The 72,089-nt window shown below is 33.0% G+C and overlaps 6 protein-coding genes and 2 long non-coding RNA genes across 10 annotated transcripts in view; 5 read left to right on the top strand and 3 right to left on the bottom strand.

The window, feature by feature from the left end:
- LOC148308151 (fumarate hydratase, mitochondrial-like) overlaps positions 1 to 2,486 on the top strand; it is a 21,129-nt gene extending 18,643 nt beyond the window's left edge. For both annotated transcript variants that reach the window (XM_088262203.1, XM_088262204.1), the window contains exon 10: positions 1,319 to 2,486. In XM_088262203.1, the coding sequence (XP_088118329.1) occupies positions 1,319 to 1,450 (132 nt within the window). In that variant the 3' untranslated portion in view covers positions 1,451 to 2,486. The remainder of the gene's footprint in view (positions 1 to 1,318) is intronic.
- A 3,491-nt stretch (positions 2,487 to 5,977) lies between these two features.
- Positions 5,978 to 9,088, bottom strand: LOC148308150 (plexin A3-like). The gene has a single exon (XM_088262202.1). The coding sequence runs from the start codon at positions 8,706 to 8,708 to the stop codon at positions 6,120 to 6,122; it is 2,589 nt and encodes an 862-aa protein (XP_088118328.1). The 5' UTR covers positions 8,709 to 9,088; the 3' UTR covers positions 5,978 to 6,119.
- A 4,545-nt stretch (positions 9,089 to 13,633) lies between these two features.
- Positions 13,634 to 16,327, bottom strand: LOC148308149 (RUN domain-containing protein 1). The gene has a single exon (XM_088262226.1). The coding sequence runs from the start codon at positions 16,094 to 16,096 to the stop codon at positions 14,372 to 14,374; it is 1,725 nt and encodes a 574-aa protein (XP_088118352.1). The 5' UTR covers positions 16,097 to 16,327; the 3' UTR covers positions 13,634 to 14,371.
- A 2,715-nt stretch (positions 16,328 to 19,042) lies between these two features.
- On the top strand, positions 19,043 to 26,541 carry SrpRalpha (signal recognition particle receptor alpha). The gene is made up of 10 exons (XM_088262228.1): positions 19,043 to 19,229; positions 19,347 to 19,599; positions 19,675 to 19,794; positions 21,650 to 21,788; positions 22,227 to 22,380; positions 22,974 to 23,121; positions 23,221 to 23,363; positions 23,682 to 23,837; positions 24,588 to 24,795; positions 25,671 to 26,541. Exons 1-10 carry the CDS (start codon positions 19,113 to 19,115, stop codon positions 26,099 to 26,101), a joined length of 1,869 nt encoding a protein of 622 aa, XP_088118354.1. The 5' UTR covers positions 19,043 to 19,112; the 3' UTR covers positions 26,102 to 26,541.
- A 1,718-nt stretch (positions 26,542 to 28,259) lies between these two features.
- On the top strand, positions 28,260 to 38,709 carry Usf (upstream transcription factor usf). Of its 2 annotated transcripts, XM_088262176.1 has the most exons (7): positions 28,260 to 28,395; positions 28,646 to 28,695; positions 29,685 to 29,765; positions 33,179 to 33,328; positions 33,945 to 34,045; positions 34,553 to 34,755; positions 35,619 to 38,709. In XM_088262176.1, exons 1-7 carry the CDS (start codon positions 28,349 to 28,351, stop codon positions 35,773 to 35,775), a joined length of 789 nt encoding a protein of 262 aa, XP_088118302.1. In that variant the 5' UTR covers positions 28,260 to 28,348; the 3' UTR covers positions 35,776 to 38,709. The 2 variants fall into 2 exon arrangements, with proteins under 2 accessions (XP_088118302.1, XP_088118303.1); XM_088262177.1 differs by lacking the exon at positions 29,685 to 29,765 and having other exon boundaries at positions 35,619 to 38,418.
- Positions 38,710 to 40,179: 1,470 nt separating this feature from the next.
- LOC148308146 (uncharacterized) lies at positions 40,180 to 48,944 on the bottom strand. The gene is made up of 12 exons (XM_088262175.1): positions 48,699 to 48,944; positions 48,369 to 48,607; positions 48,104 to 48,286; positions 47,245 to 47,378; positions 44,636 to 44,887; positions 43,596 to 43,848; positions 43,399 to 43,503; positions 42,847 to 42,967; positions 42,553 to 42,699; positions 42,140 to 42,288; positions 41,588 to 41,682; positions 40,180 to 41,291 (listed from the first exon to the last, which is right to left on the bottom strand). Exons 1-12 carry the CDS (start codon positions 48,834 to 48,836, stop codon positions 40,672 to 40,674), a joined length of 2,436 nt encoding a protein of 811 aa, XP_088118301.1. The 5' UTR covers positions 48,837 to 48,944; the 3' UTR covers positions 40,180 to 40,671.
- A 2,861-nt stretch (positions 48,945 to 51,805) lies between these two features.
- LOC148308145 (uncharacterized) lies at positions 51,806 to 56,087 on the top strand. The gene is made up of 4 exons (XR_015837709.1): positions 51,806 to 52,057; positions 53,757 to 53,933; positions 54,637 to 54,781; positions 55,507 to 56,087. It is a non-coding gene; the product is annotated as an uncharacterized LOC148308145 (long non-coding RNA).
- A 6,026-nt stretch (positions 56,088 to 62,113) lies between these two features.
- LOC148308144 (uncharacterized) lies at positions 62,114 to 66,440 on the top strand. The gene is made up of 3 exons (XR_015837710.1): positions 62,114 to 62,201; positions 64,624 to 64,803; positions 66,297 to 66,440. It is a non-coding gene; the product is annotated as an uncharacterized LOC148308144 (long non-coding RNA).
- The last annotated feature ends 5,649 nt before the right edge of the window (positions 66,441 to 72,089 follow it).

The following is a 72,089-nucleotide window of genomic DNA, read 5'->3' as shown; positions in this document are numbered from 1 at the left end:
GTCTCCAGGCTTTTCTGTCGGCTGCCAGCTCCCTTGCATCCTCCCAAGTCAGATCCACATCCCGAAGTTCTGACGAGAACTGCCGACGAATTGTCAGCAGCGGTCGTCCTGGGCGGCGCGAACCTGATGCCTTGTAAAAGAGGCAAGCTTGATTAAGGCTCTCAGGAGGCATGCGGAGTACATGGCCCCCCTACATACTTGATAAATACAATTACATCAAGTAAAATCTTGTTATGTCGAACAATTCTAATATCAATTTTTCCATTATTTAAAAAATGTGCTGAAATTTTGATATCTTCAACATATTTATTTTTTGTTGTTTTTGATAATCACACTACCTTAACTTCAGCCTACTTTTTGTGTCCAGTACTGATCAAAAGCCTCTCTCTTGGACTCCACAGTTGTCTGTCTGTTGGACGCGATTCTCTTCCAGTGCAGGCCCGCCACTTTTTTAATGTCATCGGACCATCTTGTCTGGGGTCCTGTTCTATACCTCCAGTCAAGCACCTTTTTCGTCCATCTATCCTCAGACATACGTGCCACATGACCTGCCCAATTCCACTTTTGTTCTGCGATTCTTTGAGCTGCATCTATTATACCTTGGTCTTTTCACTTATCCAAACATTCAGTTTTCGGTCCCTTAAGCATTTTTTATTTATTTATCGAATGGCTAATGCCTTTAACATAATACATATATACAGTATCTTATATAAAAATACACTAATGAATACACTAATAGAGAAACAATAAGTCTTGAACATAAAATAATAATAAAATAACAAATAGTAAGCACTGGTAAATCTCCTTCGCACACTATCAGCAAGCAGCGAGAGAGAGTGAAAAACGACATTTAAATTTATCCATTATAACATGGAAAAGAAGTGTTGAGAAAGTACAGACTTGGTGGATAACAATATATCAAATAAATCTATACTTTTAAAAGCATTGGCTAACATGTGAAGCCGCGGAATCGGAGAGAACATGGCATAGTTTGCATTATGTACAAATACTGCGAATATAGAATTTTGCCTAGTACCTCTTCGACGCACTCTAAGTTTTATTTGATTAAGGTGATCAGGGCTGTCTAAAAAATTATTAAGAATTTTATATAACAGGACTGAATCAGTAATTACTCTTCTATCATTAAGATTTATTAATTTTAGCCGCTTCATTATGCAATTATAATCTAACTCAACAATGGGTATACATATTTAGTATAATATTAATATATCTAAAGAACTTGTGTTGTACTCTCTCTACGCTGTCAGCGTGTATAGCATAATGATAATATAATCACATTAATATTCTATTGTTCTAGTCCGCCAAGATTGCGAAAACTGCTCACAAAGATGGGTCTACTCTGAAGGAAGCCGCCCTAAAGTTACAGTACCTCACATCTGAAGAGTTTGATAAGTGGGTGCGCCCGGAAGATATGTTAGGACCTAAGTAAAAAAGTATTATTTCAGTATACCATGACTCATCGATCTGTATCTATCATACATTCATATCGTAGTCGTACAGGAGAAAGTGACCAACTACTAAAACGTAAAATGTTCAGGAGGGCCATTTAAGTCACTTTTGCTTGGCAAGAAAATAAACACCAATGCAGTTAGTCATTTTTAACAAGTCAATATATTATACTTCCAAGTTTAAAATCCTTTGGGATTTTTCAGGGCAATATTAAGCTAGTAAGATATCAAATAGTCAATGATCACGTTTTTGTAAAACAATGCACTTGGTCACTTTCTCCTGTATGACATGTTTCTTCAATTCTGTATTTGGACGCCTAGTATGTTGATTTTACAGTATGGAAAAATGATAAAAGTCGCTGAACCGAGTAGAAAGCCTTAGATTCAAATGATGCTAAGGATTAAAAATTTTTTTTTCAAAGAACTCTTTTTGACATAGTTTTACCACATGTCGCTCACTCCTTTCAACAACATCATATATCAAAAAACTTGATTTTTCAAGAGATTGTTTTTAACATGTAACAAAATGTATTAAAAATAAATATCAAGCCACTTATTAAACTTTTTACTGTGCAACAGATCTTTTTAGATAAAACCTGAATGTATTTTCTCCATTTGAAAAATATTAAATATATTTAAAAAAATATTTAAACAATACCTTTTCTTCAAAATGCAAAAACAACACTTTCTGCCCTGTAGCGGATAAATATTAAGTTTAAAATATGCCGCTTTGGCTGGGATATAGTACATTTTCTGTGCATTCCATGACTGTACAACTGAAAATCGAAAATTTTTGATATATGATGTTGTTGAAAGGAGCGAGCGATGTATCAATTGGCTCATATAATATACATACATATATTGTCCATATTGTGAGTGTCCAAATCGATATGGAGTTGTACATAATAGCTATCATCTTTATCAATGAATTCTTCATTGTAAAATAATCCAATTGCACATTGTAATATGAACTAAGAATTCATTTAAAAAAAAAAAAACAAAACATAAAAGGGATAATCAATAAAATTATATTAATTTACCATGTAACTTGTAAGTACTTAAGAAAAGAGTGAAGATGTTTCTTTAATTTATTATTAATGTGTATTATTAACATATAAATTAATTAATAGTGTCAACCATGTATACATGAATGTAAGAAGTTTTTTTTTTAGACAGAAATGCATATTTCAAGAGTATTTGTACATATGTATTACATATTCAATATGCGCAAATTTAACAACTTTGATTTCCTTGTACATTTATCATTACATTAAATCATCTACAGAATTTTGTTTTTGTTGGTTCTTATCTATGTATTACTTTATACATATTTATTTTATATAAATGAATGGTAATAAAATCTGTTAGGCAGTATATGATAACCAATGGATTTTTTTTATTCACATTCTCCTACTGTAACTGCTCTGGCATAAGTGCCCTGAAGGTATAATTTGGTAGATTATTTAGTACTGACGTGATGAAAAACATCTTTGGAGGAAAGAAAAACACCATCATGTCTAGATGTTATTTGTAGTCAGAAAGAAGAAAGCTGTTTTATTCCATATTAGAAGTCCAAAGGAAAAGAGTCTAAACCAGGCATGTCAAACTCGCGGTCCGTGAGTTTTTTATTGCGGCCCGCGGATACCCGCTGTTATATTTTTCATTTATTTCAATTCTTCATTGAAATCAATTTTGTACAGGAACATATGATATTTTTAAAAATTTATTTAATATATTTACATTTTAATTATAACAATACATTTGAAACATTTATACATATGGAAAACTTTTATATTACGATTCGCTGTGCCTCTCCAAAAAAGAGACTGAGCTCTTGTGCTTGGAGAGGGACTTACACTCGTGGTTAAATTTTATATAATAAATAATATAATAGTCTTTTTTTTGTATATTATTCTCAATATTATTCATATTTAAAGCATTTACTTTGTGGTTAGTCATTTTTACTTATTTATTTTTTTACAAAAATGTTAATAATATTAGTATAAAACCACTCATGGTGGGTAGTTATATACTAATATTATTAACATTTTTGTAAAAAAATAAATAAGTACATATGATATTCTTTTAGAAAATCATTAAGTTGGATCTACTGTACCTCATATGACTTTCTTTGATCATAAATTATTCACTTAGAGTTAGATAAAAATGAAAATGAGTTTTTTGATGCGGCCCGCCGGCGTGCCCAAAATACCTTATGCGGCCCTTGGTGACTTTTGAGTTTGATACCTCTACTCCAGACTACATGTTCTGAACCACTTTTGATCATAAGGAAAATTCGCAGCACACCAAAACTAAAGATTAACTCTTACCACGCTGTAGGCCAGACATTCTGGCCCGTATGATTCGAGTAGGCAGCTCCGTGGGCCACAATGTCTGGCCCAGCGCAGGTATAGCTTTAATCACTGATTTCTCTATCACCCAAGTATGTTCTACCAAAAAATATTTCAGGTAAATACAGTTAATCTTAATTAACATGGTCATACGAATTGCCAGACAGAGTGTCCCAAAATTAGGGAAGCAAAATATTTATTTTAATGGTAGAAAAACGTCGCATTTTTTTTATCAGAGTAGCTGATCAGTTATGAGAAAAATGGTCAGAGTGGAAAGGGTCAAAAAAACATACAAAGATGACTAGTAACGCAACAACGTAAAGGCGGAGACTGACCGGAGCATTTTGTCGTAACAAAATATCATAACATCGCTCGCGGCGAGCATGTTATGACGTTACGGCATTGCTGACTGACCGCGATCAGTGCTCGCTAGTGGCCTTGTGCTCAGTGTTGCCATATGTCACACCAAAAAATCTGAAAATCTGAATCAATAACCCAAAATCTGTATGAATCTTTGCAACATTGCATTCTTACTTTAGTTAAAATGTCGGACGACGAAGACGTGATTCTTGGTTCTGTGATTTTAATAAATTACTGCTTACTCCAAATGAAGAAAAAAAAAATATAGTGCCAATCCCCACAAATCCCCTACAGTTTGGAGAATTTCCCACTGATAGGCAACCCTGTACTAACCTAAAATTGCATCCGACTTCGGATGGAGCATTCCGAACGAGCAGCGACCAGTTCGGTTCGGTGTACTGACTGCCTGAATGCTCGCATCGTAACATGTTACGTTATGACGAAATGCTCCGGTCAGTCTCCACCTTAAGGAGTGTTAGTAACCGAGCAAAGGTTCTCGATTTGGTACTTGACTGCTGTTGTGAGGTAAGCGCAATTATCTTCACTTTGCAACGGTGCTGCCATCTAGCCATTATATTTGCAACTCAAATCGCACAGTAAATGAGCCAACATTACATTTTGCTTTTCATAATTTTGTGGAGCACTTGCAACTAGCTCGCGGAGTTAAGAACCACTGGTCTAGACGTTGCTACATTATACAAGACCACTTTAAGTTATGATGATGTTCCTGAGACAATATGTCAAGTCAAGAGACTTATCTGCACCAACAGTACATAGGGAACTGCATCAAATTGATGCAATGTTAATTTGATCGTTTATTATATGAAGGCAAGGCGATCAGTACCTGGTACCAGTCCAGGGTAACATTAAATAATTATTAGAGTTATAATTTTGTTTATTTTGACCGCCTTGGAAATTGAACCCGGGACCTCCAGCACGGTAGTCAAATGTGCTAACCACTACACTATGGAGGCTTACAGAACCCAAACAACTTCAAGGTGAAATTAATACTTTTCACATCTACATACATACTAAGTACTGGAGACGTATTCATTATAATAATCTTCGTATTCAATATAATAATAATCAAATCAATAATCGTATTGAAATTTGAGTCTGTTACAAAAAGTCTATGAAAAAATGAATATGGCCGATCTTCACTCTCAACCAATTGAAAATAAAAAAAAATTCTAGTAAATACCATCGCTCTACCCTCCCTGTATACTTAAAAAATGCGTGAATTTATCTCATTTCACTTCATTCAATAACATTTTCAATGACAATAAATAGAAATTTTCAAGAAATATCAAATATAATTCAAGAAATATCAATCTGAGAGTTGGCTTTTATAAGTTTAAAAAATTGCATTAAACGGTGAGTGGTTTTATACTATATTATTAAAAATATTGGAAAAAAAAATAGGTAAAAATGACTAACCACAAAGTAAAATGCTTAAAATATTAATAACACTGAAAATATAAAAAAATTACTTATTTAACTTTTTTAAATTTCTGACAAATAATTAAATGGAAAAAATGTTTCTGAAAATATGGAACACACGGGATGACTATGCTAATAATTAAAAAAAGGTAGAGTAACAGAAGGAAGACAACTGATTATTTTTCATTTTACTAAAAAAAATCATTTTTATATAGTACCCACTTTTATAGAATAGAATCACCGATGGTTCAAGTGAGTACATAGAGGAAATATACTTATTTTTAAGTGACTACCGAATTAATTAATGAAATGCACTTAACCTGTTCAACATTGTCTAATGAAAAAATACAGAAAATGTACTTAACCTATTCAACATGATCTAATGAATACATAGAAGAAATTTACTGTAATGAGAGATAAATCTGAGGTTTCACTATATTGACATTTGAAGTACAACCAAGTCAAATTTGATTTCCAAAATTTACATATTTTAGTACAATCATGCTTCTACAGTTATGTTTACTCCTTGTGATTGCAAAAAAAATAATTCAGAATTTGGACAAGTGCGAGCTCGGATTAACCAAATACCTTTGCCTTTATCACACTGATCTTTCACTTCACATCTATCTGAGCTCTGACACCAGCCACATCCGTACTTTTCTGGCAAAGCCAGACACAATCCACAGTTATTAGCCATTTCATTACAACGGTAAATAAGGATGTGTATATTTTCGAGGTTATCTAACGGCTTGGATCCCCCCCAGATAACTGCAAAGGACGCTGTTATATTCGGCGTCTTAGAAGTATATGTAAATTCCATAGACTCGCAATAAATAATGTCTCCCATTAACTGGGCATTCACACTAGTGACACGACCTTCGATGTTGAATTGACACACAAATTTAGATTGAACAATGAACTGACCCTTGATATGTACTTTAACTCTGATAGGTTTTCTCTCACCGCACGGAACTAGTATTTCATTAGAACCCCCTGTAGTGTTGATTGTTGGGCAAAATCCTGGACCAGAACGGTAGCTCGGTCCTATTCGACTTACACCTGTTACGAGGATATCGTTTTTGCAATTCTCTACAGTATCGTGTGTACAGCGGTGACCATCAACACACCAATCACAAGGTATTAAGGAAGTCACACATTGTGTACACGAGCTATAGGTATTACAGTCAGTAAAAGTTGTAGTAACAAAATCGGAGCCAGAAGAGAGCCGTGCAGATAGCTCCACAGTAAAATGTTGCTGGCCAGTAGGGACATGAGGAAGTTGATCAGTTCCTAGCATTGTACAATTCACTTTGTAAGGCATTTTAACTGCGGAAAGCGAAGTATCATCTGTAGCAGTAAATGTACATAAGAGCTGACTTGATTGCATTTTTAAATTTTCAATTACCAATGCTAATGCCTGTGCCATTCTATGTTGTAATGGATTTGGATTAAACTGTGTAATTGTGTGACAGTAACCATTCCTATATGTTATCCAATATAATGGATCTTTTCCAGTATCTTGACAATTAGAAAGTAAACTGCATTTATTCTCCAAGGAACACCATCCACAATGAGGATCTTTGGCACCGAGGCATGTTAAACATGTGGTGTACACACTGCAGTCCTGGACTTTAACTTTTGATAACTTTTTCTCAGTCATAACATATAAATGCATGAGTTGAGAATCAAAATGCAGATCTTTATTAACAGGGGATCCTTCATCAATGGTAATGTCGCCATATTCGTATGCAGACGTTGAGCTTTCGACGATAACTTTTTTCATATGTCCCCGAGATGTTCCGACAAACACCACCGTGTAGTCTCTGATGGACGTTGCAGCCACAGCCGTAAGTTGAGTATTAAACAATAACACGGGAATGGCTTCTATTGCCTGCTCCCCTCCCAGAGGGGTATTTAAATCTAATCCACAGAAATCTTCTGTAATAGTAATTTTCTTTACATAAATGCAACTGTGACTAGGAGAAATAAAATCTAATCCTCGATTGCCAATTCCACTGAAACACGTTTTAATGTTTTGTGTGAATTTCCTTCGAATCGATTTTAAAGAATAAACACAAATACCAGAGAGCTCTGATGGAGTACTAGTATGTATCGCTTTACTTCGGCTAAATACGGCAAATAGCACATCATCCTGAGCAGTAATATCGAGTTCTCCTGCCAGAATAGAGCCCGCCTTGCCTACATAGGCTGCTTGAACAAGATTATAATCAAACCCATTTACCTTTTCATTTGTACACTTTATTGGAATTTCTGTATACGAATAATAATTTTCATCATCCTGACACACCCTTACTAATTTACTATAATAAGAATTAGATCCGATACTTTTTAACTGTGTCGTTAGAAAATAACTAAAACCTTCTGAACTAAAACCATAAATATAAATGATAGGATAACGCTCCCTAGAGAGAGAGCCCAGGAAGATCCGCGTTCCAGTGGTGACGTCCGTGTGGGCCATCAGTAACATCTTGTCTTCATCCAAAGATCGACTGCTGACAGCGGGAACCTCTGACTGATAAGGAGAGTTCCCCGTGAAGGTCACTCCCACGTACATGACTTGCGACACGGGCGGATTGGGGGGACCCGGAGCGATGAAGGCCACTGTGGAGGCCATAGCGTTGTTGGCCACCACCAGCTCCTGTATATACTTCATGTCCGAAATGTTGTGCAAATTGTGAACGTAGCAAAGTCCTTGAAACACTGAACCGCACGATATGAGTCTCATAGTGGTATAGTCTATGACGAGAGCTTTGTTGACATTGTCTGTCGGCTTCTCAACATTTTTCGGACAGCCTGTCATAAGATAGCACTCGGGGGAGTCACGCTTGGGGCCAGTAGCGACGGTGGTGATGTGGTCCAGGTCAGACGACAGCTGGTAGATCCTGTTGACTGCGCCGATGAAGATGCGATGGGTGTTCTTGTCCACCACGAGGTGGTTGAACAGTGGTGTAGCCTCAGAGTCAGTGAAGGAGTGCACAATGTCGGAGGGGTGGTGCGAGGCGACGGTGAGACTGCAGCCTAGCAGAGGCAGCAGCAGCAACTGCAGTGGCACCAGTAGTAGTGCCATGAGACCCCTCGTGCATCCCGTGCACTAACGAGTGCTGATTATACTAGCAATGAATCTGCACACTACACCAATATTGTGTAATCCAAAGTGTTTAGTAGCACTCTCAAAAATTATGTTCATGAAAAATATTACAATATGTTGTTTTGACTACATTATCATAGAGTTCATATTATGTGTACTCGGTTATTAATATAATTTGTCTGTCAATATAGTAGTCTTTTTTATAATCAGTCTTTGAATTTGAACTCTGACATTTCCAGCACATTTAAGTGATTTAATTTTTAATTAACTAAAGCTTTAGTCGGTGTGTCTATATCTTGTACACTTCATTTTCATTCTTTAAAAAAAAACACTCAAGCAGTTGTTCAAGCTGGTCAACCATAGTTGAGTAGACAACTAATCTTGAAAAGTTACTCTAGTCCAAGGGTGGCTATCCCGCGGGTCGGCGGGTGTCTATTTGCAGCCCACACATTCAAATCACACATTTTTTACTTTAGTGTACACAAAACCGCCAAAAGAACATTCTATTACGTAGTTCGTATCATATCCTATATATGAGAGTATTTCACTATCCTGACGATTTCAAGACCCATAATGGCGTTAAGTAGTAAAGACGTTGGACTAAAGAAGAGAAGAGTAACAGAAGAACTGAGCAGTTTATATATATATATATATATATATATATATATATATATATATATATATATATATATATATATATATATATATATATATATATATATATATATATATATATATATATATATATATAATATATATATATATATATAAATATATATATATATATATATATATATATATATATAAATATATATATATATATATATATATATATATATATATATATATATATATATATATATATATATATATATATATATATATATATATATGTATATATTTACATATCTTGTTCGCTTTGAATAATAAAATGAATTTTGTTTTACGGCCTGGTAGGATATCTCATGTCTAAAATCTGGCCCGGCTACTGAGAATGTTGGCTACCTATGCTCTAGTCTGAAACTATTCTGCTGGAAAGGAAGTCTTTAGGTTGAGGTGGAATTGGGTATAAAGCTCTCAGTGACGATTCCCAGTTGGTGTTTGAATTTATTTGAAACATCTCTTGCAGAAACCAATCATAATAACAATTTAAGATTTTGTAAGTCCCTTATCAAGTCCCCTCTCTACTTTAATTGTGAACAACATTGTATCTTGATTGTTCATTTTTCTCGTAAAATTCCAGGTAACTAAATTCGAGAGTGAAGGTTATTTATATTCATTTATACCACTCTGAGAATGGAGCCTCTAGCACAGGAGCCAAATGCACTTACCACTACACTATGAAGGCGGACAGTTAATTAGACAATTAAGTTGGACTAAACCAATCCACAATTTGAGAAACCAAGAAATTGGTTTGCTTATGGGTTTACAATGATGCTTATCAAGTTTTTATTCTTATTTTTTAGCTGTACCTGGCCACGCGTTTCTGGGGCCTATTCTTTTAAAAATGGTAAATAAAGAAAAGGGAAAGCATAGTTTTTTAATATCATGAAATTCACGCTCAAGGGTATACAATGTTTTAGCAGGTGTTAAGAAGCATGCTGTCTGCCATGAACAATGTTTAGTATTGCTGAACAGATGGCGCTGCTATTCCTCTAAAAATTGTTTTTCAAAGAAAGCATTTTTTTCTTGTCAAAGGTATACATATAACTACACCTGCATATTTAAATGCATTGTGGTGTGAATATTATAATAAGATGAATTACTTTAGTAGATTTAAGATTTTGAATAATTGAACACTTACATTTTTATCTATAAAGACAAATTCAAAAGTATACGGATCTATACTTCACGCGTCAATGAAATAAATTAATAAAAACATGTTAAGGAAAGAAAGATTCTTTTACTATCTCTAAATTATTGTAACAGGAAATTGTTATCACTATAAATACCGCAATGCTACAATTAACCCAGAACATTTATTTTATTTAAAGTGTTTTATAGCCTTGTTGGATCTGTATTGTGAAACAAAATTAAAACTACCAAATTTGAATAAATTCAAAAAATTTTACACAAATTCTGGATTTGAATTCCCCGGAGATTGTTATCTAGATTTTTATAGGTATCTCATTAAAGAAGCAATAGTTTTTTTTGAGAAAGAAATATTCAATTTCAATTAATTAATTTATAATTAACATACACATTACAAACTAAAATTTAAACTGATATGGAAGTCTAGCCATTTGTAGGGCTTAAGACTTACCATTTGCTGGTTTTGATACATTCACTTGTGATGTTATATTATTATTTTAATAATATAATTACTTACTGGAAATATATTTGTGTTTGTAATAACCATATTTGGAGACTCATTTCCATATGTATATATTATTCTACTTCTAACCCAATCTGTACCCAATGCTGCATAAGGCGCTACATCTTATGAGAGCAGTGTTACATACAAGAAGGCAAGGTGATTGATCAGTCTCGTGCTTCATTTAGCAATCCTTCGAGGTATATTTAATAAATATAAGAGTGAAAAGTGATTTATATTTATTTAAACCCCCCTGAGAATCAAACCCTGGGCTTCCAGCGCTGCTACCAAACATGTTGACCACTATACTATGAAGGCGGAGGGATGCATTAAAATAAACATATGCTATTATATAAATCATACCAGAAGAAATGCTTTCCTTTTCCGTGGGGAAGATGTCAATATACAAGGAAACAATTATTATAACTAAGAATACCTCCCTCCCAATCCAAATTACTATTGGCAGGATAGTTTCACCAATCAGATGGTAGAATAACCTAACCCTTTGAAACTGAAGATGGTCATCAGGGACACAGATGGATTCTCCCCAAGCCAGTTTGCTTCAGACAGATATAATTATTTATGTATTAAATGTTCAATCAAATACTGATTTTTTTGAGTCCACTAAGTTGTATTTTATTAAAAAGGTTCTCCTGAAAAATCAAGCTTTTTGATATATGACATAGTTGAAAGGAGTGAGCGATATGTTTAAAGCATTATCTCTTTGGATTTGACGGATCTCAACACATATTTAGTATTAAAGGGGCTATAGCATGGGTGAAAAGAAAAGACTGGAAGTGTGGTAATAGCTTATTATTCACATTCTAAAATTTCCAATAATACAACATTCATAATTCCAAATAATAACATTATTCCTTAAGCATTGGTAAATAGTATATTGTAGAATTTCAGAAGTTGTATAATGAATTTTAGCACTAAATTACGAGAAATTCGTGTGGTAAATAAGGCGTAGTATTGGCGTATGTTTATAAGGTAGGAGAAGAAAGTGAGCAGAAAATTAAAATAAAGCTTAATATATTATAAGAAAGAGAATACTAGATAATACGTGACTTTCTACTCAATTAAAGTAATAAAGTTAAATTTGTTTAAAATTTCATTGATAATGTTCAATCACATGATTTCTTAAAATAACTTAAATGTTGTCAACTTAATCCTGTATATATCTTTTTTGTAAAACTATTTAAACTTTCGAAGAAACTTTAAATTTAACACATTAAAAAATCATATTTTTTTATAGCAACATTAAATAACTTTAATTCTATAATTAAAATAAAACTTTGTTTTAAATCACTATAAATATTTTATTTGAACTTAATTATAATGTATACCAGTTTCGAAGCTAATTGCTTCTTTTTCAAGACTGATTAGTATTAATCAGTCTTAAAAAAGAAGCGGTTAGCTTCGAAATTGGTAGACATTATAATTAAATTAAAATAAAATATTTACAGTGATTTAAAACACAGTTATATTTTAATTATAAAATGGAAAATCACAAAGTTATTCTTCAAATATAAATTATAACTTTAATTCTTCTATAAAAATGTATTTGTGTGTTGCATATTCAAATAATATTACCACTGATTTTTTAAATTTAAATTAGCAAATAAATTTATTTAAAAATCACACAAAAATAAAATACTGATGCTGAATACTGATAAATATGATGTAAATATGTCATGTTTTATTAAAACTCATCTATAATTACTGAATACTTAATTGAACATCACTATAAAGTTTGTTAAAGAGAGATAAAAAAATGATATGATTCGACACGAAAATAAATTAAATATATTTGTGGGAATTGGAATGCCTTTAATTTCAGTCAATGTACATTTACTTAAACAGTGATTGCACTGTCAATGAAATTTTTAAAAGTATTTGTAAAGAGATTTGGAAATACAAACCAAAAGAAGAGATATGTTTGTTTATTGCATACATCTGACAATCATAAAAAGTTATGTTTGTGTATATTTCTTCTAAAAACATTCTTACACTAACCAAGTCTACTGTAGCTTTCAACAAATTCATAATTGATAATCATAACTAAAATAAATGCAGTAGAATCGCGATTTACCAGAATGGACAAAAAAAACACTTACTCCAAAAATAATTAATAATTAAAATAGTTAGAAATTGTAACACCAGGATTAGGATGACAACATCAAGGATGATGTATCTTTCAAATAGAGGCAGCGATTAGGTGTTGACACCACATAAAAATATTGGAACGTCTGTACGTCAAATCATAGAATTATACAAATTATATTGTAAATACTACTACAGTGAAACCTCTATCTATCGTTCCTCGAATAATCATTTTCCCGGATGTGTCCTTTATTTCTTCTACCCTGAATTAATTTCATACAAAAATATATTGCATTGATCATTTTTCTATCACTATTTTACCGCATTCATCGTTGAATTACATTTTTTCACATTCAACGACAATATTCCTACGTGTGAGATAGAAACTATCGAAAGCTTGTGTGACGCAAGGTTGACGGATACAGCAGAAGAGGTCAATATTGATGAAGAGGAGCCGTTGCCTGTATCTTCATTTTCTTTAATATTTTTTTCGTTCACTTGACTTTTTAATTCCACATTCATAGTTTACTTCAATAGGTCCCTTTAAAAACGACAGATAGAGGTTTCACTGTACTACTACCAAACGCTGTTTCTCCGCAGGGGTAGGCAGAGAGAATGGAATGCCACACTCTTCTGTCCTGACATACACTCCTAGCTTCCTTCACATACATACATCTAGTAATACATGCTCTCCGGTTACGTAGACTTTTGACACCACCAGATTTTAGGTTTTGATTGATCTGATAGTGTCAAGTCTTTTTTGGCTGTCCTCGTTCTGTTCTCCCACTCACATTCACCACATATATTTTCTTGGTCATTCTCTCGTTATCCATTCGCTCCACATTGTGAATAAACATCTGATAATAACTGGGTTTCTTAAAATATGGCCCATCCTTTTTTTAAAACATTGATTTAAGTATTTTGGACATAGTTTTTTTGGAGTTTACAAATATCTTAGGTAAACCGCTTCTTGGTAAATCTTGAGTCTTCTGTACATGTATAAGTACAATGTACCCCCATAAACATTTTATGACACTTTATAATTATTATGGTGCTTTGACTAGAAACTTTGGTTCTTCTAAAATCTTTGGTAAGTAATTGCATATTAAATATATACATCTTTATGTGTAAGACATTACATAAAATATCACAAAATAATATAAAATATTGGAACATAATTAAAAGTAAATGGATTGCCTATTCGTAACAGTATAATACTTGCTTACATAAAAACATCTTTTATGTTCTGGAACTGCCGGACAGCCAAATCAACGGGTAAATTGAATTTGTAGAGAGTCAGTCGATCCAAGCTCTGAAGACTATCTTGGAAACCGGTGTTAGTAACATAACTTGTGGAAGAGTAGCATATTTGCATCAGATTCTTATTTTTAAACAAAAGATTGAGCCAAGACACTAGTTTCTTGGAGTTTAAGCCGGCGCATACGAAAGCCTTAAAGTGTGAATCGTAGCTTCTTTTATATGGCATGTGTGAAGCTACTATGGATCCGATGGCACTTAACATACTCTGTTTGTTGGATATGGCCGTTCCCCCGACAATGTCCAGGTTAAAGCTCTGAGAGAGCTTGCGAGCCGGGGTGGAGTTGTAACTATCCCCGTTGTTTATCTGGTAGTACTTGAGAATGAGTTCCCAAGCGTGCATGCTTTTAGATTGGGAATTCCGACGCATCGGAAAGCAACCGATGAAAGGAACGACGCTGTTCATATCACCGAACGGAAGGAGTCCGTGCTGCATCAAGTCGCGGATGTTGACAGCCAAGTGTTTCCTCACGGCTGTGGTCAGAGGTACGTTATGTAATATCACAGAACTATCTTCGGAATCACTGTCGTAACTCCCTAGCACCGAATCCGGTCTCGAGTGACTGTGCTTCAGCATGTTGAGGACAGCGTCGATGGACATCTCTAGCCTGGCTCGCAGATCGCCCCAGTGGTTGACGATATTGGTCCTCTTGAGATCATTTTTATGAAAGACATTCGTGGAACATCCGAACTGAGCTACTGCGAACATTTGCAAAAGAGCCACAATTTTCTTCATCAAATTAACTGTTTCAGCTCGAAGTTCGTCATTTTTATTTGCTGCGGAGCTGATTTTAGACTTTTTATTTTCCACTTTACATTTCTGATTGCTTTTCTCTATTTGTTTAATGTCAGACTCTGGTTTTACTTTGATGGACCCGTTTTTGAGAAAATTAATAAACCTTTGCATGTCCTCCACTTGTCCCTGCAGCTGAGAGATGAGGTTCTGGTTGTCTGCCGAGCCGGCGCGCGCGACACACGCCGCCTGGTGACGCAACTCTTCCGCAGTCAGCGGCTGCTGCCAGCCTTCATTCAGAGATTTGTTAATATTCTGCTTTAAATCGTTGATAATCACATTGCGGTGATCCAGGTAATCCCTTTTACTCGTACAACCGGATATACTTTCATTAGAGAATGCGTCCAATTCCTTTAATTGCGATTTTAGTTGTTCTATGAAATGCAGCTGTTTGATTCTTTGTTCTTTCAGTTTCTCGTCTAATTTCTGGCATTCGGGGCAGCTGGCGGAATGTTCTAGTATATCTCGAGATGTGTTGCCCGTTCCGACAATAGATCCCAAATCTGGCACACCTTGGAAAGTGAATTCTTCCAACGACTTCAGCATTTTTTCTTTGTCATCCGATGGAGCTTCTACTATTTGTCGCAATCTGAACTGTACTTGAGCGAGATGAGAAGTCAAAGAAAAGAGAGAAGAAGAAAGCATTTCCTGTTCTTCTTCCAATGCTTGTAGACGTTGAATCTCGCATATATCATTCCTTTCAAAATCATCCAACTCCAGCTCGTCGCTGAGGGTATCTTTTGCAGCCCCCAGAGGTTCGCATCTTTCGCCTTCCCATATAGGTTTTCCATTGAAGTCATCGACACCATCGTCCAAGTCGCTGGAACACGAATCCATTTATAAAATATGGAAAGGAAAATATGAATTTATCGCACCTCGTAGAGAACACAGTGTATTCTAATTTTCAGTTGATCAAACAATACTTTCAATGAACTTTACACGAAAGTATAGACATATTGAAAGGATATACTACAAATGCGCAAGGTTTATCAGCACATTACGTACGCATATCAATATAACAACATTTCAAACAAACGTCACCCGTCACCCACACAAGCCCCATTCATTTGACACATTGACGTCATCTGACGTCACATTAATGTTGCAAGTTTAGGAAATGGACAGAAGGACAATATAAATGTGGTTATTTATGAATTTCAACAAAAGTGTAGGTACCTACTTACAATTTTCGTTCGTAAAACATTGGTGAGCATGAGCGCCCGAAGGGGGGGGGGGTGGCCAAAAGAATTGCCAAGTGAATTGCCCCCCCTCTGGAATTTTTGAAAATAGTCAAATAATGTTAATTTTATTTTAAATCACTTTGCGTTTTCAAAAAGAAAGTGTGGAGAAATAAAACTACAGTGTCCTGTCAAAAAGGATAAAATGAATAATGAATTAAAGTACAAAGGCTTCCAAAATATTGTAATTAAAATCAATGATTTTTATGAAAAAAAATATTGCTATACTAAAAACTTTTGAGAGGGAGTGAAAGCTTATGTTACTTTGCTTTTGATTTTGAATTTTATGTATTGAAGGAGTGAAATTTTTAATAAAAAACACCAACAATCGATACTGAGCTTTCTCGTAAAGTTTGGTTTTGTAAAATCTGAAAAGTTTTCATTCGGTGAAATAAACAAGCGTATAAAGATAAAGATTTCGATAAATTTCGTCATTGCTTCCAATTTGGAACCCCGAATTTAGAAATCAAAAGATTGATATTTTGCATAATCTGAGTGTTTAAAATATTACATTAAAAATCGTTTTTCTTTCTTTTAAAAATTTTCACTTCTAGGCGCGCAGATCATTTGTTCGTTATCAGACAAAAATAAAATAAAATAAAACGACGGCGGGTTTCTTCAAAGCCTAACCTTTCTTTAGAAAAATATATTTTATTATTTCTTACTGTAAAAGAATTTTTCTTCGGAACAATGGTAACAGACCATCAATGTTTACGATGGGTAAGACCGGCAATTAGGGAATTTCGGCCGTTAGCAATAATGCATTTCGTCGTCCGCGTCTAGGGTCGTTAAAAACGGGCTGACCCACGGACCCAAAGCTACGATCATAAATATTAAGCCGCCCTTTGTAACTACCCTCTCGCCGCCTCTCGGAAGTGGAAGGCAGAGAGAGGATAGAACGTCACAATACCTTGTCTAACTTCCGCCATCTTTCCTTGTACGCGTCCATAAGGCACTCCCGTATATACTGGCAATACATATGGATGAATAAATAATAATAATAAAAATATATATATACATCACGCTCTAAGTTCCATTTAGGAAACTTGAAATAGCAATGAAAATTGAAAATTAAACTTTACATTAAAATCAACCTTGTCAGGAATCGAACCTGAACTTCGAGTGGTTGACAAACGCGTCAACCACTACTCTGAAAGGAGTCTCTATTAATAGATTATTTTATGTAATAATTATAAGTTAATCTAGTTATTATAGTCAGTTTAATTAAGAATCAGTTAGTTAATAATAAGTCATAATATAATTAGTTTTGTTAACTTTTAATTATTTGTAAGTCTATAACTCGGTTACTATTAACGAGTAGTTGTGGACACCATATGCTCCACCTAGGGAGCAGATATGGGTTTAAGCTTATAGTAAGTAAGCTACGATAAGATTCTTCTTAAGTTAACTAGGGTAAGGAGTAAGCGAGAGGGGTAGTACGACCCTCTTGCTCTATCAACAGTAGGGGTAGCACGCGAGCTGAAGACGCCGCAACACGAGTCGACGAAAAATCCCCGACCGCGCAGGTCGAACGCGCACGCCGTTGCGCTCGACCCGAGCCCAAACTCGGCACTTCATCAGCTAAGTGCTCAGCTGCGAGGAGAAATCGTGTGAAGTGAATAGTGTTCATTTCTCCAAGACACGATGTAGCCAGCGCTACAAGGCCATCTTCCAGCCGCGAAGATGCCTCATCCCTCATCCTTCACATCGAGGAACGCCAGATTCTTTCCAACAGCGAAGGAACTGCTCATCTAGGACGTCCGCCGTCCACCCAGGAACACTAGATTCCTGCCCCTCCAGGAACACCAGATTCCTGCCCCTCGAAGACCGCCCAGCCTACAACCTGTGGCCGTCACGCCCAACGGGATTCCACAACCCCGGAGCCGTTCATGGCTCATAACTATGGATCAATCTCAATCTTCGTTACGGTGTTTCGTTAAGTGAATCTGTGAACAAGACATGAGCTAGGAAAGTGAACTTTGGACTGTGTTGAGGACCTTTCGTTTAGTATAAGCTATTTTCTATGTGTTGTAATCTAGGGTAAGTCATTTTAATAATATGTCTACTTAATCGATTAAACCAGGTACATGAAACATTCAAGTTTTAATTATCCTTCCCCCTTTTACCTTTATCTTGATTGTAATTGTATTCAATTCGATGCATACTTCCTCCGGGCTCAAATAAACAAAGATTAAATTCATTCAGATTAGATCTTAACAAGCGCGATATTAATATACATAGCGGGGTAACACGGTACACGAGGCTTCCTTTTCCGCGGATAATCGAGTTCCCGGAATTCGTATTCGCCGCCCCGCGAGAACGATCAATGGCGATTTCCCCCCATTATCTCTCCAGAACGTAGCCGTCAGGATGATTTCCCTCCGAAATTATCGATCAAACCCCTTCTCTATGTCCAAATAGTAATCCCAAATAATCAGCGTGTTGTTAAGATAACCGATGTGTGCGCAAAGCTTACTTATTTTGCAGTACCTACCACATTAGAAGTTTAATCTATGGTTCATATAAAATTCAAAATCTATGGTTTATTGCACAAAAGTGACGTGTGGGAATACGTATGTCGGGTTTCAAAATATTTCTTTTACTAATTTCTTAAAATGTTAGATTTATTTACTATTTTTAGTAAAGGTGGGATTGTGCTTTGGTGCTTTCAAAGCACTAGCGAAATATTCGCACCATCTGTCAATGCACTAATTAGAAGTGTCATATTGCAGGTAATTCGTAATTAAATTATCTCCATATGCAAAACACAATACATGCTTATGATTATTTTCTTCTTATTATAGTCTTGCCATTTGATTGTTTATCAAATTATTTGATTATTGTTTTAGGAAAGGACTGGTAATAATGCATTTGACCACAAGTCTCTCACGCTACAGTACAAACTCGACAATGAGTTTGAATTAATATTTGTCGTAGCATACCAGAAGATTCTACAACTTTCTTACGTAGATAAGTTTTTGAACGACATTCATCTACAGTTTCGCGACAAATATAAAAATGAACTGCAAAATGCCAACTTCTTCCAAAAATTTTCGTTCAGCTCTGTTTTCCATAAAGTTTTACAAGATTCTGAGCAGTGGGGTAAATATAATATGGTTTTAATAAAATGAATTTTTGTTTTTGAACATGAAATGGACAATTTGAGTACATTTTCAGGTAAAAGCCAAGCTAAATTACCTAAACAGATGAGGACCTTTGAAGATTCCCTGAAGTCAAAGAAAACCGTAGCTTCAATGATTGAACGAAGGGGTGATGAAAAAGAAACTAAAAAAAGCGGTTAGTATCAACAAAAATTTTGCTTATCATATCCTATCAATGTATTTAAATGCATCATACGTATATTTATTTTTAGCAGATTTACCAAAACAAAATGATTTTTATGTAACTTAAGTTTTACATAGTAAATACCACTATTTCAATATAATGGTATTTAATATGTAAAACTTAAATTAAAATAGACAGATATTTACCACAAAGTGACTGCCAAATCAATTAATGAAATGATTTTTACTTTACTGGTGTTTCCATTATTTTTGTTTGGAAAGGGCAATGTGTTGCCATATGAGAAATGTTTTCATTAACATTTCTGATGTGTTCTGAGTTCTTCCAAAACTCAGTTTGTGCATTTTTTCCTGTTATAGCTTTTACGACTTAGGTTTAATAATTTGTCTAAAATGTTATAATGGCACCTTGATTCTTGGCTGGTTAACAATGTCATGATTGGTGGAAGGTAAGTCAAGACTTATTTTATTTTTTTATTTTTTTTTAAATTTATTTCTTAAGTTAGCTTATATTAAAACTAATATAAACTATTATATACATTTACATCATCTTTATATATTTACATTTCCTTACAGTAACTTAGACATTTATTTTTAAATTCTTTCAGACATTTTTCATTCTTCATACATTCAGGCATCTCATCATACATTTTTAAACCCTTATACATCAAGCAATTTTGCGACTCAGCTCTTTTCAATAATGGTAGTCTTATTTTATCCTTTTGTCTAGTAGCATATTCATGACAATTTTTGTTTAAGACAACTTTATCCTTAAAATATTTTGGTAATTTATCGTGAAAAAATTTATGTATAAATATCAACATATTAAATTTAAGTCTTCTTCTTACAGATAACCATTTTAGTTCATCTCTCATTTTTTTTACATTGCTATATTTATTTTTCTTAAGAAATATTCTCATCGATTTATTTTGTATAATTTCTAGTTTATTTAAATTTCCTTCGTTTGCTAAAAATAATATTGTTGAACAGTAATCTATATGTGGAAGAATGATTGTTTTGTAAATTAGTTCTGCAGTATCTTTATTTAATTTATTCCTTAATCTACCAAGGAAAAATATTTTTTTTATAAATTTTTACTTATGTGGTTATGGTGCAAACTATTTATTGCAATAAAACTCCGGTGTTATTAATTTTATTAATAAATCATATTGGGCTGATAGCTAAACTTAGATAGCTATTACCATATTTGAAAATGCTCATGAATATTGATCATGTCTACTTATGTATTAATTTTAAATCAAACATAGATTTTTTGAGTCTACTAAGTTGTATTTTATTAACAAAAACACAAAAAAAAATTATATTCTACAAATTAACTGCCAAATCAATAAATAATTGATAATGTCATTATTAATTTTGCATGTTTTTAGGTTAATATGTGTATTTCCTTCTGAAATTGTAAAAAAAACTCTATACCATATCGCCATGAAGATGGCCCATGTAATGGTGACTGAAACATCAGAGAGAGAGACGATAATGACACTATCTTTATAAAATTAATAGACTTTGTTTTCACCACTTTTTTTAATCATATAATTCTACCTACCGGTTTCAACAATACATTGTCATCATCAGGGTTTATTTTAAATAATAATAAAAAACATTAAAAATATTAGAATACTTTCACAAAAAAAAAACTTCCAGACTTGAAACCGGTAGGTTGAATTATATGAATGAAAAAGTGGTGAAAACAAAGTCTATTAATTTTATAAAGATACTATAAAATGTACCACAAAGTATCTGCGGAAAACATTCAAGAAATAATGACACTAATTAAATTAAATTAAAATATGCATTCTATAAATAATCATGTGCTACTTAAATTTCAGTAAAAATAGTTGAATCTAAACCAAAATGTGAAATAAACGGAAAAGCTGAAGTAGATGATTCTCTGGATGAGGAAATAATGGCGGCAAACAGAGCGAAACTTGCCCAAAAGATGGCCCCTAAAAAGAAGACTGACAAAGTGTGAGTTTAAGAATCATTGATGGAATTATTGTTGTTAAATCTTTTAAATCATCTTGTGTCGGGTTGTGGTCCCATGGTCTCATGGTTAGTGTCGCGGACTCTCAAGTCAGAGTTTCTCGGTGCGAATCCACTCTAGCACAATTTGATATCTATTTCTAATAATGAGCCGCTTAGGCTCACAGAAATAGTATGAAATTTAAATATTTGTGTAAAAAATAAAAACACAAATATTTATCTTTAAAAAAAAAAATATAATAATATTACATACCCATGTTACGTGCTTGAAATTATTTATTGTACATGAAAGGATCATTTGAAGGATTAATAATTTTTTCAGAAGCTTTGTGAAATTATCAAATATGGCATTGAAAAATAAAGATGATAAAGGATGAGCATTAATAATATTATTTAAAATATGCAATTATGTTTTCTTTATAGCTCCAAGTCCCCGAAGAGTCCACAGGTGGATAAGGCCGGGAAGAAGCCGAGAGTTTGGGAACTCGGAGGGGGGTCCAGAGATTTACCAGAACTGGATCGTTCCAAGGATAAACCTGATGACGTCGTCCGATCTGATTTTACACCAGAGAATGATGTAATGCGCTTTATACATAATACACAAATTAATTCATTCTGTTATCCATACCTCTTATCCATACCATCTTATCCGCCTCCGTAGTGTAATGGTCAGCACTCTCGACTACCGTTCTGGAGGTCCCGGGTTCGATTCCCAGAGAGGGGGGGGGTCAAATAAACATAAGTGATTTTTCACTCTAATGTTTATTCAATCTCACCCTGGACTGGTACCTGAAGCAGAGGGCTGATCACCTTTCCTTCTGTGTTAACGATCAAGATCTCTCTCTCTGTTTCTGGTCTCAATCCTGCGGATTGGTCTGTAGCAACAGATGACATCTCTTTCGCCATTCTCGCCTATTTTCGGAAGTCCTCTTCAGCTCCTCATAGGTCGAGCAGCCCATGTCTTCGCACAAGTCGCTTAGGTATTCGCGGCGTGGGTGATCAAGATAAAACTGTGTTTATATGAGGCAGTGCCCTATGCACCATTGGGATGCAGAAAAGGGTTTATTATTAATCCATACCTGATGACTTGAACTAGTACAGAGTTATTTAATTATTTTACTGTACTGCATAAACTATGGGTATCTCACTATCCTTTGACATATTTTCCAGATTGTTGGACAAATGCAAGGAGTGATTCAAGATTTGGAAGTAGAATCTGAAGAGGAATACAGCAGCGATGATGAAAATGAATCCCCCAACGCTAACAACACGAAGAAAGAGACAAAGTCTTCTGGTGGAGTGTTCAGCATATTCAAAGGTTTACTTGCGCGCGTATTTAATGCATAATCTCAAATTTTTTATTGGATTCATATGATTTCTCAGTAATTTATCTTCACAATGTTTGATTGATTTTCAGGTTTGGTAGGGCCTAAGGCTTTGACTTCCGAGACTATGAAACCAGCTCTGGAGAAGTTACAAGATCACCTAATTTCCAAAAATGTAGCCACTGACATTGCTCAAAAGCTGTGTGAATCTGTTTCTGCGAAATTGGAAGGAAAAGTAATAAATTCATATATTTTGTATGTCAACAAAACAGCAATATTTCAGAAAAACAATAAATGATTCTGTAATTATAATTAAAATGTAACCTTGTTTTAAAATCACTATAAATTTATTTAAAGTGATTTTAAAACAAAGTTACATTTTAATTATAAAATGGAATATGTATCACAAAGTTAGTGCTTCAAATATAAATTAGATTCTGTAATTATTTAAGGCCATGCTTTCAAACAAATCATTAATTTATTTTACAATCAAATATTTATAGAGTTAGGTCTTTTAATAATAATTTTATTTGAAAACTATAATTTTTTTTAGGTTTTGGGAACCTTTGAAACCATTGCCAAAACTGTCAAGAATACCTTGACTGAATCCTTGGTCCAGATTTTATCTCCTAAAAGAAGAGTCGATATCCTGAGAGATTGTCTGGAAGCCAAAAAGAAAGGAAGGCCATACGTGATGTCATTCTGTGGAGTGAGTAATGCATATGATTTCAATATGCTCAATGTTTCAGGGGGAGACTGCGTCAATTCAGAAGGATATTCCTCTTCGTTATCTTACAAAAATATTAATTTTAAAAACAAAATATTTTTATTTTTCATTATGTGGTATAGAAAGATGGATAAGGAGTGGGGAACTTGCGGCCTCTTTGATAGTCTGATATATACAGCCTTTTGAGTTGGGCCAATTAAAAAAAAAAACTTCATAGATAAGAATTCAGCTTTCGCTTGTTTGTGCCCGCAAAACTCGAAAAGTGGTCCATGGATTTGCTTGATTTTTTTTTCATTTTTTAAAAATGATTTTTTGTCTTATGTTGAATCAGATAAATGAATATTGCCTTTAGAGATGAAAAAGTTCTCACCCCTGGTCTATATTAGAATTTTTTCACAAAAATACAATTTCCTAAAGAAATCATTAAGATTTTTTCTAAGTTTACTGTGAGGAGTATCTCTGTATAAATAATACAATATACATGATTAAAATTAAGAATATAAACTATTTTATTTTTTTAGCCTTTTGTTATATAAGTGATTTTTTCACTCGTAATATTTATTCAATATTACCCTAGATTGGTACCTGAAGCGGAGGGCTGATCACTTTGCCTTCATATGTTAACGATCAAGATAACGCTGTGTTTATATAATGCAGTGCCCTATGCACTATTGGGGTGCGGATAAGGGTTTGAAGAACCCTTTGTTTAAAAAAATGCGTTAACTATTCCAGGTTAATGGGGTTGGCAAGTCTACCAACTTGGCAAAGATATGCTTTTGGCTAATTGAGAATGAACTATCTGTGCTGATTGCGGCATGTGACACATTCAGAGCTGGGGCTGTTGAGCAGCTGAGGACGCACATGCGTCATCTGAATGCTCTACATCCAGAGAGTAAGCACGGCGGAAGAAATATGGTGCAGCTTTATGAAAAGGGCTATGGTAATTATACTTAAATATGTATTACAGTCAGTGGTCAGTTAAAATATGTACATAGTTTAGTAAAAAGTATAGAAAACCTTCCATGTTGCAGATTTTTTAAAGAACTGATTTATGTTCCTTGTTACACCAATGCTAAGTCACTAAATGCTTCAGTAAGTCAACTATATGTGGCAAAAATTTCGAGTCATTTTTTTTAAATAAATAAAATGTGGTCAATGTGCAAAAAGTTGATAGAATTACTCTTTATCCCTACTAAATAACACCGGCAATTCACACAAATTTAACCTTTAACTACATTTTAAAACAGGTACACATTGTGTTGCCAGTTTAAAAAAATAGAAACGTGAACGCCATCTGATCACAAGTAAATCTTTTGTTTCCTATCCATTTTTAATTTAAATTTTACTAAGTAAATACCACTATTTCTTAAAATCTACTGTAACACGTGTTTCGATGCATTCCACATCATTTTCAAACACCGTATGTGAAGCTAATTCTAAATTTTAGAGTTGGGTCTGTGGGACGTTGAAGGTTGAAAAAGGGGTAGGAGATGTTTCTTATTTTTAATTATTCATTTAATTTCATTAAATTATTTATTTTTATTTTTATTTCTTATCAGTGGGAACAGAGACAATAGGGGGATGCTTTAGTCATTGTCATATTGTTAATTATGGGTTTATTGTTATTTTTATATTTATGAATTTCTATTGTTTCAAAATGTTGTAGTTTATGGCTTTTCGTATTAATTTAAGAAATAGTGGTATTTACTAAATAAGTTTTAAATTCAAAATGGATAGGTTTTACCACAAAGTGACTGCCAAATCAATTAATGAAACTTTTGTTTCCTGTCTAAAGTGTCGCTAATTTGTCTTCAGGTAAGGATGCTGCCGGTATCGCGATGGAAGCCATAAGATTTGCAAATGAATCGAAGATTGACGTGGTTCTGATAGACACAGCTGGAAGGATGCAAGATAACGAGCCACTCATGAGGGCTTTGGCTAAACTGATCAAAGTAAACGAGCCGGATCTCGTTTTGTTTGTAGGAGAAGCTCTTGTAGGAAACGAAGCGGTCGATCAACTGGTGAAATTCAATCAGGCCTTAGCAGACTATAGCTCCAGTGCCAATCCGCACATAATCGACGGCATTGTGCTGACAAAGTTTGACACCATCGACGATAAGGTCGGTGCCGCTATATCCATGACATACATCACGGGCCAGCCCATAGTGTTTGTGGGAACAGGCCAAACATACACAGACCTGAAGGCTCTCAATGCCAAAGCTGTGGTACACGCCCTTATGAAATAAATTTTTATACCCACCTCAGCTGCCTTACTAATAACATAATCATTATGTAATTTATTTTCCTAATTTGACAATATTATTGATGCCATAAATATGTACTTATTGTATGAATGTTTTTATAAGGATAAATATACCCATCTTATATTCTTGCAAGAGAAGTCGCATTGAACATAAATTAATCATGTTTGTCTAAAAATGCAGATTTAAAAAAAGTCAGTATAAAAATGTTATGACCATTCTTTTTCTATGGATGTTTTATATTGTTTATGGATTATCAAGAAAATATAACATATGTGTAGTATACTATGTACTTTTGATGTTCGAGTATTTTGTGCATATTGGAAATAAATATTAATTAAATTGTTCATATAATTAAGTTATTTGGGTAATGGTTTATTATTGGTTAAAAACAATAAATTTATATTATGAAGGCATTACATGATGTTTTTTTTTATCTTTACACCTTTATTTCCCTTCCTGTGTATGATTTGCTCTTATTGTGCAATTATAATTAGTTTTTTCATAATTGAAATATAAGATTATTGCATATTGGTACATATATGGAAATTATAAATGAGTGAGTGAGGAAAAAACGGTAAAACAAATTTATGAGGCGAATGTTAGCGGGAAAAGAAGCAGAGGAAGACCGAGAAAAACATGGCACGATCAGGTATGCCAAATACTTGAAAGTGGTCAGGTTAGGAGTCGTAACAATCGGCGGGTATGTATGAGGAGATGCATGAACGTGGAAGAGGCGAGGAATGTTTGCAAGGACAGAGTGGTGTGGCGCTCTATTCTCTCTGCCTACCCCTGCGGAGAAGCGGCGTGATGGTTAGTTAGTTATGGAAATTATAAAGTCTAATAACTTGACTTTTTTATTTGTAAAATATGCATATCGTATCCCTAAAAATAAAATAGGTATGGCTAATGAAACAAATTAAAAAATTTTTAATAAAAAACCTGCACATTTTTTTTTCAATATACATATGTCAAATTATATTCCTAATTTAAGATTATCAAATCGTGATGAAAAAATTGCAGAGCTCATCTAGGTACCTACATATAATTTATTTATGATCATCACATTCATACGTTTCTTGATAATCAGGGATTATGATTAATCCATATTAAATAAGTCCATAAGCAGTGCATTCTAGATAAATTACATCTTTTTGGACACAGGTAGGCAAACTTTAAGCCTTTCATATCTTTTTGAAAGTGAGTCAGTATTTCAAGTGGAGGTTGTAGAAATATTTTATTTATAATGAATTCACTCGGCCGTATGTAAAAATGGTGGAAAAACCAGATGTTCCTAAACATAGACCACAGCTTACATATACCAGTGATAGACAACCTGGTCCCTATCGTCTACTATTGGCCATTGAAGCTTTAATGGTGGGCAGTAAGGATTTCGTCTGCTCATTTATGACTTCATTAATTAAATATAATTTCAATAGACTTAATAATTTTATTTTTAGTAAACCTCCATTCAAGAATAAGAAGTATTTTTGGCTAGTGGCAAATTGAGTTACCAGAGGTGTGGTGCTGTTAGAAATTTAAGAAAATATGTGTGTTTAAAAGCTTGAATATGGAACACCCTATCGATATGATATTTTCTCAAATAAATCAGATGCGAATTTCTAGGTCTATTCACATATTTTTAACTCACAGTTTTACACTTATTCTAGAATCTTAAAAATCCCTTAATTAAAAAATCGCAAACTCTAAATTAATTTCTATAATATTAAATTATAAAAATAAAATCCAAGGCCGGAAAGCCAAATTAATATAAGTTTAAAGGGATGCCTGTTTTGTTCGACTTGAATTTGTTGGCATGAAATGTTTATATTTTTTAGGCTGGAGGCGTTCCTCTTTTTTAATCTAATATCCAGCGAAGAAATTCCAACAACTAATATTTCTGGTTTCTGGAATTCAAAATCAGCTTTCTGTTAGACTATTCATGAACCGGGTAAATATATCAGAATGAAGACACTAAAAAAACCTGAAGCTATTATTCCTTTGAATTTGCCGCGCTAACCTCCTGTTCACATATTGCTATTTCATGGATTAAGTACAGTGCGTAGATACGCTTTATGTGTTTATATTGAACGTCAAATGCTTGAAGAAAACTATGCCCATTAGTTTAGTCATACCGATTTGGCGAGTGGCCATTTGTATTCCGCCGCTCACATGACCTGTTTATTTGTCCCCGTGATCAAATCGTGAAAATTCAAAAATATTTTTGACGGAATGGCCAAAATCGAGATTGATTCATTGGACACTTCTTTAGACAATAGGTAAATTATCAGAATACTTAATAATACTATCTAAATACGCGAATTGATTACATAATCTGTATTTTATTAGTAGTGAAGGTCATATCTCTGTGATAGTTAAGTGCAACTTGGCAATTACGGTCATCGTTTGTTGTCATCAAATTTAAAGTTTTAATGGACCTTTGTATTGGAGAGGAAATAACGCCGCTGTGGATCTTGTCCTCCATTCGATATCTACCCTGAGAGTTAAATAATTTATCATTTTTTTCAGTGGTGATGGTGATCACGAGATTTTGGGAATGGTAGATGACGGATCATTTGGTAAGTTATACTGAATACCATTAATTAGTTTGTTCTGCAATTTGTGAAATGAATATGCCATTAGTCAATAATATCAATATTTTTGTTGTGCCCTCATTATTATTATTGCTATTATTCGTTTATCATTCAATGTGCTTTACATTATTTAATTTATTTTTATTGATTTAGTCTAATGTGGCGCTTGTATTTAAGGTTCCTTGCTAATCATTTACAAAATTTGCATTCTAACCTTTTTGACAGTGTTAAAAGTTAACTTATAGATTATGTTCGTAAAAGCTAACTGGGGATCTGATAATGGAGTATTGCTCTAAATATTCATAAGATGTGACATTAAAGGTTTAAATGGAATATTTTGTCCGCCGGACTATTTTGTAATATCTTGATTTAGAGCATTCCAGTTCCTTCTTTGGATCAATTATGGAAATAATTTTAGATGAGGTTATCTGTTCCCGATTCTGGGTAATAGTTAAAACAATTTTTTAAATAATATGCCTCACAGTAATTCTTTTATGGTTAACATCTAATTGCCGCAATGATGTACGTCCGATGCTCCCAATTATTAACGAATTATCCAAATTTACCAAGGAATTAGTATGTCAACTCACATGACCCTTACCCTTCAAATACAGAAATCTATTAAATAAATAAATATGTTTTGCTGCTAAGCACAGGCTGTACCTTTATTTCACTTTTTGTGAAGTCTAGCTTTATAATAAAATAATAAAACCCTTATCCGCACCCCAATGATGCATAGGGCAAGATAACACTGCGTCATATAAACGCAGTGTTATCTTGATCGTTTACACATGAAGGAAAGGTGATCAGCCCTCCGCTTCAGGTACCAGTCCAGGGTAATAATATTGAATAAATAATACAGTGAAAAAATCACTATATATCACTTAGTCTAGCTTTGGTAGTTATGTCGTAAAGAGTTTTTAATCGCATTGCACAATGGGGTTAAGTTGATGACTGTCAATATTATTTTTCAGGAAGTGGGGGAGATGACAAGAGTCACTTGGCAAAGTTTATGGAATCGGGCGAAGATGAAGTTGCTTATTATAAAAATTCTTGTGAGTTCATTTTCAATGAATAGACTTTTATTTATCTATAACTATTGGGGCCTGGTTCCAACAGGGAACCAAAATATCTTATAAAAGGCGCACATGTAAAACTTAGAAACTGATTTCAAAAATACTATTCTAGTCTTATTATAGTATTCTAGTCTTGAAACAGGCGCCAGAACTTAAATCTTTTATAAAAAAAATGTGTATCCAATTCTCAACACATTGTTTGCAGGAAACATTCAAAAGGGTCTTTTACATACTGTAGAACGGGGCTACTTGAACTTTGATGTGTTACTTGAGCCCAGTACAAAAAAAAATTAAATCTGTATTTGGGCTACAATAATGAACGTATCGACATGATTCATTGTTTCCCTGACAGGTGACACTTATTGTCACGATACTTCGATCGATACCACAATCTGAATATTTTTTTTTTGTACTGGGCTCAAGTAACACATCAAAGTTCAAGTAGCCCCGTTCTACGGTACTGTTGGTAGAGAGCGGAAGACGCTTATAAGTGTTCTATTTGCTTACTTTTGGTAGAGCGTGAGAGATGCCAAAAAACATAGTAAAGATAAGAATTGAGTTTGCGGTTACTTGTGATTAATATACAACCCTTATTACTAAACTAATTAGGGTTGGGGTTGATTTGAAACCTGCTCGACAACAATGTGTTTAAATATATTACTTGTGGTTTATAACTTTAAAGTTTTGTATTATTCTTGTTTGAATCTTTTCTATTGCTGTTAGTATCCGGTTTCCTTGCTGTTAGTATCTGTGGCTGATAGTCATCCTCCAAGTAACAATTAAATTATATCTCCAAGCAAATAGTTCTACATACATCCAAGGATAGAAATATCTCTTAAGGTGGAGACTGACTGGAGCATTTCGTCGATGTGAGCATTCAGGCTGTCAGTACACCGAGCCGAGCGCTCCATCCATAGTTTCGGATGCTCGGTGATGCTCGTCGCGAGCGATGTTACGACATTATGTTACGGCAAAATGCTCCGGTCAGTCTCCACCTTTAAAGGTGGGGGCTGACCGGAGTCATTTTGTCATAATGTAACACGTCATGATGCGAGTATTCATATGGTTAGTACAGCGCTCTGAGTGCTCCACCCGATGTCTGATGCTTTCCGCGAATGTTACATTACGACGAAATGCTCCGGTCAGTCCCCACCATAAGATGTGGTTTAAAAGTTTGATAAACCAAAATGCTAAAATTATCTAAGTTTTTAAATAAGTTCTTGTCAGTGTGGCAATTATATTCTTTTGTGATTCATATTCACTTGAAGGATGAGAATGATAGTCGGAGTCCGTATCAAATATAACAGTTCCACTGGATATGATTAAATTTTCAAATGCTACTTTTAAAACGTGATAAATCAACAAAAAAGTTCCTGAATACTATGTGCCATTCCAGTGCATAATCTGTAAAAAAAACATTATTTTATGTACATATATATATATATTTTTTAAACCCATATCCGCACCCCAAGGGTGCATAGTGTACTGCATTAAATAAACGCAGTATTATCTCGATCGTTAACACATGAAGGCAACGTGATCAGCCCTCCGCTTCAGGTACCAGTCCAGGGTAATATCGACCAAATATTAGAGTTACAAATCACTTATATTTATTTGACCCCACGCTAGGAATCAAAACCCGGCACCTCCAGTATGGTAGCCAAGCGTGCTGACCATTACACTACAGAGGCGGACAATCGCATTTTATATTTAGACTATGAATAAACATAGACTCCTTGAAGGACCACTACTAGACTCCGAGAAAGTGAAGCTTTTACCACCAAGAAAGGATGTGAGCTACATGACTCGTGTAGGTCTTGAGAGTGAGCTATGATACAGAGGGAGGTCACAATAGACCTAATATGGTCGCAGTGACATAAGGGATGCAAGATCCCTTGACCTCATATTTATAAAAAAAATAATAAACATTGAGTACACCCATATTGTATAATCATAACAAGCCTTAAATATCTGTTCATTCCTTTATTTTACCACGGTTGGCCCATAATAATTGCCATCTTCTATTGTTAACCCCTTTATGCCCTTGAGCGAGATGGTTTTCCGAACTGAATGTCTTCCAATTTCTGCTTATCCGAGTTATGCTCCCCTGTCTGCAATTGTAGTGTTCTATGTTTAGTTAATTCGAGTGACATTTGCCAGCTCGAACTTAAAAAAATAAATAAAAAGCATTGTGATGAATACAACATTTTGAGTGTGTCCAAATACTTGTTCACAAAATCTGGATGATATACAATTACAGGAGTTATTTTCATATTATTTTTTGACAATAGATGTCTCTAGTGAAGTTCTAGTGATTCAAGAACAAGGTTTCTAAATTGGTTCATATATATATATAGAACTTCCAAGTATTTGAGTGGTGTGGTTGTCAATGATGGGTAGAATTGGTGAATGTTGCACGTGTGTAAAGTGATCACTTAAACCAGCCTATGACGGTCGTCAGCCCCGTAAAGGCCCAGCATTGTGATGTGTTTGCCAATTATTTTATTCAATGTTAATTTGCCTGCAGTTGTAATTGGGAATATTTTGTTTTGCTTGTTTGTTACTTACAATATTGTTTTCATACATCATATTAAATAAATTATTTATTTAGTTAATTTGAGTATAGAGTATATTTAGTATGGCATAGTAATTTTGCATATTTAAAATGTTTAATTTAATTAACAATGTTCTATAAATGTCAACTTTATGGGTACAAAAGTTAAAAGAAATTGCAACTCCACTTTTACAGTGTGACAAAAAATCAAAAGAAAATATCAAATCCTCAAAAAATAAATAAAACACAATTAAAAAAAAAAATAACATCAAATGTAAATAAGCTTTTATTAAAATGTTTCCATAAAATAATACAACCATGAACGAAGCTAGGGCAAAACACCGGTGTTTAATAAGATTGACCTGCGTGTGGTACATATTATGAAATCACCTGAAGAACTATGTACCAGTACCTATGTACCTTCCTATTTATGTCTGTTACGCCCAGGCTTCCACGAATGTGTGAACTCTTTATTTTGTCTCTAAGGGGCACTCCCGCTGACCATCAGAGCATTCGCATTTAAGCATCAATAGACCAAACAGGTAGAAATACCTTTCCCATCCTTAGGGCGCTTGTGAACACAGAATTTTACTGTCCAGCAGTCTAGTTTTTTCAAATAAAACCGACGTCAACACTTTAGCGTGATCGAGTTAACGCGCACCGTGATCACACACTGATCCGGAGAAAGACGGACAAGTGCACAAGCCAATCATCCGATTTTTCATGCTGACCAGACTGCCAGATAGTAAAATTCCGTGTAGTGCACGAGGGCTGTTAGTGTGTTGATATGATTGGATGATGCATTGTGATTTACGCGGAGTTGTTTGACACTGTGTAGCTGGCGGCACAGTGACATACCATCTTGTGCATGTGGCGGGGGAGGATGGCGGTGGAGTCTCGGCGCCGACACAGCACTACTCGACGTCCGGAGTCCAGGATGGGCCCACTCCGCAGTCCCTCCACACGGTGCTCGCTAACTCTGTCAATGGTAACCCACACCTATACCACATCACTTTCTCGTCTACTCAAGCATTCTTTTATATATTTTTAATTTAAGTTTTACTTAGTAAATACCAATATTGTTGGGTAATGTATCCAAAATTAAACAAGGTATATTTGGTTGAATTCTACATTTATTTATGTATATGTTAATACGTGACGCGTTTTGTCTTCTTAGGACATTATCAAACACATTATTGTGTTTGAAAATGTGTTTGAAGACGAAACGCGTCACGTATTAACATATACATAAATAAATGTAGAATTCAACCAAATAAACCTTGTTTAATTTTGGATATATTACCCAACAATTCAATATGGAATTCTACCAACTGTCTGCAGTTACATTAAATAATACCACTATTTTTTAAAATCTGTTGTAACACGTTGGTTCCGCCACAAAAAAGTGAAACCTCAGAAGTGTTAGTGTTTTCTTGCGAACTGATAATGGAATAAATCATTTTACGAATTTGTGAAAAAAAGACACGGTGAAAGTTAATGCTTATGCTGACCTTTTTCCCTATGTTACACCTTGCAATTGAACCTATGTTCAAGCGTGCTATTGCAAATGTACCAATAATTTAAATATGTAATTTGGATTACAGGACAATTATACGTTATTGGAAACCCAGAAGTATTTGGAGGTTCCGGTAGTAAACCTGCTATCCCTAGAGAAACCCATGCCAAAGGACCGAGTATGAAAAAGGTTACTGATTCTTATTCACTACAAATTGTTTCTTTATTATTATTTTTTAAATCAACAAATTTGATCGGGGTTTAAGAACGTTTGTGAGAAAAAACTATTATGTTACTCGCACAATTTATGCACTGTGATTTCTTAGTACATATGGTGATCTTTTTTCTCATGGAATTTTGTGTGTAGGTGCTGCTTTATACTATAAGTATCGTGAATGTTTTTTGCAGAACCTTTGTCACAACTTTGTTTTTAACCACTTTTTATTGGTACTATTCTCCAACTGGCTTTAGCAAAAACCTTGGGTTAAACATGTACTCTTTAACATAGACATGTACTATGTTAAAGAGTTCACGTTTAACCCTGATGATAACAAGGTTCTTGTCGAAACCGGTTGGAGAAAAGTACCAATATAAACGGTTAAAAACAAAGTAGTTTTATTTTATTTTATAAAGTTTAATGAAAAAAAATCTTGAATAGTTAGGAAACAACTAATCATGACATAATTATAAAATACAGCGAGACGATCGGCGGAGGATGACACACAACGAAGTGGAGCGACGCCGGAGGGACAAAATTAACAACTGGATCGTGAAGCTGGACAAACTGATGCCGCCCAGCGTCGATACGGGGGACAAGTGCAATGGGGACGGCCAGAGCAAGGGAGGCATACTGGCCAAGGCCTGCGACTACATCACCGAGCTCAAGGAAAGTGAGGCCAGGTCAGTAAACATTCATCAATAGGGTATTATCACTCGGGAGGAATATTTAATTTAACCCTTTGAGGACAGAATAAATTTTTTTATTAATTGATTCGGCAGTCACTTTGTGGTAAAATCTATCCATTTTTAATTAATGTTTTACTTAGCAAATACCACTATTTCTTAAAATCTACTGTGACATCCTTGGATATCTTCAGTCTACCGGAAGTATAGAAACATCTCATGAAATACAAATATTTTTTAACTGTTAAAATGTTGCTAAACATGGTTTACAAATATACCTTTACTAGTAAATACATATTATTTTATTTATTTATCCACCTCTGTAGTGTAGCGGTCAGTGCGTTTGGCTACCCGGGTTCGATACCCAGGGGGGTCGAGATAAATATAAGTGATTTTCACTCTGATTTATTTAATATTACCCTGGACTGGTACAAGAAGCGCAGGGCTTATCACCTTGCCTTCATGCAATAAACAAACAAGATAACACTGCGTCGCTACGATGCAGTGCCCAGTGCACCATTGGGTGCGGATAAGGGTTAAAAGAAAGATGTAGTAAATACACACTTTAGTTCAAAAGTGAATTTCAAAATACGGTGGAACCTCTCATAATGGGCAAAAAAAAAAGTGAAAAAGTTGCTTCCTTAACAAGCGACATTTCGCATGAGTTGCAGAGAAAAGGTAAGTCCCTTTTTCACGATATTCACTTGTGACCCAGGACTTCTGCGCCTGTCAATTTTTTTTTTTTCTATTAACAAATAAGATTCTGGAACGAATTATGCTTGTTGTGAGAGGTTCCACTGTAGTAAGGTCTTATTATTATTTGTTTCAAATACTTTGATTTATATTTTTGAAACTTACAGGTGGATGGAGGCAATAAAGGATGAAGAACGCCTAAAAGGAGAATTGTTGAATCTGACAATGCAAGTATCCAACTTGAAAAGAATAAACATGTTACTGCGCAACCAACTTTCCCAGAATGGTATTGTTCCTAATACCGAGCTACCGGACGTATCATAGCTCTTGTTGCAAATTTTGTTTTTATGTTTTGCAATAGTAAATTACTTTTACTACAGTTTACAAAGATATAATGATTTAATTGAATTATTACTATGTACAAAAGTCATCAATCATTTGGCGAGTGTCCTCAGTGCTCTGAACAAAAATTATCCAAAATTCATTTAATAATTCTTAAGGTCGAATTTCTGAGTTTGCTACCGTAGGGGCATTTGTCCACTACACGGAATGTTACCATCTGGCACGTCAGTTAGCGTTTTAAAACGACAATTAGCTTGGAATGGCATGTGTGCTTTTGTCTATATTTTTTCGGATCGGTGCTCTTGATGGGTGCGTGAACACGTTGCGCGTAAATTTGATCACGCTAAACTGTCGTAGTCGCTTTCATTTTTCAAAACCGGACTGCCGGATGGCAAATTCCGGGTAGTGGACAATCGCCCTAAGAGAGGCGATGCTCCCATTTATTATATCCAAAGAGGACACCCTCTAGCTCGCAAACACTCAACTGTTCCTGTAACTTCCCACTTCTTGAGACCCTCTCAATAGTCGGTACTTTCATGTAAATATTCTTTAAAGTACTATGCAAGAGATTATACCTCAACGTTCGGCACGTTAAGTGAGTAACAACAAATTACATTAATTTCTTTAAAAAAATACAAGTTCATTTGTAACAAGGAGCGTCCGGTGCTCTTACAGCCATGCCCTAAAGGTGGGGACTGACCGGAGCATTTCGTTGTAACGTAACATCGCTCGCGGCGAGCAGCCCGACTATGTATGCAGCGCTCGGCTCGCTGTACTGACTATACGAATGCTCGCATCGTAACGTGTTATGGTATGACGAAATGGCTTTGGTCAGTCCCTACCATAAGGATTTAGACCTTTGGATTGTTATTTAGTTTTTTCAGCATTTGACACAAAAATAATGTACATATTTGCCTAATGAATGTATGTTGAGAGTGAGTTGATTCGCTAGCTAGGAGTTTTGATTTAATATAAAGGTTTATTCAATATAGTCAAGGTATATTTTAAATATCAAATGATGAATAACAATCAATATTTTTCTTACTGTTATTCTTAGAGCCACATGTATTATATTTCTATTTATTTGCAATGATTTTTAGTTTTATCAATGTGATTATATAAATATCCGATTATGACCAAATTTGTACTATTATTTCTAGTTGCTAAATTAAATGTATTAAACACTTCATTGCTAGTGAAAATGTTAAAGTATTATATTTTTTTCTCAATTTAATCCGTTGTTGCAAGTTAACGGTATGATAAATATAATATGCAACATTTGACAAGAAGAAGTTACGACGAGTGACTATAAGTTTTCATTTTTCTAAACAATGTTATCGATGTGGAAAAGTGATCTTTAATGGTTTTGCGGAGCAATGTTATTTTGAATAATAAAAATGTCTACAAAGCCAGATAGCAAAATATTCTACGATTAACAGTCAACAACAAGCATTGCTAAAATGAACTAGCTGAATATGTTTTCTACAACATTTTTTTATTTGATTATGTTTTTAAAGGGTAATATTATAGTGCAACCATATATTTGGGTTGTTTAATGAACGGTGTTCGATAAATGTTACCTAAACACCATGTTATCTATCAGTTAGTGTGGGAATACACTAGCAGCTTAAATCAGCCGCACATTCCAGTTTCAATATGTGCACACTCGGTCGCAAGCTGCAATGGTCGATTGGTTACTAGTATACTACTGGACTTAATATCTTTTACTAATTGTCAAAGTGTCTAATGCGTGGCCTGCTTATTTATAATTTATTATTATTCGAATAAATTTTCAAATGATTTTGCGACTTACATTTATGGCCATAAAATAACTTTTTTTATTTCTTGATATAAAAAAATCGATTCCATCAATAATTTCTAAAATGTCGAACAGCTTAGTGGAGTTACTGGAATGAGAAAAATATGTTCTAAATGTCAGCTGCTTATATTTAGGGGAATCGTTAAGTAATATTTTTGTGTTTCTTTTACCGTGAACTCTTTACATACAAATTATGTGTTTATAAAAGTAGATCCTGAAAAATATACAAAAACAACAAATTGCATTTCAAAAGCGTATTATTTATTTAAAAAAAAAAGTTATTAATTTTTGCAGTAAGGAAAACTTGAAAATTGTAAACATGTAACTGTAGTATGTTAATGAAATTTAATTCATAGCTAATTAAATTTGTTGTGCATTATTTGGATATAATTTTATAAATATATCATCAATAAAGAGTTTATGGATAAATAAGTATTTACGAGAATAGCACTTTCGATATTCCTCTAGAGCATCTTTTTAGTGATAATATTAATCATATCATTTAACGTGTTACAATTTGTACCTTTATTTTTCAATTAGGTAATGGAGAGTAATATATATTTTGTTTATATCGATGGTTTGATGAATATGTATAGTGCTAATTATGTATAAAAAAATTGAGCAAAAGTATGTCTGATGTGCCTTTTAAAGTGGCTCAAACTTTCTCATAATTATAATTAAATTGCAATATAAGTTTTCTCATAGTTAATATGAGCATTGTGATTTAAAGTTATTCAATGTCAATTTTTAATCGAATGTAATATTTTCTAGATAAATAAATACTTACGCCGATAGCTATAAATAAACTTTCATATTTTCTAAACTAAAATTGCGTAGTTAAAAATTTTAAACAAATCCAGGTTTGTCATTCCGAACAAACAGTAAAAAAATTACCAACATGGTAGGATTACTATACACCCTCTTTATCCCTAGACATATATTAATTTTCTAAGATTTTTTAAAATTATAAGTAGGCAAATTCAGCTTTTAAATTTTGCATTTTAATTTCGCTAGTAAATTTTTGCGTAGCACTTCCAATCCCCATCCGGACTATAAATTGTCACACACCTTTTTAGTGTGAAAACCAAAAGAAAAAATCATTTTCTTTTTCGTTGTTTTAATGTGGTAACCCTACTATAAGAGAAAAATGTATGGCTTTACTATTTAATATTAATTATGCGACATTGTTAGTATCTGTAGTTTCATGGGAGGCATTGATATAATATTTTGGCAGTGTCAAATGTTGTCTTGTCTCCGAGGTACAGATACATTGTTGTGAGTATATCGTGAAAACTAAAAAAATTCTAAGTCACGCTTTTAAATTCAGCAAAAAAATAGTTAAAACCTAATCTATAATGCCAGGGCAATGCTAAATTTGAATTTGAGAAAGTAATTTAAAAATCCTGTTGAGTCTTTAAACATTTAAATGTTTTTTTTTCTAAAATTACATTTCAATTGGCCAGTTTTCATAATATGTCACAAGTGTTTAAAATATTTTTGCCATCATGTACTGTTTTTTTTTTGCGTGTTAAAATTGCATTTTAAGTTTTTATTTCTGCAATGCCATATCGGCTGTCCAAACTCAAAACACAGTAAGGGACATTTTTTTTGTAGTATGTTTTTTTTGCATGTTTTGACTAAGTAGATTCTACTTAGTCTAAAAATGCAAAAAAAACGTATTACAAAAAAATATCCCTTACTGTGTTTTAAGTTTGGACAGCCGATATGTGTATCTTATTGTCTTCCTAAAATTAGAAATCTGCAATTTAACACAGAAAACATAGATAGTTTAGGTAAATTGAAATAATGGATATAGGTAATATTATTTAGGACAAATAAAACAAGGTTTCTTAAAATTTTATCCCAAAGAGAAGTCCCGTGAATATGTTTTGTAAATACCTTTTTTATACATTAAATAATTTTTTTTTTTAATGAACAGGTGATCGATGGTTTATTTTTTATTTAACATGTAAATTGATAAACTTGATTTCTTATTACCAAGTCTTTAGGTTACTTCGAAAAGGTTCTAACAGATAAAGAATCGTACGAAGTAAGAACCATTTCAAAGTAACCTAACACATTTTTTTTATACCGAAATGACAATACTAAATTTATGTATTTGACATAAAACTTATTTCGAGCCTACTTTAATAGCAGTACATATTCTGTGATTTTTCTTCATCAAAACTATTGATGATGTAATAAAACTTAGTATTACTGGATTCAAGTGTCCTTTTTAGTTTTGATTCAATACATACATATTTGAGTTTAGAAAATTATTTACAGAATTTCATAATATCACTGGCATCTTTTAAGGCGTTAATGCCACTCAAAAGAGTTTTATCTGCCTTTTTAAATTGAGAGTTTTTTTTTGGAATAATAAATATCTTTTTTGTATCTACATTATTATTTTTATATATATGAAACTATTATGTAGTTTTAAATATTTTAAGATCACCTTGTGTGTGATATCTTTTTTGTTGTATTTGAAATAATTGTTGCTGTAAATATCAATGTACATTAGAAATTTAAAAATGTTGGTTTATATTTAAAAAAAATAAAGACAATTTAAACAAATATACTTTTATTTCTGTTATTATATAAACAGACAAGGTGAATTCATAAAGAACAGAATAATAAGATACAGTTTCACTGTAACATGTTGATGTTAATCCAAAGGGCTCAAATTAGGGATTTCCAGAATACTGATACATATACCACAAATATAAAACTTTACAGAAAAGTCTGTTTAGCAAAACTTTCGACTGGTCCATCACTAATGCGGTAATTCAATTCAATCCAACCAGAAAGGACCAGTTTGATAATAAAATGTAAGTTTCAGAGTAATAGTATTAAGTATGTTATTTTCTTCAAGCTCTCAAATGGATAATTTATTATCTTAACGGTTTGTTTGTAGCTTACTTAAATATCTGCTATTCTTAGAAAATTGGCGTGTAAAATAATAAATAATGTCATAATTGCACCCCATAGTGGAAATGTCAGGCGATTCGAAACGCGGTGATCGGGTTTAAGCGTAGACAGTTTCATTGTCAACTGAATCATCTTGTACTGAAATGCGAAGATTGTATTTGCAACAGCGCAGCAGTTGTAAAATCTGTCAAATCAGTTCTCGGTGTCAGAATACTGTTACTCGCTGAAGCCAAATCTATAGCTCTTTGCGTAGCAACCAAATCGGGAATGCTAAAACCTTGCTTGATGAAATCGCTGACACTTTTGTTTTCGGAGTTACTTTCTAAATCATTGCTTTTACTACTGGACAACACAAACAATGTATTGGTGTTGGCGAGATCCACAAGCCTCGGTTTGGGAGAAACGGTCCCGGGATCGGATGTCTGACTCGAATTAGTAGCTAAATTAATAGCCTCTGTGTACTCTACATTTTTTTTCCGTTTGGGTTTGTAGTGGTTTAAGTTTTGTTGCTGGAAGGCTTCCGTTTTTATTAATGCCGACGCCTCTACGGGAGTCACTTCAATTTGTGAATTCTGCGATAAAAGGAGTAAGTGGTCCTCCGTCTTGATGCAATTAACATTATGACCAGCCAAAGGAGGATCTGCAGAATTGGAAATTTGGCTGCAGGTTTTTCTCTTTTTGTGGGATGCGAGGTCATTGGATTGAGCAAATGCACGTCCGCAAACCGAACAAAGGTAAGGTTTTTCTCCTGTAAAAGATTGAGAAGCCATTAAAATATTCACATATTGATAGAAATAATACAGATACATATTTACATAAATATTAAAAAAATATATTATAAACAATAGTTATTAAGACGTGACAAAAAATATTTATTTTAATAAAGAAAAAATAAACTCATTAATTTTTTATAGAATCTAATTTTGAGCATTATAAGATCCATTCCAAAAATGAACTTGCAAATTTAAATTGACAATACAGTAATTAAATAAATAAATTTATTTGGGTTCAGAAAATTACATAATATTTACAAACATTGATTACCTGTATGTGTTCTCATATGGATAGCAAGTTTATCTGAACGAGCAAATGCTTTATTACAAAGATTACAAATAAAAGGACGTTCTCCAGTATGTTGCCTGAAAACAAAAGGTGAGACTGATATAGTTAAGAGAGTATTCATTGGTTTTATGCTTCATTTGTAAGATTTTTTGCGCTTGATTGTACATAATAATTATTCTAAATCAATCAATACCACCTCTATTATTTGACCCTTCTCTGCAGTCAAATGGTGTACATTACATGAGTAATGGTCTCATTAATCTGTTGTATTATATGCTGTGTATAAATAAATAAATACCTTATCTTTTGCATATATCAACATGATTTTAAAAATCACAGAAGGAAACATTTAAGGATTTCTAGAAATGATTAAATTGAAGTAAAATGTAAATGTAAAAATGGTGTAAACATTGGGAATTTTACTGACTATCTCTGGAGACATTTAGATAAACCATAAATTGTTGATTATTATTACGAAACTACTACATATCCGTTTCATATTGCAAAGATTTTGGCTATAAAAGTAAACTTTACCTCATATGTAGGGTGAGATCAGTAGTACGTGGATAACCTTTGCCACAAATTTTACAAATACAAGTCTTTGTTCCTGAATGCCTTCGCATGTGTACTGCCAAGTTAGAGCGTGAACTGCACGACTTCCCGCAAGTAGAGCACAAGTGTGACTAAAACAAATAGTTAAAAATTTACTGGGATTTTTAATTTATCATCGTTTTAAAGGAAAAGGTAACAATTTCAAATTTACAATGCAGTACTTTCACGTTTCAATATTTTACAGCCATAATTAATTTTTTTGTAAATGTTGATACTAATAATGTGTCTAAACTTTTTAAAAAGAAAAAAAACTGTCTCTTAATGCTACCTTATGGTATAAATTGGCAAGAAGATGATGAAAACCATATTATGTACAGTATAAAAATTACACTTACAATTTTACTGGGATTGACAATAGGTAGTATGAGTGGTTCACCATTCTTATCTTTGTGTGTCCTCATATGAGCCTGTAGATGGTTGGAATGTTTGACAATTCTATTACACAGTGGACATTCGTAAATGGGTTTAGCAATTTGCTCTCTCTGTAAAAAAGATAAATAGAAACTAATTATAAAGTACATGCTATGAATATATTATTAAGTGAGTGATTTATCTCACACAATCTACTGTCAAATGAACAATATTATGTATGTTACATAGCACAGATTTTTGAGAATATATAGCATTACCAAATGGACAGTCATATGCTTGTCGAGATGATTTTGTTTGAAGTATCCTTTTCCGCACTGTGAACACAAAAAAGACCTCTCACCAGTGTGTCTTTTCTGGTGATCTTCTAAATATTCCAATCTATGAGAAAAATAATGAAAGTTGTACATTTAAAAATGTATGATAAAATAATGAAAGTCGTGTATTCAAAGGAAATTATACAATATTTTTTATATATTGTTAAACTATAAGAATAATAATTGTTAACAGTTTTTTTTGACAAATTGCTTTTTACAATAAATAAAAGCGGAAATAAGTTTCTTAAGCAAATTATATGAAGATATATTACAGATGTCTTGGAGACAAAGCAATTCATAGAAGGGAATATGGAAGTCTTAGGCATTTCAGGTCTTATTACTTGTCAATGGCTGGCTATATTTGGGTGCAAACAAAGGTTTAAACATATTTAAAATATTTTAAAATAAAATAATTATATTATAACTATGAGAAAATACACGCATAAAATAAATATGTATTAAAAAATATTATTTATCAAAGAAATTTAAATTTACCTGTGGAACTTTTTTGGACACTCATTACAACAGAAAACCTTTCCTCGATCACGTTTTATTTTAATTTTATTTTCTCGTTTGTGTGATTTTGAGTGCTTTGATATTCTGAAAGTATAAAAACGATAAATATAAAACATGTAAGCTTTTGAGAATACATGTGCATTGATTAAAATTCAAAATGGTGGAAACATTATTACCTTGTCTTTTTATCAATTAAGTAACTGTCACAAAGTTCATCGGGATCAAATTTAATGCTGATGTTATTGCAGTGCTTCATGTTAGCCCCATTTTTCTTTGTTTTGTAAAATCTGCTGTCAGCCTCGCCAATTATTTCAGACAATATTTTTTTTGCATCATCATAATCTGAATCTGCCAAGTCGTTGCAGCCATTGCCAAGGGCGTCTCCGTAACCAGCATTCAGGTTGGCTTCTTCGATACTTGCAATCAAGTCTAAGCAAAGAGATCTTTCATTCAGATTGCAAGATTATAAAATGTAGATAATAATAACACAACATTTTGAGTGTGTCCAAATGGTTGTTCACAAATCTGGATTATCCCCCCCAATTAGGAGTTATTTTTTACACTGATTTTTGACATCTCAACATAGATTAAGAAGAATTTGGTTATTAAGAAAGTTATTAAAAAATAATAAAATAAAACACATTTTTGATGGGTTTTTTTACGCCTGCAGACGGGATTTGATATTTATGTACATATAGTTAAGACCTTAACAAAGACATTGGTACATGTGTCGAGTTGTGGTCCCGTGGTTAGTGTCGCGGACTCTTCTCGTCAGAGTTTCTCGGTTCGAACCCACTCTACCACAACTTGATACCTATTTCTAATAATGAGCCGCTTAGGCTCACAGAAATTGTGTGAAATTGAAATATTTGTGTAAATAATAAAAACACAAATATTTCTCTTTTTTTTTTAAACAAAAAAATCTTCATATAAAAACATTAAATATGTAACTCCCTCTTTTGTGACTTTGAAATGAGGCTGGCGCAGAAGGTAAAAATACTCTTCCCGTCTTAAAGTTGACTGAACGGGTAGAAATACCTTTCCCGTCCTTAGTGTGTTAAGCAAGTTTTATAACTTCGTATGCTAAAGGTAAAATTATTTCTTGAAAAAATTGTGCTGAATCTAAATGAATATAAAAGAGATATAATAGAGCGGAAATAATACATACACATTTTACAAAATACTGTACAGTAAAATAATTGGAAAGAAAAGTTACCATCTGCTCCTAGATCCAATTCATTATCCAGTTCACACGCATTGGAATCCAGTGTTAGATTATTTTCATCATTATCATTTTCACACTTTATTAGTATATTATCTGGATCAAAAGTACCGTTTTCTTTGGGATTACTTTCTGGGCTGGAGCTGTCATAGTGTGTCCTTTGATTATGCCTTTTGAGATGAAGTTTTGAGGTAAAGAAACACTGGCACAAATTACATTTATGATTTGATTCTTCAAGATGATAACCTGAAAATTTTCTTAAAATTTGAGGACAACAGTTTCACCAATGGTGTCGGCATTAGCACGTTGACTGCCAACTACGAGATAACTCGTAGATTCCATTCTTTGCTAGGATGCCGACTACGAGTTACCTCACACCGTGTTTACTTGCCATATTCGTGCAGCTAAGATAAAATTCTTAGTATATCAGTGCTAATATATAAAGATGGCTTCTGGGAAATGAACAAAAAATCAATGATGGCTTACATAAACAGGAAATTTATTGATAAATGAACAGAAAATATAATTTTATTAAAATTAAACACTTGAATATACCAGTTTAATGAGTTTTATTTTATTTACGACTAGTTTCGAAAACGAAAGATGTTTTCATCTTTTGGTACAAATTAAAATTTTTATGATTATATTTTCTAATAATTTTTTTTTATTCAAAATCAAGATGTAAAAGAATATTTTTAAATAATCGGCTTTTTAGATCTGAATTCTGAAAATTGCTGTGGCAATCAACGTGTTAACTTTGTAACACTTCAAAATTACTTGTGATCTTAGTAACCTAAGTTAAAAGTATTAGTAAATTTCAATTTTTAGTTTTAAATTAGGGAATTACTTTTGACTAAGTTTATTCAATCATATGAAATTACAACGTCCATAAAACAAACTTTTATTTGGAAAAGTTAAACTAACTAACTAGCTAAGGCGAAGTTCTTCTAATAAAAAATAAGTTTCTTGAACATTGAATAACTTAATGTGTATTATGACTTCAAATTATGAAGGACTTCACATTATAGTATGTAATTAAAATATAAGTAATGCGTTAGATAGTTATATTACAGAGAAGCAATTTATGACAAGGGAAAATAGAGGGTCAGGATATACAGGGCCTACAACCTGTCATTGGCTGGCTTGCTCCATACAAGTAACTTAAAATTAGTGATTACTTTTCACACTTCGCTCACTCCTTTTAAGATCGTCATAAATAATAAAACTTGATTTTTCAGGAGAACGATTTTAAAGTTTAAAAATATAATACAATGTATTAAAAATAAATATAGAGCCACTTACTGAACTTTTTACTGTACAACAGATCTTTTTAGGTAAAACCGGAAGATTTTTTCTCCATTTGAAAAATATTTAGTTTATTTAAAAAAATAATTAAATAATATCTTTTCTTCAAAATGCAAAAACAACACTTTCTGCATTGTAGCGGGTAAATATTAAGTTAAAAATATGCCTCTTTTGCTGGGATATAGTACATTTTCTGGGCATTCCGAAAACATACACAACTAAAAATTGACGAATTTTGATTTATGACGTTCTTGAAAGGAGTGAGCGACTTGTGAAATGTGCACACTTCTGCCCCTATTTGAACAATTATTACACTTGTTTTCCGAATATTGTATGCGTTACTAAGAAATATATGTTTGCAGAGCCTCTATTTTAGAGGTATGTCTGCAGGTAGGAGAGTGAGGATATGGAAGGTAGTTGTGAAAAATTCTCCACAAATATCGAGACTAACTGGAAATAAATATATCTTGAATTAATTTTACGATTAGCGGGAATTAAACCTGCGCTACCAGTTTTTCAGTTCGTCTACTCGACTACGCCATGACTCCTGTCGCATTATTACATTAAATCTTATATTGGCACTAGGGGAGACAAATCTAAAATAAACACTGTTAAATAGAAATTAGGGTTTGTTATATCCGTGGTGACACAGAAGATGGGCACAAGTCTGTGCTAAATGTCCTCTTCCGTTTCATCACAGATATAGAAGGCAAAATATTAGAAGGATAAAATACTAGACAAAAATATCGAAATCCTTTAGTACACAACCATGATACATGATTTACACACAACAAAGGATTGATAGTCCCAAGAATTAACAATAAATATGGGAGTCAAACACTGCAATATATCGTTCCGAACATTTTTAATTTGTTGCTGACGGATGTTAGAGGTCAAAATAAAATATGGAACAAAGGCAAAATAAAGGAATGGGTAAATGATCAAGAGTTAATTTTATGAAAATTGTAAAATGTTTATATTCTTAATTTTTTCCTCTTTTTTGTGTCTATATTAGGTTAAAATCATTAAAAACAATAAAAAATGTATTAAAAAAGAACTCCACCGACAAGACACACAAGGTGGCTTGGTGGGTCTCTGCAAAAAAAGGCTCTAAATATGTATAAATTGTGATTTAAATAAATGTATATAAATAAAAAAAAATTAAAAAATGTCCTCAAAGTCCTATGTTCAATTATAATCTCAATTATTGAGAGACTTTGCTAAATAGAAGTTCAACTGCAAAACAATTATCAATATGGGAATAAATAAGATGACACTCAAATATATAATAAACTTACATAAGTGTCTCAGCACACCATCATGATTTACAAACTGATCTCGACAAAGCGGACACACAAATTTATTTCTCTCAATTAAAAGTTCTTTATGTATCGCTTGATGCTTTTTCAGTTCAAAATTACTATGGAACTTCCTGAAATAAGAGACATCACATTTTAAAAACTTAATCAAATACACAATGATAAATGCATTATTGAAGCCCAACTTTTATGATATGCTAAGCAATAATTATAACTAATTAATATAAAATATTAAGACAGACTACTTTAATATTTTAAACTCATTGCGAAAGCGTGTCTGGCATTAGCGTGTCATGCATAAGAAAGATAAGTAGCATTTTCGCGGTGTTGGGAAGGGTGGAATGATTTAGATGGATGAGAAGAGTAAGATACCAACACGATACCATACCACCACATGTAAGGGAAAATAGAAGGGAACTCAGGAAGAAAAAACTATGAAGGAGGTATGTGGAGCAGTCAGGAGACGAGAGCCTAGCTCTTAAATTTTATATAAATATATGTATGTAGAAACAGTTCTTGTGCGTGGTAATGAGGATAGCTTGGAACGACTGGTTGTGATTGGTAGCCTGGAGGGAAAGAGAGGGAGAGGAAGATCCCCACACGATGGACCGATCAAATTAAGGCAGCAGCAGGCACCTCGGTGGTTGGAGGGCTATGTGCAGCGCAGTTAAGGGATAACTGGAGAAGATTCATTGCTTCCACAAGGTTCACAGCCCTCAGTAATAAGGACCAAGACGGAGAGAGATAGAAACAAATTTAAAATGAGATGTAAAATTGTACAAATCAGTAAAATATAAAAGCAAATAAACCATTTTTTAAATTCAATATAACAACATACCCTTTGCACAAAGCGCATGAATGGTTGTTAATGTCTTCTGTTTTTAAAGGAATTGAGTGGTTGTTTAAAACATGATCAACAAGATCTTTACTAGTGTAGAATATATCCTTACAAAGCGCGCATTCGTATTTAGGAGCAGATGTTTCGAATGATTGAAATCCATAGAATCTCTTATCTTTAGGGCTAGAATAAAAACAAATATTAATAAAAACATTAGAATTGAAAAAGAAATTTACATAACACATATTATGAAAGATGAACAAACCTAGTAAATATAGAATCCGGTGGCTGGCTATCACATTTAAGATAATCATTAATATCACTAATTCCCAGTAAACTTTCTTCCTTGATATCCATATCGGAGGAAAAATTAAAGGAATTCGTTACATAATTACGCAATTTAACATCAGATAGCTCACATTTATGTTTAAAATTTATAGCGTCGTCAGCCTGTCGAGTGCAATTTTTACAAATCTGTTCTGGTAACCCATCATTTTTAGCCAGCTGAAACAGATGACAAATTACGACAATAGTATATTATACAATTACCACAGAGCGCATAACACCGATATTTTAAAACAATTATATTATTTACCTTAATGTCAGAGCAAGTAGACACAATCTCGCAAATATTACGATCGGAGTTGAATATGTTTGACATATCAGAAGATTCTGACAAACAAATGCGACAAATGCGATCAAAGTCATATTTTATTGTAATATTTACATCCATTTTAATTCATTGTCCGTATTCAGATTGATAATAAATAACCATTTAGATTTATGCAACATTTACATACTGATTCCGCTGAGAAACGTCAAATTGAAATTTCACAAAGCCATAGAAAATAATCACGAAGTCACAAACAAGAGTGTATTTTTTTTTACGAAGGTTCCTATTTTATAGCATTTAGACATTAGTACAAAGAACTATTCTTCTTCTTCTTTCTTCATGTTCGCTCCCTAGGTGGAGCATATGGCCAACACGAGACGTCTTCTAGTCACTTTGTCACGCGCCATCTCCTTGGCTTCCTCTCAGGTCAGTCCGGCATCTCGAAGTTCCGCTGAGTATAGTCGGTGAATGGTCGTCAGCGGCCTTCCGGGGCGCCGGAATCCTTCGGTTTGGAAAAAAGACATGAGGGGATAATTCTCTCATGTGGAATTCTAAGGACATGTCCCAAACATGTCTACCTTCTCCTCTTCAGGACTTCCAGTATGAGGAGCTAATAGGGTTTTTTCCTGACAAAGTCATACCACTTTACGTCCAGTATTTGCCTCAGGCACCTATTTTTAAAACTTGCTAATTTCTTGCTCTGAATTTTGGTGAGGTGTCACGACTCACACCCGTACAGCAGCACTGTTAGGATGCAGGCGTTAAAGAGACGACACTTAGTTTTTGTCGAGTAAAGTAGTGAGTCCCAGACATTGCGCATTTTATTGCATATGGCTCCTACCATTCCGAGCCATATGTTCAGGTGGAGATTGACTGGAGCATTTCGTCGTAACGTAACATGTTACGATATGAGCATTCAGGCAGTCAGTACAGCGAGCCGAGCGCTCCATCAATAGTTTCGGACTAACAAAAAGACTTTATTTTTTATCGTTTCAACCAACCTGCGTAATCGCTTACCTAACGGTTAGGTTAGGTCCTAACCTGACATAACTTTTGTCTTATTTCCACTTATTATTGTGACTTCGAAGGCAATGCGTACAAAGCCTACATAGGTTCCAGTGAACCAGTACTCAGGTGACAAATCACTTGTTTACTACTAAAAATGATGTCTTCGTATTTATTTCGCACACGACATGCGCACTCGAACACGTGCACACGCTCACGCACACGCACACACATTTTTCGGGGCATCCCTGAAGCTGGAGGTAAATTAAATATGACAATGTTGACGACCTACGTCACTGATCATCGTCAGCTGTCGCTGATGCGCATCAGTAGCGTTTTATCAACTAATGAGAAAATGATAATTGATATTAATGAATCATGTTTTTAAAAATATATTTGGATGAATAACAAATTCCTGATGTGGCGAAATTCACGAGTTGAATCACGTGGTAAATAATAATTAGCTATCTCATTTAAATTAGTAACTATGTAAGTACAAATCAGGTTGTACGTTTTAAAATGTTTAATTTGGAGTCCCATGTGGAAACTTGATAGTTAAATTAGGTAGGTATTGTTATAAAACGTATTATATTCTCACCCTTAATCTGCATCCAATGGTGTATCGGGCAACGCATCATATTAATGCAGTGTTATCTTGATCGTTACTTACATGAAGGCAAGTTCCCTCTGATAATGGGTACCTATCTCAACGTTACAGGGGGGTTTACTGAATGTTTGTATCATATGTATAATATATATATATATATATATATATATATATATATATATATATATATATATATATATATATATATATATATATATATATATATATATATATATAAATATATTTATAAATATATATATTTATATATATATATATATATATATATATATATATATATATATTTATATATATATATATATATATTATATATATATATATATATATATATATATATATATATATATATATATATATATATATATATATATATATTATATATATATATATATATATATATATATATATATATATTATTAAATAACAAACATATTACGTATGTACCTACGTTTTATCAATTTTTTTCTCTAGATATATTTTTAGCTAAAAACGAGAAAAAATATAATATTTATAAAATGCGTTATAACATACCTTGAGGTTATCGTTATCTAACACTTCAAATCCGTTGAGAATAATCCATTATATAAATTAATAATAATAAATCCATAAATAAAAAATAAATAAATATATTTTTTTTTTCATAAACTTTTTTTCATAATTATAAATAATTAAATAATAACATGTATTAAACTAAAAGTATAAATATTTTCTAAATGTTGTGTTTATACGAAGCCCCAAACAATTAATGCCTCGATTCATAATTTTAATCTGCAAAAAAATGACGAATCGTACCGGAGCCATTTCGTCGTAACGTAACACGTTACGATGCGAGCATTCAGGCAGGCTTTACAGCGAGCCGAGCGCTCCATCCATAGCTCCGATGCTCGCAGCGAGCGACGTTAAGACGAAATGCTCCGGTCAGTTCCGGTTTTTTAAAAAAATATTGAGTCAAATCTGTTTGCAATTCTAGTAAACCTTTATTGTAAATTAAGACCACTATTGAATTATGTGCACACTCAACAATACTTGATTTCATACTTATACTTCTTTATTGGCAAAAAATTATTTTGAAAGTAAAGTATCCATAAGAACACTACTTATTGCGAATATGTAATGTTCTTGCATCTCCTTTGACAGTTTAATAAAGTCTTTTCATGTCATTATTTTTAATTTTAAGCTGATTTCCAGGTTCTCATGAATAATACGACTTCTTAGTTTGCTTTTAATAAGGTTCAAGATTGAAAAATATTGTTAGCATGAATTTCACCCGATCCTGTTGTGAAAATGAACCATTTTCAAATGGAAGTTAGCGTATTTTGTCCGAATTATTTCAGAAAATTACACATTTTTAAACGTAGAGTCGTTGCAGATGCGAATGGGTCAAAACAAGTAATCATTTCGTTATCTACCTGCATGACGGATAAAGGGATTATAATCTATTTGCGCGTGAAAAATACATATCATTTAAGGTGAAGAGGTATTTAGGCGAGCGCTTTTTTATACGTTGTCTTCTAAATATGTAATTATCGACGTCATTAGTGAGGTTATCGTGTATCACTTATTCAATAGAGGAAGTAACTTTTGTCAATAATTTGAATAAAAATTTATTTTTACTACAGAGAGCACCTAAATAAAGATGTGTACTATTAGGTTGTTTTGCTGTGGGTGTAATCTGAAAATAGGAGTGCTTATTTCATCGATGGTTGAATTTGTAAGTATAATATAAATTGTACCGTTATGTATTTTATAAATGTACAGAATACCTGTAGTGTTATAAGGGCATTAAAAACGGAAAAGATATACTCTATATTTCTTGTCTTATTTTTGTATATGATATACCGATCAAATATAGTACGTAAATGAGTTAAATAAAAAATGTTTTGATGTAATATCCTATACTATTATTATTAAAACCATATCCGCTCCCTATGTGGATCATATGGAGTCCACAAACTGTCTCCAGGCTTTTCTGTCGGCCGCCAGCTCCCAAGTCAGGTCCGCGTTCCGAAGTCTGGGCTGAACCTGATGCCAAGGCACCTTAATCAATCAATCACCTTAATCAAGCTTGCCTCTTTTACAAGTAAAAGAGGCAAGCTTGATTAAGGCTCTCAGGAGGCATGCGGAGTATATGGCTAAGCAAACTGAATCGCCTTTTCTTGATGACAGTTGTGACCAATATTTGCTGTATCCTACGCCTTATCTCTTCATTCCTCACAAAGTCAAACCACCGCAAGCTTAAAATTCTCCGCAGACACCTATTATCAAAGCTTAGTACACGGCTGCTCTGGGCCCTTGGCAGGTGCCATGTTTCACAGTCGTACAAGAGAACAGGAGAAATGCAGGCATTGTGTAGGCGGCATTTCATATTTGAAATGTATATTTAAAAATAAAATAAGTTTTGCACGCGTTTACAAAACACCGTTAACGTTTGTCAGATAAAAGAAAAGTCCACACAAATTTTCAGAGACTTTGTTACAGTATGTATCTATCGAATATTGCTGTTTAGCATCTATGGACAATGTGCTAAACACATTCAACTTGCTAACTAACCATCACGCCGCTTGAGAGGTAGATAGAGAGAATAGAATGCTACACCAAGCTGTCTTTGCAAACAACCTACGCCTCTTCCACATTCATGCATCTCCTCATATTGTACATACCCGTCGATTATTCCAAACCCTGAACTATCCACTTTCAAATATTTAAAATACTTGATCATGTAATCATTTTGTAACATTCATGTCATTTATCAGGTGTAACATTCACCAATTCTACCCATGATTGACAACCACACTACTCAATTTTTACTCAGAAAATTGAGTAGTGTGGTTGTCCATTATGAGTAGAATTGGTGAACGTTACACGTGTGTAAAGTGATCACTTAACCAACCCTATAACGGTCGTAAGTCCTGTAAATACCCAGACTTCCATGTTGTTCATCTATACAAAGTTGTCGAAAATGTAGAAAATAACTCCTGAGCGGTGGTAATCAATATTTGTGAATTTATTTATAGATTTGGCGTTTAATTTGTAATTTTCCGTTTTAATTTATGTATTAAATGTTGAATCAAACACTGATTTTTTGAGTCTACTAAGTTGTATTTTATTGTTAAATAAAAACCACATAAAAATCATTTTTGTGACGATTGTTTCGCCTATTTATGGCATTTCCAAACGACGCGTTGTTTTTTTAAGAACATTCGTTCAAAAATGCCATAACTACATAGGTGAAACAATTGTCACAAAATTGATTTTTATGTGTTTTTTTTTAAACAATAAAATACAACTTAGTAGACTCAAAAATCAGTGTTTGATTTAACATTTAGTACATAAATTCAGATTTGTGAACATTTGTGAAGCATTTGAATACTAAAAATGCTGTAAATATAATAGAATTTTTCATTTTTCAGGTTGCCATGGCGGCCGTTATGATCACTTCCGCTTCGTGGGCAAGAGATATGTATCGGCTATATAACTTCTTCCCATATCACTTCTATCTTGAATATTACATTGTATATACTAGTCTGTCAGTTATTAGCGCCTTTGTCATGTTTACAGATATCATGTTAGTAGTGGGCGCAACTCGGGTAAGAACAATGTTTAAAGATATGTATCGGCTATATAACTTTTTTCCCATATCACTACTATCTTGAATATTACATTGTATATACTAGTCCGTCAGTTATTAGCGCCTTTGTCATGTTTACAGATATCATATTAGTGGTAAGAACAATGTTTGACCCTTTCAATGCCGGAAGGTATTAATTAACCTTGCTGTGATATTTTTCAACAAAAATGTGAAAGCTTTTAGAAAGATGACTGTAACTTTGTAACTTTTTAAAGATGACAAATTTTTGTCAGGTCTCATACCTGACAATATTTTGTGACAACAAACGTTTTGATTTTTTCGCTTGTTTATAAAAAAAAATATGCCTGAAAATAACCCGAAGGTAATACAAGGAAGGTTTATACAGCAAACATTGTTTTTATAATTCTGTAGAAAAAAGGTGATTTTTTGTCTGTTTTTCGGAAAATAACTCGAGAGTGCCCTACTCTTGGTTGATTCAATGAGATCTATGTAAGGAGGAATTCTCAAAATAGAAAAAAACATTAACTACTTACATTTCAATAACTGTTTTCTTTTCAAAACCAAAAGAAATACTTATTTTTTCAATACAGTAACGGTAATTTAAGGAAAAAATATAATTACGTCAAATTTTTAAAGGAAAATTAAGTTGTTTTTTAAACGTATGTAGGGTCTTAATTAATATTATTGTTTTTTTCTTTCAGAATCAACCGAGTGTTTTAAAAACATCATTGATGTTATCTGTATTTGCTACATTGGCGGAAACCTCTATACTTTGTACATTTGGTGGTTACCACACGTACTCATTCTACGGACCGGGAGGTATCACATGTGGAATATTATATTTCGGTTGGTATAAATATTTTTTTAAATAAAAAATATGTATTTAATTTGTTGAATTTAAGGTCGTTTGGTAAGTCTGGAGAAAAAAGCACAAAACGTCCCTTTTCAAACCAGGTCTGCTCAAATTTCTTATTATTATCTTCATTTCTAAAGTAAGGTCATATTTTTTAACCCTTATCCGCACCCAATGGTGTATAGGGCACTGCATCGTAGCGACGCACTGTTATCTTGATCGTTAATTGCATGAAGGCAAGGAGATCAGTCCTGCGCTTCAGTACTGGTACAAACCAGTCCAGTTTTATTTTTGTAATATATTCTTCTAGCCCTTATCCGCACCCAATGGTGTAAAGGGCACTGCATCATTTATAAAAATTTTGTCTTCTTGATCGTTAACACATAAAGGAAAAGTGATCAACCCTGCATTATTTAATATTACCCCAAGGTAAAAATAAATATTAGAGTAAAAAATAACATATTTATTCCCCCCCCCCTGGGAATCGAACCCGGGACCTCCAGTACGATAGCCGAGCTTGCTGACCATTACAGTATGGAGGCAGACTACATACAATAATATATACTTACCTACAATTTTTTTAAAACATTTTGAGTCTTATAATCAAATTTGATTGTTCTACGTATTTACCGAGTAAAAATTAAATTAAAAACGGTTAGTTATTACCACAAAGTGACTGTCGAATCAATTAATGCAACTAATATTATGTTATTTTCAGGATACAAGATTTACTTCTTCGTAGTGCTAAACGCTCTTTGTGTGGGGTTATCGAATGGCACAATAGATAACAATGGAAATTTCACTGGACCAAATGCCCTGCAACCCTATCCCGCGCAACCGTATCCAAATGTACCACAACCTTACCCTAATATGCCACAACCTTACCCAAATCAACAACAACCTTACCCAAATGTACAACAACCTAACCCAAATCAACAACAACCTTACCCAAATGTACCACAACCTTACCCAAATCAACAACAACCTTACCCAAATGTACCACAACCTTATCCAAATCAGCAACAACCGTTCCCAAACAACCAACAGCCGCAGCCGTACTATCCCAATACGCCGTACCCGTATCCTCAGCAACAGTTTCCTCAACCAAACAACCAACCTGAGCAAATGTATCCTGGCCCTCCATCATACCACCCAAATGCTCAAAACCCCCCAACAGGTGTCCCACAATCTTATCTACGCGGCGCTGATGATAACGTAACGCAATTTGTTCAAAGTTCCCTTCAAAACCCAGATGCACTAAACCCAGATGAAACAAACAATAAAATGAATTGATCAAAACTATTTTTTTTTCAAATCATCCTTCCCTTTCATTATTATTCTGTTTGCAGACAAGCCTGTGAGAGGCTTTGAAGGTTTCTAAAAAAAGAGGCTTATATTGTATACGGAACAAACATCACATTTACAAAATTTTGAGTGTGTCCCAATACTGGTTCAAAAAACTGGATTATTTTCAAAAAGGAGTTATTTTTTTATGTTATTTTTTTGATATATCAACATAGATGATGAAAGATATGGAATTCTGGGCATTTACGGGGCTTATGGCCATCATAGGCTGGTTTAAGTGATTACTTTACACACGGGTAACATTCACCAAATCTACCCATGATTGACAACCACACTACTCAAATTCTTGAAACTTCTATATATATATATATATATACATATATATATATATATATATATATATATATATATATATATATATATATATATATATATATATATATATATATATATATATTTATATATATATATATATTTATATATTTATATTTATATATATATATATATATATATATATATATATATATATATATATATATATATATATATATATATATATATATATATATTTATATATATATATATATATATATATATATATATATATATATATATATATATATATATATATATATGTATATATATATATATATATATTTATATATATATATTTATTTATATATATATATATATATATATATATATATATATATATATATATATATATATATATATATATATATATATATAAAGATATTTATATATATATATATATATATATATATATACATATATATATATATATATATATATATATATATATATATATATATATATATATATATATATATATATATATATATACATGTTTCGTTTTAAATTCGAAACATTTTGCTTGAATCGACTAGGATTTCACTAGAGACATCTATGTATGTTGAGATGTAAAAAAAGTTGTTCTTTCAAATATGTAAGTATATATAAAATGCCACTGAGACATATAATATCTGTAATATAATATACTAACGATTCACAGTATAATGTTTGGTTTTTTATTTCAATTTAATTAAGAGATAAGGTAAAAGATTGATTATTTTAATCAGAATTCGAACAGTTGATTTTTTGTAAGGTGATTCTGTGTAGATATGATTGTAAAAATGTTCTTAATAATAGATAATAAATTGATGAAGAGGTCCGTTAATATAATATATAATTTAATGAGAAAAGTATGCAAGGCTGAGATAAGTTTATCGATATAATAAAGAAAAGTGTGTTGAGATTAATTTGGACATGTGGAACGTATGCATGAGGAAAGAGCGGTAAAAGAAATTTATGAGGCGAATGTAGTTGGAAAAAGAAGCAGAAGAAGACCAAGAAAAACATGGCACGATCAGGTATATCAAATACTTGAATGCGACCGGGTCAGGAGTTGAAATAATCTGCAGGTATGTATTAGGAGATGCATGAATGTGGAAGAGGCGAAGAATGTTTGCAAATACAGAGTGGTGTGGCTTTCTATTGTCTCTGCCTACCCCTGCAGATAAGCGGCATGATGGTTAGTTAGTTAGTAAATTCAATTATATTATACGAATTGTCTTTTTGTCATATTTTAGAATAAACCAATATTTTGGTAGGCAAAAATATCTGTAATTTACAATTCCATTCAGAGAACGGTCAAGCTCAATGATAGCGCCTCCTGTAAGACTATTATAGGTGCTCCGGATATCCGTTATATTTGAGTTATTTTGCCTAACTCGGTTATTGCATTCTGACTTCGACTTTAAAAAATAATTAAGGAATAATCCGCAAATTCTCTTATATTAGAGAATTGTCTGAAGGTTGGCAGAGGCATGCATTTTATATAGGCATAAAAGCAGTGCCCACCCTGGGCACTGCTTTTATGCCTCCCGTTATTACTCCCGTTACTTTACGTTATCAGTGCCTACTATTCGTTATGCTTACCCAACTCTACTGCCTAACTCAGATTAAAAACTCTGTGCACGCCACTGCAGGTAGGATAGTATGGATGACGAAGGCAAGAGTGAAAAATACATCACAAACACCAAGACCTATGAAAAATAAATCTTTCTTGAATTGATATTACAATTGGCGGAAATCGAACCCTCTACGCTATTTTCGCAGTCGAGCGTCTACCCAACTACGCCACGGCGCCTTTCCTCTCTCGATTCAGAATCTAATTTAGCAGTCATATTTAAAAAAATAATGCATATAGTTAAATTAAATTAGGATGGATGAAACGACCGTTTATTACTAGAGCTTTAAAGAATCTAGTGAAATATTCCCACAAGTAATTCCCACCAGTAATTCCTGCTGATAAAAATGTTTTCCGGTCAAATAGTCATTATATGTAAAAAAATGGTTTTAGCGCCATTTTTTAAGAACAAGCACAGATTTTTTTCGTGTAAGGATGCTTGTGCACTACGTGAAATTTTACTGTCCGGCAGTCCGGTTTTTCTAAATAAAAGCGACTACGACAGTTTAGCGTGATCGCGAACCGTGATCGTGCACCGATCGAGTCCACCGATCCGAAAAAAGACGGACAAAATGACAAGCAAATCATCCGTTTTATCATGCTAACCGGACTCCCGGACAGTAAAATTCCGTGTAGTGCACAAGCGCATCAACGCGGTGGAACGGCGCATTTTCACGGATATTTTTTTTAATTTAAAAAATCAATTAGACGAAACAATGTTTGTGCTTACGTAATTACAATCAATATATATGTATATAATTCGTCTCAATGATAAATTATGGTATTTTAATGAATATTTAAATGATATTTGAATATAATTTATTTTAGTAAAAAGCTTGACATGAAGTGAGTTCCAGGAGCTTTTATGTTTAAAAATAAAGCCCTGGAAACAAGGAATACAGGGTTGAAATGACTACTATCGATAAAATGAAGAAAGATATATTACATGGTTTAGTACGAATGAGAGAGGGAAGAATGATAACACAAATATGAGGCGGAGTTATTGGAAATATATGTAGAAGACGAAGATATTATCGAATACTTCAAATATTCAAAATAGGCTAGGAGTCGGAATAATCGGTTGGTACGTATGAAGAGATACATGAATGTGGAAAAAGCGAACAATATTTGTAATTTTTTGACATCTCAACATAACATGGTTTAAGAATATTACTTTACACACTAAATGTGTAAAGTGATCACTTAACCAAGCCGACATAAGGTCTAAGCCGTGTAAACGCCCAAACTTCCTTATTCTTCTTCATCAATGTTGAGATGTCAAAAAATGTATAAAATAACTCCTAACTGGAGATAATCCATATTTGTGAACAAGTATTTGGACACAATAAAAATGTTTTGATATTTACAAACACAGAGTTGTGGCGTTCTATCTCCTCTGCCTGCCCTTGCGGGAAGGGCCTTATTTTTTACCATTTTAGAGCCACCACTGGTCTTCCTAGCCACGATTAAATAAAAATAAATGTTATCTGATAATATACCTACAGATAAGATTATTCAAGATATGGTCATAAATTATAATACAATCCATAGTATAAAAAAGTACTGTTTTGATTTCACAGCATGGTTTGTTTTATTTTGAATAAGTGGACAGGTGAATACGACTGTATTTTTATATTGCAATTATTACAAAATATGTTTCATTTTACATTAAATGTCCATATAAACACAGAAACTGAAAATTGTTATGCTTTTCAGAAAACGTGATTTGATGATGTATTTTTATGTCTGATCTTTGCGAACGGTTGAATTTTGGACCGAAAGTGATTTGTCATCTTGTTATTGTAACATATTTTATTTTATTTATTATAATATTAAAGTTGTACTTTGCTTTAAAATTATTACGAGTAAATACGAAACTATGTATATTATCATTAAAAAAAAACGAATTATAATCTATAATAATATAATTAATAATTCAGGTAGTTACTGAAGGGTGTACTGATATACAAAAGATGACTTTTTCCGGCAAATTATAGTTGATTCCAGTTTGGTGAAAATCGTTCATCGATTTTTTTAAGCGGTTATTTATTTCGATTAGATTAACTGAAAGAAAAGGACATTTACGTTAATAGCGTTGGTGAAAATTTTACGGAAAAGAGTCAAAGTGGTGAAAATATATGAAATCGATGCAAATATTTATTGTTTAATTCCTTTCACTTAATGCCATGTTGAAATATTACTTACGTATTACTCATCATCTAGAAATCTGCTACTACTCAAAATAATGACATTAAATTCTTGGTATATGTATATATATTTAAATATATATATATATATATATATATATATATATATATATATATATATATATATATATATATATATATATATATATGTATACACATACTCACTCGGATATTACTTTAAAGAATACCGTTGTGTTATTGGGTTGATGCAAAAGTAATGACCGTTTTTTATGATCCCAGGTAAAAAAAATTTTTTTCATAAATTATGAATAGTATCTTCTTTTTTATGATTCCATTGTATAAAGGATGCTTTCCCTCTACTTTCTATTCAGTTTTGGCCTGGCCAGAGTACAGTAATAACCCCTTGTATTTTTTCAAAATGTCGTTCAATAAAGTGCATTTACGTCATTGTTTACTTTATGAATTCCGTAAAGACAATACCGCGAGTGTGGCAACCAAAAACATTTGTGAAGTGTATGGAGCAGATGTCATCAAAGTTCGACAGGTACGAAGATGGTTTGCAAAATTCCGATCTGGAGATTTTTCACTCATTGATAAACCACGTACCGGGCGGCCATTGAAGTCTGATGACGACGAATTAAAAGTCATAATTGACATCAATCCACGTCTAACCATCAGGGATATTGTGTCAATGATGGGAGTAAACCAAACAATCGCATTAAGACATTTGAAGCGTATGGAAATGGTTTCGCGGTACGACGTTTGGATACCTCATCAATTGTCGGCTGCCAATTTATTGGATCGTGTTTCAACGCACGTTGCTTTGAGTGCGAGACAAAAACATGAACCTTTTTTGAATTGTTTGGTGACGGGAGATGAAAAATGGGTCGTGTACAACAACGTGACAAGAAAAAGACATTGGACTATACCTGGACAAGCCCCATTAACAACTTCGAAGGCCGAAATCCATAAAAAAAGTTATACTTTGTGTTTGGTGGAATAATAAGGGTATTGTGTATTTTGAACTCTCGGAACACGATAAGACAAGTACAGCAGAACGATATTGTCAGCAATTATCCAAATTGAACATGGTCCTTCAAAAAGATAGACCAGAATTGGTAAACAGAAAAGGGGCAGTGTTTCATCACGACAACGCGCGACCACATGTGGCTATGATGACCCAACACAAGCTAAATGAGTTAAATTGGGATGTTATCAAGCATCCACTGTATTCTCCAGATCTTGCTCTTTCTGATTTTTATTTATTCCGATCACTGCAAAAAAATTTAAATGATGAAAAAAATTATTCAATAGAGCAGGTAAAAACATCCCTTACTTCATTTTTCGCATTAAAATCCACGGAATTTTATACTACTGGTATTAATAAGTTGATAGAAAGATGGGAGAAGGTTCTTACAACTGATGGAAATTATATAATTTATTAAATAAATAATACACAAGAAAAAAAAAATTAAAAAATTATATGTAAAAAACGGTCAAAACTTTTGCATCAACCCAATATATACATTAATTTTGGATAGTTTACTTAGCACCATTTACGTAAAATACTACCTTAATACGTTTGTATTGAATAAATTTGGCCAACCAAACCTATTTTTAATTGCTATATCATATGATATAATATTAACAGGTATTTTAAAATGAGCGTTTAATAATAATTGAACAATTAATTTTCAGTTTGCTGTTCAACGAAATGTAAATAAATTTTCTTGAAATATTTAAGGGTGGTTGAAAAATGGATTTCGGATTGATTTTTTTTTTACTTCAAGGAAAAATGAAGTGTTTAATATGTCGTTTTGTGTCATTAGATGTTATATACTGATTTATTTTTATTTTCAGTTAAAAAATATTAAAATGTGTCGAATGCAACAATGCTGCTGTGGGATGAGCCTAAGAAAGGGAACTTTCATAATAGGAATATGTGATTTGGTATGTATTTAAAATAATATTAATTTTAAATTTAATAATTAAATTTTTATTTTGTACGATGGAATAAATTTATTTATTTATTTGTTTAAACCTATTGCATACGCATATAATAATCCCGATGAGTAATTTTCATCACTCATTTTGGACATGTTGACAAACCTGAAAAACAGATAAAAAAGTAACAAATAAGAAAACACAGGACAAACTGAAAATTATTAAGCAATAAAAGGTGCAGAAAATAGGCATATAAAAAGAAAAAACATGATTGGAAGCATGTTTAAAGGAAAAAAAGAGAAAATATAACTTATCACTCAACTATCTTTCCTAAAGTATTTTTTTTCAGTTCATTCATTTTGATCCCTGACTGGGTGCTATTTTATATATGTGAGGTAGCTAGTTGATTAGATAGATAATTGCGGTTTAGACGTAGGTATCGTACCGTCCAACATTAGTCTTCCATAAACTGTACATAAAACAGGATGCAAGTTCTGCAACAAGGATACTGATATATTAATTATTGATTTGGCTTAATGCCAAATCAATAATTAATATATCAGTATCTTTATAATATATTTTATCTTTGTGGAATCACATTCTGATTATTAAAACATTTTGAGTGTGTCCAAATACTTTGTCACAAAATCTGGATTATCTCCAATTACAGGAGTTATTTTCATATTATTTTTTGACAAAAAATAATGTGAAAATAACTCTTGTAATTGGAGATAATCCAGATTTTGTGAACAAGTATTTGGACACACTCAAAATGTTGTAAATAAATTATCTGGTCAAATTATAAGCTTAAATAATAAAAATGAAAATGGTATTTTCTGTCGTTTCTAATGTGTGTGATTCTAATCCAGGATTCGGACCTCACATACTAATATAAGAGTTTCTGCTTAGTAAAAAAGATTCTTTACATCTCACCAATAGATGTCTCTAGTGAAATTCTAGTGATTCAAGAACAAGGTTTTTAAATTGGTTCATATTTATAGAACTTCCAAGAATTTGAGTAGTGTGGTTGTCAATAATGGGTAGAATTGGTGAATGTTACACATGTGTAAAGTGATCACTTAAACCAGCCTATGACGGTCGTCAGCCCCGTAAATGCCCAGACTTCCATATTCTTCTTCATCTTTGATGAGATGTCAAAAAATAATCTGATTATCAAAAATTAAACCCTTGTATTAGGCCACTAATTGAGTTTGATTTCATTATACACGACTAGTTTCGAAAACTACATTTGTTTTCGCTGACAGAAACCAAAAACATCTGCAGTTTTCGAAACTAGTCGAGTGAAATGAAATAAAACTCAATTAGTGGCCTAATACAAGGGTTTAATTTTTAATAATCAGTGTGTGATTCCACAAAGTTAATGCCAAATCAATAAATAATATATCCTTATTGCAGAACTTGCATCCTGTTTTATAAGTGCGGGGTATCGACTATCTCGCCTTAATGATAAACATTGCAACGCTAAAAATCTGACTGAAAATGACTCTTCCTTTTTTAAACCTTTATCAGCACCCGATGGTGCATAGGACACTGCATCATATTGATGAAATATCATTTTGATCGTTACTTACATGAAGACAATCTGATGAATTCTACGATTCAGTTGACCAGTCCGGGATAATGTCAAATAAATATTACAGTGAAAAATCACTTATGTTATTATTATTGTAATTTTAAAATATAAATATTATTTTGACCCGGGGGGTCGCCTGCGGGAATCGAACCCAGGGCCTCCAGCACGGCAGCTAAACTTTAACCAGAGATGGGATTAAAAAAATTCAAGAACCGGTTCGCCCTTTAGGTACTGCCCCAACCCTTATAAAAAATAGTTTTTACATTTATTCATTTATTTGTTTTTTATTCTGCTCATAAACAGAACATTCACATAACAATTGAGAATGCTTCAATTATAATAGTAGGGAAAGTTTCTATGTCTCGCGGAAATCATTAATGTCAAGTTCGTAACGGAAAAGTTGATTGAATTCGCACAATTTGATCTCAATTGGAATATTGTGTGACAACAAAGGGTTAAGGACCGGTTCGGCGAACTCCAAGGGTGGTGACTGACCGGAGCCATTTCGTCGTAACTCTACACGTTACGATGCCAGTATTTGCATGGTCAGTACAGCGAGCCGAGCGCTCCATCCATAGTTTCGGATGCTCGCTGATGCTCGCCGCGAGCAATGTTACGACATTACGTTACGACGAAATGCTCTGGTCAATCTTCACCCTAAGAATTTAAGGCACCGGTTTTAGCGAACCGGTGCGAACGGGCTGAATCCCACCACTGCCCCTAACTATTACACTATAGAGACAGACAGTGACACAGTGACTACTTAAATTAAAAATTAGGCTGCTCTTCCTATTTGACTTAAATAGTTTAAAAAAAAATTATTTTCCTTTCCAGATTGTTGCTTTGGCCATGTTCATAACATCAACGATATTGGCGACTGTCGTTCACTGGGACTACATTGGCAGTATAGAGATTTCATATACGAACAACTACGTAGGCCTTTACATCGCGATGTCATGTGTTAGCGCCATCATCATCCTCATGGATATAGTGCTTATCATCGGAGTAGTGAAGGTATGATAGAAACATTATTCTTCTTCAAACCCTTATCCGCACCCCAATGGTGCATAAGGCACTGCATTTTATAAACGAAGTGGTATCTTGATCGTTAACACACAAAGGAAAGCTTATCAGCCCTCCGCTTCAGGTACCAGTATATTTAAAAAACTCTTATAATTGGAGATAATCCAGATTTGTGAACAAGTATTTGGATACACTCAAAATGATGGAAATAATATTTTTTTAGTCACTGCATTAATAACTTAAGTTTTCACTAATATCCACTAAGCTAGATATACTATTAGATTCAGCCTGCAGGAATTGATTACTTATTGAACTGGTCATAGTCCTTATGTAGGAGGTACCATCTCTCAAGGCTATATTTATTATCTTCTAGCATCTATGCAAAATCTGTTTATACCTACATTTTTATTTATTTATAAATATGAGGTCAAGGGATCTTGCATCCCTTATGTCACGACGACCATAGTTGGTCTATTGTGACCTCCCTCTGTGTCATAGCTCACTCTCAAGACCTACATGAGTCATGTAGCTCACGACCTGTCTTGGTGGTAAGAGCTTAACCTTCTCAGAGTCAATTAGTGGTCCTCCAAGGATGTGACTTCGTTTGCGAGCGAATGCGTCACAGTTATAATGAATGTGGATTGGTATTTCTTTATCCTCCATTCAAAATCTGCAGACTGGCGAGTCATGTAGTCCAATTTTTGTCATGTGATTCCTCAGTCTACAGTGTCTTGTCAAGGTCCTGGTTAGGATCGTTATTTGTTTCTTTTTAAGCTTTGAAGCTTCTGTGGTGAATTTTGTCTGATTTATATTTCCCTGGTAGTATTTTCGTTGTTGGTGGAAACTAAAAGGAAATGTTAGATGGATTTATTAGTTTTTCCTACTGTAATTCTTGTGCATCCAATATCGCTAGTTTAATAATTCTGAAAAATCGCCTCAGAAATATCATTAAAATCTTTTTGCTTATGTTGTATCATTTTCTTATTAACTTTAACCTCACATCAAATATTGGAGGAAGCGTTTTGGCTCTGATGTGCATCTCTTTGATCCGCCATGGCATTAAAACACCCCAAAACTGTTTATGGGGTATTTTAATGCAGTGAATGTATGATCCAACATGTATGTATGATCCAAAGTTCGATATGGCAGATCATATTTTGATGGCGATAGTGTTTCATTTAAATAACAATTTTTTCTAATATTAAATTGGCATATTTTATTACGCTATTGTTTTTAGCTTAACTGGGCGATTATCAGACAATCAGGCCTGAAATTGCTATTGTATATGCGTCAATTGTAAGAGATGGTCGAACGCTTTGTTATTGAAAAGTCAACTAATAACCAACGATTAAGTAATGGTGACTTGTTAACTGCAAAATAAGTTTGAGTTATATTATTAAATACAGGTTAAAACATCGAATCCATCATAATTTTTCAGATGCTTTCCAAACAATGCTGAATTAATTATTATTGAATAATTTCAGGAATATTCCCCACTGATAGTAGTATGGGTTTCATTCTCTGTATTGGCATTATTTTTCAACACTATATGCCCTATTGTATTTGGAATAATGAATTTATTAGACGGTGAAACTGGATATGGTATTCTCGGAATATTCTACGCTGCAATTTATTTTGGTAAGATAACATCTATTTATGTAACACATTGTTGTTTATATCGGGGGTGATCTCATATCTCGTACCTGACGAATGAATCATATCGCTCACTCCTTTCAATAACGTCATATTTAAAAAATCGTCAATTTTCAGTAGTGAAAATGTACTATATCCCAGCAAAAGCGGCATATTTTAAACTTAATATTTACCCGCTACAGGGCATAAAGTGTTGTTTTTGCATTTTGAAGAAAAGGTATTGTTTGATTATTTTTTTTTAAATATACTAAATATTTTTCAAATAGAGAAAAAACCTTCAAGTTTTACCTAAAAAAATCTTTTACACAGTAAAAAGTTCAATAAGTGGCTTGATATTTATTTTGAATACATTTCATTATATTCTTAAACTCTATAAACGATGTCCTGAAAAATCAAGTTTTTGGTATATATGATGTTGTTGAAAGGTGTGAGCGATATGTCATTAGTTTTTTATTCAATTCCACTTAGTTATCGGAAATAAAAATGAAACAGAATTTTTAAAAATGGTAAAAGAAGAAGGAAAAAATCACTTATATTTATTTGACCCCCCCTGAGAATCCGGGACATCCTGAACGGTAGCCTAGCGTGCTGACCATTGCACTACGGGGCGGACATGGTTGTCATATCTCAGTCTGGTTAAATTGGATTGATAGAAAACAGTAAGCACATATTTCTAATGTTTGTTAAAAATGTATAATTTTACAATGCTTGTAATATAAATATTTAAAATCTCTGATTTTTTATTTAGTCAAAATGCTAAATGACAGCAGTGTCGCAGAAGATCCACGCTGTTTGCCATAATGTTAGGAATTGTGTGTGCCGCAAAAAGCTGTTTGAAAATAAAAGCTTCCCAGAAAAACAGCTTCCACATTTCTGTATAGGTATACAATCTAGCACGTATTTGAATGCAAAGATTTTTAAAACATTTTTATATGCTTATTAGTTTCACAGTACACACACACACACACACACACACATATATATATATATATATATATATATATATATATATATATATATATATATATATATATATCTATATATATATATATATATATATATATATATATATATATATATATATATATATATATATATATATATATATATATATATATATATATATATATATATATATATATATATATAAATGTCAGTTACGAGATATGGATCATTGAATTTTTATATTTTTAAGAAATGCAGAACACTACTTATTATATTATTAAACTTATACAATATTTATTATATTTATTATTATTATAATTATTAAAAAATATGGTTTGTATGTACGTATTTTTTACAGGGTTCAAAACATATTTCATAGTCGTGGTAAATAACTACTTTCGTGAAGTAGCATCAAAGAATATAATTCAACCGCACGCTATTCCAAACATAATGCCGAATCCATATTTACAAACGCCGTACCCACAAAATGCACCAATGCAGTTCCAGAATACGCAAATGATGTACCAGAATGGTCAAATGGCGTATCCGAATGCTCAAATGGCGTACCCAAATGCTCAAATGGCGTACCCAAATGCTCAAATGGCGTACCCGAACGCGCAAATGGCGTACCCAAACGCAAATCAGTTCCAAAATGCCCCAGTTGTTAATGCCACCGTTCAAATGTCTCAACAAGATACGCATCAATCCCAACCTTTAGACATGTCAACAATGGTTAAATATTAATTAATTCTAATGTTTTAAGATAAATAAATATATTTTTAATTCGAAGCAACGTGGATTTTGTTTGTGGAGAACTGTAATGACGAATCGGCCCAATGACCACACCAAGTTATGGCAAGTTTCGGAGGAATCAGCACTACTTAAAGTTTGAGGTTATGTGAAATCTCAACTTCATGTCAAGAATATTATGGGCGATGCAAAATTCCTCATTAAATAAGTGGTTTAATTAGAAACAATTTTCCACACTAAATTTCTACACGTTCTTTAGAAATACATTACAAAACTTTAAATACCAAAATATGAAATTTTAAAAATAATTTCCTTGTTTTTCAATAATTTCTAATTCCATTTCTTATTACGACACCCTGTACAATATAAAATACTAAATTGACATCTTAGTACTTAACAATGTGTTCTTACTTGTTCATTCTCTCTAATGCTAATGAAGTACGTACTATTATTATTATTTTAAAAAATATATACAGATGAAGAAGAATATGGAGGTCTGGGCTTGGTTAAAACCAGTCTATGACGGTTGTAAGCCCCGTAAAATGCCCACATTTCCATATTCTTCTTCATCTATGTTGAGATGTCAAAAAGTAATATAAAAAATAACTCCTTTAATTGGAAATAATCCTGATTTGTGAACAAGTATTTGGACCCATTAAAAATGTTGTAAGTACCTAGTACCTATTATATGACGTTGTTCCTATTAAGGTATACCATATCGCTCACTCCTTTCAAGTACGCCATAAACCAAAAATAGTCAATTTTCAGTTGTGCATGTTTTCGGAATGCCCAGAAAATGTACTATATCCTAGCAAAAGTGGCATATTTTTAACTTAATATTTACCCGCTACAGGGCGGAAAGTGTTGTTTTTGCATTTTGAAGAAAAGGCATTGTTTAATTATTTTTTTAAATATACTAAATGTTTTTCAAATGGAGAAAAAAACTTCAGGTTTTACCTAAAAAGATCTGTTGCACAGTAAAAAGTTCAATACGTGGCTTGATATTTATTTCTTATACATTGTATTATATTTTTAAACTTTGAAAACGTTGTCATGAAAAATCAAGTTTTTTGATTTATGACGTTCTTGAAAGGAGTGAGCGATATGTTACTTTATTAAGAACTTTTTTTAAATTTCAATCTATATTATACAGTACTTGAGTATCAATACAGGTGCAGTTCTGTATACTTTATTAACTTTCCAATATTTTTAACAAAATTAGGTTTCAGATATAATAATGATATATAATAGTGAAATAAGGAAATAATGCAAAGCTGAGATGAGCATTATCGATAAAATTAAGAAAGGTGTGTTGAGATGGTTTGGACATGTAGAACGAATGAGCGAGGAAAGAACGGTTAAACAAATTTATGAGGCGAATGTTATTGGGAAAAGAAGCAGAGGAAGACCGAGAAAAACATGGCACGATCAGGTATGCCAAATACTTGAAAGTGGTCAGGTTAGGAGGCGTAACAATCGGCGGGGATGTATGAGGAGATGCATGAACGTGGAAGAGGCGAAGAATGTTTGCAAAGACAGAGTGGTGCGGCGTTCTATTCTCTCTGCCTACCCCTGCGGGGAAGCGGTGTGATGGTTAGTTAGTTATATAATAATTTCATGTAATAATAAATGTTTTCTTCGGTCTTTGGGTGTTTTCCTACAAATACTTTTCTTTAAAATCTTGTCCGATTTCCTGGGATTTCGGTTTTCCGGGATTCCAATGTTTCCGTAATTTCACCAATTCATACATTGAGTATGTCGGAAAAAAGTGAACTTGTCTGTGGATACTAGGACAATCCACAGACAAGTTTACTTGGCAATGATGTTCTCTAATCCATGATAAAATGTTATCTAACACACAGATAAGATTAATTATTTAGAACCGCGGTATATAAACAATAAATAAAAATTGCCGAGAAAACATTTATGTTTGGTTCTATTCTAACAAGTTGGCAGAGAGGTGAACATCATTTTTTTGTTATTGTGTGATGCATACTATAATACTAATTGGTTAATTTTGTGTGCTTTGTAAAAGTAGAAACACATGATTTAACGTTTTGGTGATAATTTTCATGTTTGTGATATGTGGTTTAAACATAAAAAACTTTTTCATAAAGCTGAGATTGAGTGGCGGTTGTCGATTTGATAATTTTTGAGAATTTGTTGAAACCGCGAAAAATCCTGAACCGAAAATTATTTCTGTTTTTAAATATAATAATTTAATAAAACCCTTATCCGCACCCGAATGGTGCATAGGGCACTGTGTCATATAAACGCAGTGTTATCTTGATCGTTTTACATACACATGAAGGAAAGGTGATCAGCCCTCCGCTTCAGGTACCAGTCCATGGTAATATTGAATAAATATTAAAGTGAAAAAATCACTTATATTTATTTTACCCCCCTTGGGAATCGAACCCGGGACCTCCAGAACGGTGGCCGAGCGTGCTGACCGTTACACTACGGAGGTGGACGTCAAATTTTAAACATAAATTTGAACAATCTTAAATATACAATTTTAAATGTAAATTAGAACAATATCAAGTGTAATAGAAATAGGTTCAATTAAAATTTTCATTATGCTTATTCCATTTATTTACTCGATGAATTAATAAATTTTATTAATGCAGCATATTTTTTTCCGACATAAAAAATATATACCTATAGTTATATCATTTTCCAGTAAAAGTCTAATCCATGTTTTAGGTAAAGTAATATATTTCCTTTTTTTTATTTTTTCTATTTTTTATTTATTTATTTTAAATCAAACACATATTTTTTGAGTCTACTAAGTTGTATTTTATTAACAAAAACACATAAAAATTATATTGTGATAATTGTTTCGCCTTGTTAGGGCATTATCAAACGAATGTTGAAGACATATACCTATAGTTATATCATTTTCCAGTAAAAATCTAATCCATGTTTTAGGTAAAGTAATATATTTCCTTTTTTTTATGCATTAATTTTAAATCAAACACAGATTTTTTGTATTGTGACAATTGTTTCACCTTGTTAGGGCATTATCAAACGAATGTTAAAGACGTTGTCATGTTATCCCACAAAGTCAATAAACACTATAGTTCTATAAAAAGCGAAGAAACTATTTCCGTTCGTAGTCATCAAATGTGATAATAATTATTTGTTGTGTATATGTGTGTACATAAGTTTACATACATATTTAAGTTTTCAGTGAAACATAAAAATCAAAATGTGCAGAATGCGAAGATGCTGCTTTGGGATGAGTTTAAAAAATGGATCCTTAATGATAGGAATTATTGATTTGGTACGTATCCTTTGTAAAATTTATTTGATGTATTAAAAAAAAGACTGTCACATTATAGATATATATATTTAAAGTTGTTCTTTACGGTGGTATGGACATGTGGAGCGAATGGATAGCGAGAGAATGACTTAGAAAATATATGTGGCGGAAAACAGAACGAGGACTAACGAAAAAGACTTGGCACTATTAGATCAATCAGAACCTAAAATCTGGCGGTGTCAAAAGTCTGTGTAATCGGAGGGCATGTATGACTAGATGTATGGATGTGAAGGAGGCGAGGACTGTATGTCAGGACAGAAGAGTGTGGCGTTCCATCGTTTCTGCCTACCCCTGCGAGGAAACGGCGTGATGATAGTAGTAGTAGTAGTAAAGTTGTGACCCCTGTCGAAGCAAAGTCTTTCTCCAGTTATCCCTTGACTGCGCTGCACGTAGCGCTCCAACCACCGAGACGCTTGCTACTGCCTTGATCGGTCCATCTTATGGGGATCTTTCTCTCTCTCTTTTCACCAATCACGACCAGTCGTTCCAGGCTATCCTCATTGACACGAGCAATGAGTCTAAAGTACTGAAGAGTCGGTCGTTTACAGACACTGACTGGAGTCAAGCCATCCAGTGTAACTCCTGCCAAATGGACTAGTTGGTG

Source organism: Brachycentrus maculatus, unplaced genomic scaffold (genome assembly GCF_059751285.1).
Source record: "Brachycentrus maculatus isolate JH-2025_06_01 unplaced genomic scaffold, ASM5975128v1 h1tg000175l, whole genome shotgun sequence".
Lineage (NCBI taxonomy): Eukaryota > Metazoa > Arthropoda > Insecta > Trichoptera > Brachycentridae > Brachycentrus > Brachycentrus maculatus.
This window is presented reverse-complemented; position numbering and strand designations above follow the sequence as displayed.

Coding starts and splice junctions, on each gene's coding strand:
- LOC148308146 (XM_088262175.1), bottom strand. CDS start 48,836: ATGGATGTAAATATTACAATAAAATATGACTTTGATCGCATTTGTCGC. Junction 43,849..44,635: donor ATTGGATCTAGGAGCAGATG/GTAACTTTTCTT, acceptor CTCTTTGCTTAG/ACTTGATTGCAAGTATCGAA. Junction 43,504..43,595: donor TTAATTGATAAAAAGACAAG/GTAATAATGTTT, acceptor TTATACTTTCAG/AATATCAAAGCACTCAAAAT.
- Usf (XM_088262176.1), top strand. CDS start 28,349: ATGGCCAAAATCGAGATTGATTCATTGGACACTTCTTTAGACAATAG. Junction 29,766..33,178: donor TGCTTATTATAAAAATTCTT/GTGAGTTCATTT, acceptor GACACTGTGTAG/CTGGCGGCACAGTGACATAC. Junction 34,046..34,552: donor AAGGACCGAGTATGAAAAAG/GTTACTGATTCT, acceptor TATAAAATACAG/CGAGACGATCGGCGGAGGAT.
- LOC148308149 (XM_088262226.1), bottom strand. CDS start 16,096: ATGGATTCGTGTTCCAGCGACTTGGACGATGGTGTCGATGACTTCAAT.
- SrpRalpha (XM_088262228.1), top strand. CDS start 19,113: ATGTTAGATTTATTTACTATTTTTAGTAAAGGTGGGATTGTGCTTTGG. Junction 19,795..21,649: donor AAAAGAAACTAAAAAAAGCG/GTTAGTATCAAC, acceptor CTTAAATTTCAG/TAAAAATAGTTGAATCTAAA. Junction 23,838..24,587: donor ACGTGATGTCATTCTGTGGA/GTGAGTAATGCA, acceptor TAACTATTCCAG/GTTAATGGGGTTGGCAAGTC.
- LOC148308150 (XM_088262202.1), bottom strand. CDS start 8,708: ATGGCACTACTACTGGTGCCACTGCAGTTGCTGCTGCTGCCTCTGCTA.